This window comes from Rosa rugosa, chromosome 1 (assembly GCF_958449725.1).
Source record: "Rosa rugosa chromosome 1, drRosRugo1.1, whole genome shotgun sequence".
In the NCBI taxonomy this organism is placed as follows: Eukaryota; Viridiplantae; Streptophyta; class Magnoliopsida; order Rosales; family Rosaceae; genus Rosa; species Rosa rugosa.
The window spans coordinates 14,371,488-14,442,809 of NC_084820.1; the positions used below are offsets into that span (position 1 = coordinate 14,371,488).

Consider the following 71,322-nt stretch of genomic DNA (forward strand, 5'->3'; position numbering starts at 1 on the left):
ATAACTAGTCAGAAGCACTTTAATTGTCTAGAAACTAATTATCATCAATTCTCATTTCCATAGAAACTCAAACAACAACAACCAAAAACAATAATAATAATAAAATAAAAATAATAAAGAATCTTACTTTCCACCCAGCTTCAACAGTACTTCGTGCTTGTTCATGACCTCCCGCTACCCATATCTGGGATATACTATTCTCCTCAAAAACTGATAAAGGGCTCCATACGTTTACAGATGCGTGTGCTCCGTAATATTGGCCACCTGAAAGACTAGCTACGGCGTACTGAAATTTTTGGTTGCTTAAAGTTAGTAATTACAACAACTAATAACAGATCCAATTATTAAAAAGATGGCTGAAAGGTAGTGGACGGGTTACCTCATGACCAGATGCAGGCATGAACTCAACGTTGCTTCCATTGAAAGGTGGGCTAGATTTAGGAAAAGAACTATTAAAAGCCTGAGTTCGAAGAATGGGGATTGTTCCTTCTGGGCACTCTTCATTCAATAACCAAGATTTCAGTACTTGCTCGTCATCTTGATGAGAACTTTCTGTTTCATTAATTCCACTTGGATACGGACTTGGCGGATTCAGCTATTTCATGAAAACAACAAAACCACCTTAGGAACTTCGAAAATCGAAACTACGTGTGCTCCCAAATTAAAAGAAAATTAAGGGTGCATGGTATGTGAAAGGAGAAAAAGAAATTGAATACCACATTCAATGGCTGTGTTGTTGATTACATGTATCGATTAGATTTGATATTTGATTACGAGGGATGTGATCAACAATGCATTCGATTAGAATAAGGCAATACATGAGCATCGGATTCTATATCCTATTCCCACCATGACTTATCAAACAATTAAGCTATTTTAGAAATCAGAGCAAACCTGTATAGTATGATTTTTGAGAAGTGGATGACTAAGAGCAGGCTGCTTATAGATGTCAATGCAATCTATCACATCACCTTCATCGCCCTGTACGATAATATATTAAACAGTATAAGAGATCAGAGACTAGTGTCCAGCTTCCCCCAACTTAATGTTCGATCCCAAATGCTAAATGGAAATCAGCCAAGATAGATTGGGATTAAGATAAAAATCTGGTAGGGAAGGCATTAAAGTAAAATTTGACCTTTATGGTTTTGATGATTGGATTATTGTTCTCCACGGTTTCAATTCTTCTGCAATCAACAAATCCCTTGCCCAATATGAAAAATGTTACTACTAAGAAAAAAGTTAAGCCCCTAACTTTTGTGTAACAATTTCCATGGGATAGAAAATTCTCCATCAATTAGAAAGCCAATTGCAGAACTCTGGGACTGGTAAATGAGAATATGTTGAATTATATGACGACATGTGTACTACTTATATACATATAAATCAAAATGAATGCATGTACTGATTTAATTAGTACATAGCTGTTATTAATTTCCTATATACATATATATTATTTTTGGAGCTATTTGTGCACGTTATTTATTACGTTGAAATTCACTTAATGAAGAATTTATTGGAGATATATGGATGCTGAGGTTATGATCAGTGCGTTATGTGATGTGAAACTTATTTTTGGGGAGTGGAATATGTATAACATAAGAAGCAAGGACCTTGTTTTTACTTCTTATCCATAGTTATATGTACATATTACCACTAGAAAATATTTTTGGCAGCACATAATTTAGTTAGGATAACATGTTTGTTTCATGCATTTCAAGGTTGGGTAGAGAAAGAACTGCATGGTAGGAAACTTATATATGTTGTAATTATCTTAGTTGCTTGATATTATGAAATTCTCTTCTCAAAAGAATTGGGTAATACATGAACCTTAATGTGAATTTCGATTAGAAAGGAAAGGAAATTATGAATATTGAAACTATATTGATGGTTAATTAAGCGGTGAACCTATTGATATGAAATAAATTCCAAGGTCTTGACCAGTGCTTGTCTTGGCAAGTAAGTCGTCACCATGTTACTTTCTCTATATGTGGATAGTATAGTGGTCAAATGACTGTAGCAAAATAATAATAATAAACTTACCGGCTACTTTTATTTTTTTACGGAAACAATAATTTCTTGAAAGTGTAATTGAGAGAAATTTTAAATTCGGGATGCCACTTGGTTTAGTAATTACCAAACCGACCGAATACCAACTGATATGTTAGGTTTGGTAAACCGAATTTTTGGTAACCAAGACCGATAAAACCGAAATAGAAAATTACCGAAAAAGTTGGTTTGGTTTTGGTAAATACTGAATTTACTGATTATCTAAATATTAGCTTTATATACTATGGTTTTCAATATACATACATGTATATTAAGAAATAAACATAAAACTTTTCATAATAGTATGAACATTACTACATTAATAGTACATGTATTTTAACTGACCTAGTCAAAATTTTGATGTATTTTAAAATGGTTAAATAACCTAATTTTATTAAAAATGGCTAAAATTTGATGTCATATATACAAAAGAAAGCTATAATTAGTAGATGAATACAAAGTTTATGACTATAAAATTGAAACACCTAGTTTTGTTCATTCTAATTTATATTACAAAGAATTAGTTTTCCTAAAATTGGTAATACTGAAAACCGAAATTGGTAGATATGATTAAAACCGAAAATTTTGGTTGGTAATTGGTAGCTCAATTTTGAAACCGAAAGCTTTGATTTTGAAGTTGGTAATACTCAGGGGCGGAACTAGGATTCGTAACGTGTGGGGGGGGGGAGGGGGGGGGGGGGGGGTCGGAACATAAACATAATATGGAGAGTTTAAAAGTCTTATTATTTTTACTTTAAAAAATCTGCTAATTATAGAGATTTTTTTTTAATAAAATTAGAGATGTTTTTAAGTTAAAATATTATTGATTTGTTATGTTAACTCTGTCCTTTTCTCATTTAAGTATGTTTGGTAAATGAATCTCACTGTATTGTGAGTGGACCAAGGACTGGGGGGGGGGGGGGTGGGTGGGTTTGGATCCCTGCATCCATTAACATGGTTCCGCCCCTGGTAATACTTATAACCGATTTCGAATCGACAAAGTGACAGCCCTAGAAATTTATTATGTAAAGTGACCCTAGCTTATAGAGTTATAGTGTTATTGGGTGCTAGACTAGTGCTCAATGTAGAGCTACACATAGGGAGCTACTTATTTTGGTTGATAACTTTTTTTTTTTTGAGTAAAAGAGGTTATCCCATTATGTAATTCAGCAAGCAATACAAAAAGAGCAAACAAACTAGTAATCTCCTAGTTTTGCTACAATCATTTGATCCACCCCTATGGGGTCGACAAAAAGAACCATTCCGTAGAAACTATTACAAAGCCACCCCTAACTAAAAGAGCAAACAAACTAGTAATCTCCTAGCACACCCACCTTTTAGGATTAAGCCCAAAACAAAGAAAAGCAGAGCCTCGAAGAAGATTAAAATACCCCCAATGGGGACAACGATGTCTCTCTTTTCTTTGCGATCTCTCTCGCTCAATGCAAGAAAGAAATAGGTCTATCATCTTTTTGTACAAAAAGAGGAAGGCTTTGGTTAAATTAAAAAATAAAACCCTAGAGCCCATATGGACCCAATTCATCCCACTCCATATTAAGCCCAATACATGAGCCCAATGGCCCAAATCCTCTGAAACCCTAGCAAACAGCTGTTCCACAACATAGCCGCTACCAAGTTGTATGTTGCCATCGCCGGAAGAGAGGTCACCTCTACTAACTTCCTTCAAGCCATCACCAGCATAGCCTGAATAGCCACCACGTTGAGCATCACCATCCCTAGATCGATCACTAGCCCAAGGAGCCCAAGTAGTAGAGTAGTCACCTTGGAAACCTCCATCCCCATAGTCGACAAGCGAGGAGAAACACCCAGTACGTGGCTGCACGAGCTATGAAACCAAACACCACACCGCCACTGTCACCGAATCTCCACTACCATTAGAGGGCCAAAAGCATAGCCCCCGTGCAGCACCATCGATGACATCAACATAAGAATTAAGAAGGGGAGGCCGGCAACACTACCCAACCTTCACTGCAATCCTCTTATCCGATAAAAACCAAGTCGGATCCAGTTTCCTCCGAGAAACAGGAAACAGGAACCGTACACGACACCAACTTGCCGCTCCCCTCCCCTATAGCCACCACCGGGATCGATCCTCCAAAGAACCTGTTTAGATCCAAACCCAAATCTTCCACACCGTAGCCATCGCTGAAAGTGGCACACACACAAAGGATTAGCAGACAAAAGCCTGCCATGGTCTACATTGACAAACGGAGAAGGTACAAGAGATTCACGCTGCAATGGATAGCCTCTCTCAAACCCTAGCAGAGCGCTAGGTCAGGGAAAATCCCAACCATTACCGAAGACTTTTTGTCTGATAACTTATACATCACTTGAGATCAAACAAAACAGATTACCTTACTCTTAATTCTAATTAGTTGCATTTTCTCATAGAACACAAACATAATTTTTTTTTATGTTCCATAAGTATTCAAATAAAAACTGTGTACCATTTATAAAAGAAAATGTATATATGTATTCAACGGATGAATAAGAAATAATATCCTAATACATCCCTTAACTATAATATATATTATGCTTATTTTAGCTAGTTTTCCTAGCTTTCTACCTAATTTTATAACTATTTAGGGCATCTTGCTGAATATCCAGGTCCCCTATAATATAAATGTGTTCCAAAGGTCGAGAGTCCAGACTCTGTGATCAATAAGTACGTTGTAGCATGACGGTTTTGTGGCATATGTTATAAGCCCTTGAGGATCAACAAATTTTCCAGAGCTGGCCAAGTACCGGATATTTCGAAAATAGCTTGCTTTGCCGAAGCCTTCACTCGGAAAATGACCACTCCCCATTTGAGTTGATGTGTGACGACCCCCAATTTCTGAATTGAAAATCTCACCACGCCAACTAATTAACAACATTAGCACTGCCTTGTAGATATGGTAAGATGTTGTCTGGCCGGTATCCTAATACCTCGTTTTGCACCTTAAGCCACCACTGTCCAGCTGATTGATGTTGATCGAAATATAAAAATAAAATATTAATATTTAAGTTCCCCCAATAAAACTCTACGCATATAATTCAAAGAAGGGACATTTGTGATGCCTTTACCTTATATATACTTATGAATATCTCAAATTGCTTCCCATTATAGGTTGAAACAAGTTGTATGGGATAACCAAGGGCAAATTTTCTGCTTCCTTGGACAAAACCAGGACAATCAAGATTGAAGCAACCATCATGATAATTATGGCCCTTAAAAAGACAAATTGCATTAGACATATTAGTTTTTTTTTTAAAAAACAGGAGAAGCTTTATTAACTAAATACGATTTACATGCAAGTGGCCTAGTGGTTCTTGCCTAGTTGAGTGTGCTCCCCAACCTAGGTTTGAACCCCGAAGCTGTCAAAGTGGCCAGACACTCTGATGCAATATGATTTACATGCAAGTGGCCTAGTGGTTCTTGCCTAATTGGGTGTGCTCCCCAACCTAGGTTTGAACCCCTAAGACAAATTGCATTAGACATATTAGTTTTTTTTTTAAAAACAGGAGAAGCTTTATTAACTAAATACGATTTACATGCAAGTGGCCTAGTGGTTCTTGCCTAGTTGGGTGTGCTCCCCAACCTAGGTTTGAACCCCGAAGCTGTCAAAGTGGCCAGACACTGTGCTGCAATGCACAGTTGGAGCATTTCACATGCGCCGAAGGGGTTTATCTTGGGCCTAGGAAGCCTTTGGGTTCCCCTTAACAAAGTCAAAAAAAAAAAAAAAAAAAAAAAAAAAACTAAATACGATTTACATCGTACATAAGGGCATCCAGGATAAAGTCTGGAGCATTACCAAACCAATTACAATGAACATTGGACTCATAACTATAACTGGCTAATCTATGGGCAATAACATTGGCCTCTCAAGGGACAAAACAGATAGTAACCTCCCTATTCTCAGCAAGGAAGTTCTTTAGATCTGTAATCAAAGCACTCAAAGAAGAGAGATCTGCAGCTACTGAGTTTATAGCTTGAACCGCAAGCAAGCAATCACTCTCCACAACTGCCTTTGTGATATGCATGGTAGATAGCAACTCTAGTCCATTCCTCAATGCCAGTAGCTCAATGTGTAGTGGGGAACTAACAAATTCCATTCGACAAGAGAAACCATCACTGAACTGACCCTGGGAGTTCCTAAGCACGCCCCATGTACCCCCATACTGAATCGAAGGCAAGAAAGCGTCATCTACATTCAACTTCAACATCCTGTCTTCTGGAGGACACCACTTCTTTTGGGGTCTCGGCTGGTCCTGCTGGGGGTTGACAGTAGATTAATGTGCTTGTAAATATTCTTCATACCATGCCATAGCCTTGGCTCCAAGCTGAGCACTAGTTTGAGTGCGGCCTCTCCATAGAGTATCATTCCTATGCTTCCATACGCTCCAAAGGAGAAAAAGCAACTGATCAAAAGATTCAGGGGCCAACACTACAAAAAAGAATTCATTTAGCTTCACCAGTTAGCGTCGGCGTTAGAATGCCGTCGCCATTGATCAAAAATTCGCTACGGCAAATGCGGTGTCGCAAAGAGAAAAATTATTTGTCACGGCATGGCGTTGCCGTCGCATAAATGTGCCTTCAATTGCTACGGCATATTTTTTCCGTCGCTAAATTTCTCTACTTTTAACTACGGTAGGTTCTGCCATCGTCTATTTTCATTTTATACATTTTTTTTTTTACTTTTGGGTGAATATTGGTGCCAAAGTTAAACATATCGGCAAAAACTTTGGGTTTATGAACATTGTTCTTGTTCCCGCTCCCTCCATCTGCTATTTCCCGCTCCCTCCATCCATTCCCGACAACGAAGTCAACCATAGCAATCCGCGAAGTCGACCGTAGCAATCCGCGAAGTCGACATCTGCTAGTTCAGCTCCACCTCCTTCCAATTTTTCTTCCTCCTCCGTTGCTCAGATCCTAAACTCTAATACCCAGAAATCAATCAGATCTGTTTGTCTCTCACTTTGTGGACTGCATCTTGTCGATCTCCACTCTCAAAACAGGTCAGAAGCTCAAAGCTCACTTCTTTTCATGTTTTGGGAGCTAATTAATCAAAACCAAGATTCGATTTGGCTTGGGTTTACTCCAGGGAAGTGGTCTTTTATTTCAACAAATCAAATGGGATATTTGTTTTTCTGGGCTTTGCGCACTAACAAAAATAGTAAATATTTGATTTGTTATGTAACTTTGATTTGCATTGGAATATTTGGATATATAATCTAAATGTCATAAATCGTTCATCATATATCTTGTCCTCTTCTATCTATATATATCTATCTGTTTTTCATGGATTGAGTGATGCTTGAATTTCTTCTAATCATTTTTCTTATCTTTTATTTGTTTAGTTCTCTCCTTTGGGTAATCTAAAGGCCACAATATGATTGGCTTATATTCTCGGCATATGTTATTTGATATGAGCTAATACTGTGGTTATTTATGTAAGAATGAGAGAGCAGAAGAAAGCAGAAAATCTGATAGCGCAGGCAGAAAAGAGAAAGGTTTGCAGTCTATTTTCTTTTCGAAACTTTGAGATTTGGATGAATAAATCTCTGATATTTCTTGCGCTTTATTGGTAATTGCAGAGAGAAAATGAGAAGCTTCACTCAGAAATAATTGAATTGAAAGACCAGCTAGCTCCAAGCCAAACAGGCAGTGAATGAGGATTTTGAAGCCCAGAAGAAGATTAAAGCACTTGAACAAACGTTAAAGGAGAAGGCGCAGGAGCTTACTGATCTGTCAGAATTTTACAATCCACTGATTTTCAAGGAGAGGAGCAATAATGATGAGCTGCAGGGGGCCCGTAAAGAGTTAATTGAGGTATGTTCATATTCTAAACATGAAATTGAGGTATGTTCATATTCTAAACATGTTTTCGATATAGTTTATAAACTATTTCCCTACACTATATATTGGAACTAACGCATGATTAAAATCAGAATGCCTTGAATAAGTTACAGTCTCTTGGTCATCTTTGTTGATTCACTATTTTTGATAATCGATTTTGTTGGGAAGAAAGGGGAAGGCATTTTTTGGATATGTAGAGTTTTTCCTTTGGTCTCTGGGACTCCCTTAGCCACAAATAGGATTGTCAAGACACAGACTGCACCATATAGGTAGTATGTTCCTGTAAAGCAGATCAAATTCATGTACATAGTGAATCAGACTTCAGTAGTGAAACAATATAAATCACTTGGACTAATAACTTTGGTTCACACGATTTAGGGCCTGTTTGGGATTTTCTTTAGTAAACTGTTTTTGCTGGAAGCCTTTTTGTTACATGCACATAAAATTTCAATATTTACTTCACAGTAAGTGTGTCCTCTAAAAGCACTTGGACATCCTTCCTTAGGTGCTTCTACCTACCTACCCGAAAAACACTTCTAACTATTTCTGCTAGCTGTCAAAAGAGCTTTTGTCAGGTCTACTGGTGCTAAAAGAAACCACACTTACCTGAGGAACTCCAGTTCATAAGAGAGTTGTAAGTATAGGAAACTACCCAAGCACCAGACCAGTTCACAAACCCACCAAGCTTCCACCCACTCCCTTCACATTAAGTAGGCCACCATTTCATGAATATTCAGTTGGAATTGAACATATGCAGTCAATTAGGTTTGGTAGTCTTTTACATTATATATATATATATATATAATATATACATACATACATACATACATATATATATATATATATATATATATATATATATATATATATATATATATATATATATATGTATTGGTTTTTTTTTTTTTGGAGGAATAGAGGAAGTGACAAGTTTTCCACATTTACCTCGGGCATTATCACCCAAGGGCCTGCTCCCATACCAATTGAAAAAAATGCAACGTAAACCTGATTTCAAAGAGAAACAGTACAAACCAAAGTAAAATGAGAACCTGCAATGAAGCATAAACATGAAAGTGACAGTACTTTTCAAGTTTGTAGCTGTAACGAGTCCATGCATGCCTATAATTAAAGCGCGCACACACACACACACACACACACACACACACACACACACATATATATATATATATATATATATATTCATATAATTCGATTTGGTTTTTCCATACATATGACTTTGCCAGAATTATTCTTTTTGTTTTTGGTTACAGGTTCTTTGCATTATAATCTCGTTGTTCTCTCTGTGTCATTTGTCTTCCTCTTATCAGAAGCTCTATCTACTGGTTTTGATTCCAAGTAAGGCTCATCTTTTCGTTATATTGTTTTTAATGATAATATTTGGTTGTAAATGTAGTGGAAAGTTATGCCCTTGATCTTTGTCTGTTGCATTTTGTTTTAATTGGCATGTTGGGGTTCTGATATAAAATCTATAACAGGAATTCTATAATTCTTATTATTATTTTTATTACTCAATGTCTTCTCCAAAGTAATGAAGCTCCCTTATCCTGCATGTGTTTTATGACTTTGCATATATTTACTTCCAGTCAGAAAATTACACGATTATACTGGAGCTTAATGACAAGGGGTCACTAGAATTTTGGAGGTTTACTACTTCTTTGCCATTATTGTGGGACTGTTATATACTGTTATATTAGTTGAAATACATATCATGAATAAACCTGCGTACCTAGTTGGAGTGAGCAGTAACTGCTTTTCTCTTCCCTCTTGAATTCATAAGATATGGGAATGCTTCTGATTCAGATTTTGATTGATATGCTATTGATGCATTTATATGTATTTGCTATATGATTTTTCAGTAGTGGTATCATGGGAGCAATATGATTTTAAGGACTACTTCTAGTCTCCTCGACATATTTCTTGCTTTTACCTTTACCCCCTTTCTTTCTAATGGTATCATGTTTCAGGTTGAACTATATGGAGAGGTCTTGGGAAACAGGATGAGGCTAGGATGCAGGTAATTTATCTCTTCTTCTCTTCTGTGGGTGTTAATACTAATCCAAATGATGGCACTTCTCAGGTTTTATAAATCCCATATAATTCTCATCAAGAAACTTAAATATTGTAATTGTCACAAAGCAACTTCAAAGTCATTTCAGACACTGAATGATTTTAACCTGTATATATATGTTACAGTTATCATTTCTTGATAAAGAATTGTTAGAAGTGTATTATCCTATTACTACATGGGCTTGGTTTGGGATTTCTGGATTGCTGACTAATGCTCAATTCCTTTTTGCAGAACTTTGATGCAGCTGTTGGGGATGTTACAATAACTACGAATAGGACAAGAATGGTTGATTTTACACAGCCTTAATTACATGGAATCAGGACTAGTTGTAGTTGTTCCTGTCAAACAGGTAAAATCAAACCCTTGGGCATTCCTGAAGCCATTTACTATTGAGATGTGGTTAGTCACCGGTGCATTCTTCCTTTTTGTGGGAGTTGTTGTTTGGATTCTAGAGCACAGGATTAATCACGAGTTCCGTGGTCCACCAAGGGAACAGCTCATGACTATTTTTTTGGTTAGTATGTTCTACATCATTAAGGCCTCTGATTTGTTTGAGACTTTCTGATTCATATATTCATAAGGTGTCTTTCTGGAAAGAAAAATGCCCAAATTCCCCAATTGATGGACCTAGATGTTGCCTGGGTGTGGGGTGCCTATTAAATCACTTGGTGATGTAATTGAAAAACAAAAAAAGTCCTGAAAATCATGATTGTGGTTTGACATGTGCAGCAATTGGCATGGTTATGAAATTGGTGAATAACTTGAGATTTCTGTAGTTTATGGAGTAAGAATATGACTACAGCTGCCTGCAGATTTTTGATTTTAGCTGTGTAATTTTACTGAAACTGCTTTTTCCTTGCAGGTTTAGTTTCTCGACGATGTTCTTCTCACATAGTATGTATTTCTCACATAGTATGTATTTCATGCTTAATCTTCATTGATCTCAGGAATGCAATTCCTGTTAGGAACTTCTAACATCCTCTGTTACTGAACTTGGCTCAGGAGAGAACACTGTGAGCACTCTAGGACGGCTGGTGCTGATTATATGGTTGTTTGTGGTGTTGATTATCAATTCGAGCTATACAGCTAGTTTGACATCGATCCTCACTGTACAACAGCTGACATCACGGATTGAGGGGATAGACAGCTTGATATCAAGTAATGATCCAATCGGAGTTCAAGATGGGTCATTTGCATGGAATTATTTGGTTAATGAGCTCAACATAGCGGAAGTTGTCAAAACAATGGTTGCCAAGGGATATGTTCTGGGACAAGATGCATTAATCAAGGGGATTTGTCAAAACAATGAGTCCTATCAAGTATCGGCTGCTACAACATCCAAGGTTTATGAGTTAGCAATTGAATATGGTCTCATCAAGGCAAAGAAGCTTTTCAATCACCTCAATAGCTCAGAGTATGTAGGTCATGATACTTAGCCTACTGGGCGTCAGCATTATGTATTTCAATTTTTGAATGTTTTTGTATTTTTCAAGATTGGTGAGAAATAATGTGAAAAAACATGAAATTTATGATTTATATATATGGCTTCTTTTGCTCAAAAGAAAATCTGGTATGCAAAATTGCATGCTAGGTTTTTTTTTTTTTTTAATCAATAAATGCACTTTTGCGACGGCAATGTTGCTGTCGCCAATGACCTTTGGCGACGGCAAAATCGCTGATGGCGTCGCCATTATGCCGTCGCCAAAAATCATGCGACGGCGTAAATACCGTGGCCAAAATTCATGCGACGGCGTAATTGCCGTCGCAAATAGCAATGGCGACGCCACCAACGACATCGGCAATTTTGCCGTTTCCTAACCGTCGCCGTTGGTCTTTTGCGACGGCAATTTGGCTTTTGGCGACGGCCTTGCGCCGTGGCCAATTGAATTCTTTTTTGTAGTGTGAAGTGAGCCGGGCCTCGGCTAAATATTTATTATATCACGGCTCACTATGACCCAGGCCTGCTTCATGTGGGACTCGACTTAACGTCACGTAGGCCTTGCCAAATTTAGGTTCAAAAAGGGACTAGCAGCGCCTGACGTCGAGATTTGGCTATTCGAAGGATAAAATTGAGTTTGGTTTCCGGCTTGGATCGGTGCGAACGATCTGTTTGAGGTCCTCTGATTGGCGTATTTTGGCTGAGGAAGAAGTGAAGGGGATACAATCAAAGGTGCATCATTGACTTTGGCTTGCTCTGCTTGTCGGTGAGTGGGTGTTGATTTTAGTGGATAGTGACTTGGGATTTGATCGGCATCAACCAGAATAGATCTGTGAGTGACCTGTGGCTGATCAGTGTTTGGTGTGCAGATTTTTTCCGGCGCTGTAGGACCGTGTTCAGCTGGAAGAGTTAGCAATTAGAATTCTTGCCAGCGGTGGTGATGGATTGGCGGCAGGGGGTGCAGGTTGTTTGTGCTCCTATTAGCATTGTTTGGATTTTGCTCTTTGGGCCTCAAACTTGGTCTTTTGGGTGTAAGTTCACATGGCCAGCCTAATTGGTTTGGTTTGGTTCTTGTGAGATTGATCCCATGCTACTTGTCTAGATTACTTTATGATTGTGTTTATGCTAGCGAAAGCTCTTTTAAGAGCCGTAGTGCTTGGTTTCATTGTATCTCAATTGTGTGTTCGGCGCGTGTGTGGAGTCAAGTAGAATAGATTGCCTACAAGGCGAAGTGTTTTTGTTTGGTGTATACTACTCGATAATCAAATTGTGTTATATGGAGTGGTCATCTTTTGTACTATTCTGTACCCAAATTAGGGTAATATATTAAAATTACATTTTATAATTTAAATATGTATTTTGTTTATTGAATTATCTGGAGCACTAAAGTTCTCCTATGGTTAATTGTTTTGGACTCATTTCATAATGCATAGGAAGCATAATAGAGGACAAACATTGATGCACTGAAATGGGGAGGTAGTATACAATATAAATGAACTTATAACGACAACCAATTGAGGATTGTGGTTAGAAAGAAATCTAACACAATAATGACACTTTGAAACATCTTGTTTTTCCTCACCCTAAGCCTGTTTCCCCAATCCCAATTTTTTGACAGTCACACCCTCGTAACTGAAATTTAAGAACCACCAAGTGAAAAAACAAATGAAAGAACACAGAAGATTACATCAAAGACTAAACAGCTTTTCTATCAGTGATGGGCCTTGCCACAAAATAATGCATTTTGAGGGATATCATTCTCAGTGAAGAGGCTTTTCTCATCGTTCCAAACTCTGATATACAATTGCTGACCCAAGTACCTTCTTGACCAAATTGCAGACCTCAAGTTCCACATACCCTTGTTGTCCAAAGACACCATCACAGCACTCCAACCAAATGGATATACCTGCCGATTTCACCAATTAATAATTCGATTAACAGTGGTGATGATTGGTACAAAAATTCGAATTTATTTTAGCAAAGCTGCATCTGAACATTAATCAATAGAAGTAACCTTAATCCAATTACCTGAACTGTGTGTCTTGGTACAGCGTCTGCCAAATTGTAGCGTCTCCTCATATCTGGGGTCCAATTTTTAGAACCATATCTGAACATTTGAAGAGTGACAGGATTAGCCAAATGAAAAGTATTCAATCCTACCAACAGATCTTTTGTTGTGCATATAATAGTTGTATGCCTACCCAACAATGTAGAAGCTATATCCATCAAGATGCCAAGATTGAAGTGTGGGTTCGGTGTTCTGGAATACGATTTCCACGAAGTCATGGAGTGTGGTTCCTATGACCGAGGCACCAAAACTTGCAGGGCCTGGAGTCGGTGTGTCCTTGATTGTGTTGAAGTTAAATACTCCAGGGATGTTAAACCAGTCAGCCAGCTTCAAGGGGGTCTCTGGATCAACATAGGATATCTTGTTTACAGCATAGCGAAGCTTGCCACCGATCTTAGTAGCAGAATTGGCTAAAACAATTGTCCTCACTACTTTAATGGTACCATAATGGAATGAGCCCTGAGGGTTAGGCCTGGCTGCATTTGCTGTCAAATTCAATCTTCATACACAAAAATGGGATAGTAGATTAGATGCCTAGCAAATTGACAAATTTGACAAATATGGCAACAGATATATATCATAAGATTGTGGTTGCTACCTGATTGTCCTGGCTTGCTTCATAGACCAGTGAATGTGATAGGTTGGACCAATAGGCAATGGCCCTGCAGCCTTGATGCTAGAACCAGCATATCGAAGAATTCCAGTGGTTGTGAGAATGGGCTTTGTGAATCGGGTAGAGGCCACAATGAAATAGTCCTTGACTGAACCGTGTAAGGTGACCAAAACAGCTACAGATTGGCCTGGATGAACGTCAAGTGAATCATACACCTCTTGCAAGGTATTAGCTCCTTCAACTTCAACAAGCGTCATTGTATGACCCTGAATCCTAAAGTTGATTGAAGTTGCTATTCCCACATTTGATATCCTGAATTTGTAGGTCTTTCCTGAAAGAACGCACCGAAAGTATGAGTACAAAATTTTCAGAAACCGGTAATTATGATACCCAAAGAAATTATGGAGGGGGTTATGCCTGATGTTACCTTCTTGACCAGTGAAGATTGCGGACCTATGAAGCCCATTTATAAGAAGACCATCAGGAAGAGGAAGAGGATTGCCAGAGTCCAATTTTTGTTGCAATACCTGTAAACATAAGCACAGATATCAGAACACTCTTTTTGATATTTAATTGATAAAAAGATAACTATATACATAGAACTCGATGTAATGTTCCATTGTCAGAGTAAATTGCATTACTATATTTCATTATTTTGTGAATCTTGATTTCTTGACCACATTTTCAAACCCATCCGATTAATAATTTAGATTGATTAATGGTGTTGGCAGCCTAACATGTAAAACTTCCTGATAAGAGAACACCTCTCTACATCTAGTACCCGTGCCTAAGAGATTAAAGAAAAGGATTCGAGGATATATGATCTAGCAGTTGCATATATACATACCTTGTGGTTAGTGTTGTACCAATCACCAACAAGCACGGTAAACTCTTCAGCGGGTATAGGATATGGGACAGCAATCACAGACCTGTGTGCCACATTGAAACCCCCAAAACCACCAGCAGCTCTGTGAAGTTTCGTTGAAGGGAAGTAACTGAAGGTTCCAATCTGATCCTTTGTTTGAAACTTGTATCTCCAGCTTGTGTTTGGAGGAATCGGGCAATTGGTTCCGAGAACTCCATCTTCCCATGTAGACTTCCTCTGTTTAATTCCATTCCTGATTTCACACCAATTAAGATCAGAAAGTAAAGCCTATAAGTAGCGAACACAAAGTTTTTGAGTCTCCAACTACGAAAACTTCCAACAAAAGTACTGACCATGTAATGAGGAAAGGTTCATCCAACTTATTAATGACATCAACGATTATGTTGTCATTAGTCACAGCCTCAATTGTTGGACCAGGAAATTGACCATTAATAAGGATAGCCTGCAAAATTGAGTAACAAACAGTTGTACATCAACCACAAGTAACAAACTTACAAGTAGAAAATTTGCAGAACTCTATAACCCGTAACACCGTGTTAGATCAAAAGACAATTACCTGTCGAGGAACACCCAATGGAGAAACTGATCCGTATGTAACTGTCCATGTAAAATATCTATAAGGGTCTTCTGCATTGATGATGCAGAAAGCACTCAAGCCAACCAATGTTCCAAGAAAAAAACGCAGGAAAGAGGTTGGCCTCATTGTATAAGCTCCTCTATATTCCTCCAAGTTTCAGATTTCTGCCCAAAACAACAACACGTTTCACACAAAGCTAAGTTAGCACCGAATGAAAACACTACATTCAATCTGAGTTTATCGTCCCCCAATTGATCAAGAGAACGAGACGAGGAAAATTGAAGGTGAGAATTGGTGTACTGTAGTTGAGTGTGAGAAGTGATCGAACACCAGATGAGGTTATATAAATGGTCGCGGGTGCAGCCAGGGCCAGCGTGGACGCGAGGACCGAGGAAGAATCGAAGCTCATTTGCGGCGCACTTCATGCTTTCAGCACCCAGCTACCTGCATATGCTACTCATTCTTAGCTAGCTCAAAATTTGAACTAAATTAAATTATTGAATTTGACTAATGAGTTAGCAGCTAGTGAAAGTGTAGTGTGTACGTGACGCGGGTGAGGTGGACTCGTCGGTGCGCGGTGGTGGGAAGGAATAAGATTAAAGCAAGCGGGAGCTGCGCAGCCGAGAACGGATCGTTGTAAAATTAGTTTATCTAGAATTAAATGGAGGACTGTGTAATCACTGGTGGGATTAAATGAGTTTTAGATCTCTGACATGATCGGAAACAAAGCAGAAAGCGAAGACAATGGGAGGACAGTGTGGTAATTTTCGTCGTGGCGCTCTGTTTCTTCTTCATCGTCTTCAAGTCCCCTCTTCTTTCCCGCCATGTTGGCCGTTGACAGTTATTGGTAGTGAGCAAGTTGGGCTTCTTCGGCCTCGAATATACCACCGAATATGTACTGCTGCTACTTTTCAACTTTCCTATTGGGCCAAAAAAAACTCCAGTTTACCCAATCCGCTAAAATTTATAAATAAAAAAAGACAGCTAAACAAATACTACGTGTCTTACTCCCACTCCAACACCTGTTCATTTTTTCTTCTGCCTTCTCTTCTCCTTCTCCATTGAAGTCGAACTGTGCCCGAAAGAGAAAATACTTCAAATCTAATTCAATCGCACAGAGACCAAACAAGAAATCTGGGAATATGATAAAAGTTTCAAGGATAATTCAAAAGTAGGCAAAGTATGAAACCAAATTCCAAATTCTCAAGATCCCAAATATCTGAACGATCCGTAAAATGATGAAATCAATTTGGAGTGGAGAACTTGAAGTTTCAATCCCTAGTCAAAACGAAGGCAAAAGATTGAACTGATTTAAGATTGAAATTAGAGTGAGAAGTAGGTTTTGTCGTTCCAAGTTCAGTAATCTAGCTTTTAGTTTGGATAAAGCTTAATTTTATTGTTACATGTTCAAAGCTTAATTCAAGATTTCCTTTGAATGCGGAGTCTGGGTTCAGAGAAATGGTGAATTTGGTTTCACAGAAGAAGAGGAAGAAGGAGAAGAGAAGGCACCGATGTTGTAAAAAGGAAAAAAAAAAAAAGAGTCTTGGAGTGGGAGTGTGACATGCAAGAATTGATTATGGGCAGTGAAGTATTATTCAATAAAAAATAATTAAAAGACAGTGAGCGCACAAGATCACAACTATTTGGTTATAGCGGTATATATTTTTTTGGGGTTAAGCCCGTATGCCCAAAAACTCATGGTATTTTGCCCATTTGATCCAACATCTAGGTATTTTGCCCAATTACACAACTTTTAGGGGAAAAGACTCATAAGGGTAGTCCTTTCTAAAGTAGTGCCTAGTATATCCTATGCTGACTTTTGGGTTCAAAATTCACTTTTTCTTAGAAAACCCTGTTCCAATTTTTGAGAAAAACAAAACTAGCCTTCAACATGCCTAAGTTTTTCACCTAACGGCTTCCTGCCTAACGGTTACTTTAACAGGCGGAATCACTGCTGCTTGTTTCTATCCAAAGCTGTGGCAAAGTTTTACTAAGCTAAAGGAAATCTGAGCCTAAAGAGAGTATATGATAATGGCAGATCACAAGTAGTAAAACAACAGATAACGGATAACTTTGTTGAAATAAAAATTTGATGAAGTGGGTGAACACACTGGAATTATTTATATAAACATAATTACAAGCTAAGAATCCAGAGCCTCATTCTCAGGTAAACAGCTAAAAAGCTGTTTAGCTATCCATGAGAATGATTACAGTACTTACTTGTAAATGGAAGCACACTTCACACTAGACAGGAAAGAAAGATCACACTGCTACTTCTTGAGAGAAGACTCTTCTGCTCAAGTTCTTAAGCTATTTTACAGATTGTGGAAGTTTTTGATGTGTGTGGTTTTTTCGTTGCCTTTACAAATGAAACTCAAGCTCCTTATATAGAGAGCGGACTCCAAACTTAAATTCAAAAACATAAAATATACAGTTCAACTCCGTGATTTCCTGCTTTCCTGAGTGCTCCTATTGGTGGAGGTCGGACAAGGAAAAGGCAGGTTCCCTTTTGGGTGAAATGTTTTTCACCTTTCCTTTTTTGAAAAGCAAAAGTAGCTTTTGGGAAGAGTCCAAAAGTACTTTCGGTGTTTTCTACACCTGCTGCTTCACATGTTCTCGTCTGTTTCAGAGTGGTGGCCAAAGACAAAGGAGTTGTTGTCTGTTTGGGCCATACGAGCGGTTGTTGCATTGTCCTCGACGTCTGTATCAACATACATCTTGTAGTGGTTGTCAATTTCAAGTTTTTCCACCCATTGCATGCATGCCATTGTCGAGTCTATCTCATTTCTGGTGAGAGATAGGAATAGGTCACTGCTGACTACGTCAAGGTGATCGTAAGCAGTGATGATTGTCTTTTCTCCTGCTGCCAGGAAGGTATTGTTGACATCTTCAGAGATGATCTTCTTGATGTAGTCTAAGGCCATGGCTTTCATCCATGGGATGCTTGAGTTTGGTTGGCCATTGTATGCTACACAGGCTGGTTGAAGATATTTCCTTTGAATAATTCTCACATAATGATATGGAGGAATATATTCAACCTTATCGTTTGCCTTCTGGATCCATTCTGGAGGAGTGGATCTGAACTTCAGTCGAAGTGTACAGTCATTTTTTCTGATATTTTTGACTGTGTTGACAATGATGGGCGGCAAACCTTTTAGATCATCATTTGTTTTGCTCCATAGATTATGGACAAAACCATTTTCAACAAGCCAAAGCTTGTGTTCTTGAGGATGTTCACTCTGAACATTAACCAAGTATCTTCCAACGTATGCTCCTGAGACAATGAAGAGGGTTGGAGGAACAAGGTCTTCTGAATTGTGTCTTCCTATCAGATTGTGGAAATCATGCCAATCTGATTCAGTGAGTGCCATGAGAGGGATCCTAGCACTTTCTGGATGTTCAAGGAAGTTAATTTTTTCTTTCTTTAGCACTCTGCTGTAATTCTTCGAACTGTGGTCTTGCATTCTCGTATAGTTCTTCAGCTAATGCAAAGAGAGCTGGAAACATGAGACCACTGCTTCTTTCCTGAAAGGCAAACAAAAGATTATCCAGAATTGCCTTCTGGTGGCAAGCTAATCTCCTGCCAGTTCTGAACACAGGAGTATCGAACGTTCGAAGTTCATAATTGAAAACATTTATTACTCCAGTTGGAGTAGGTTTGCTTTTTGGCAAAGCAACAGCCTTCAACGGTCTTGATGAGCCTTTACCGTCTGCCGTTTGAGACGGGCTAATCAATCCTTTACCCTGGGATTGATCAGTTGTGGCTAAGCCTTTTGAACTTAGCAGGAACCTCTTGAGGAATTTTTCTTTGGGATCCTCATCGGTTTCATGTTCTTTCCCAGCTCTTCTGCTTCTGGGATTGCGACCTTCGTCGTCGTCATCATTTCTTTTACTGAACATGGCTAATTCCCTTGTTAAGGCGTCTGGAAGATAGTTCTTGTTTCCTGCAATTAATTCAACAACATAATCATATTGGTTAAGGAATAATTGCCAGTTAGCTAGTCTTCCTCTATCAGCAGCTTTATCAAGTTTGAAATTTTTGAAATTCTTTACTCTGGCACAATCGGTGCGGACAGTAAAGGGTTTTCCAAGGAAAGCTGGAGAATTTAAAATTGTTTTTTTGACAGCCAAAATTTCTTTTTCCCGTGTGGGATAATTCAGTTCTGCAGGGCTGAACTTGCCACTACAAAATTTACAGATCTTTTCAATGTTAGTTCCAGGCTCTTTCGCCAAAACAACACCGGACCAATAATTATCACTCGCATCTGTCTGGAGGATAATCTCATCATTCTCTTCTGGTTGTTGAAGAGGAGGGAGGTTTTTGCAGAGATTTTTTATCTGCTTCACCGTTTTTTCATCATCTTCTGTGAAGTTCCATTTTCTTTTGGAACTTGTTTTAGGTGATAACATTGCTGTTAACCCTGAGATCTTGGGGATGAAATCTCTCCCATAATTTATGACACCAAGGAATCTCTCTAGACTTTTGGCATCAGGAATTCTATCTGGGAATTTCCAGATTTTCTCAAGGATGTGAGGTTGGAGTTTTATCACTCCATTTTTGATATTTATTCCTAGGAAATCAACTTCATCAAGGATAAAGAAGATTTTCTTTTCTCCTAGGATAATTCCATGCTGAACTATCAGCTTTACAACCTCATAGAGGTGTTTCATGTGTTCTTCTCTGTTTTTGGAGAAGACAAGGATGTCATCTATGTAGACGACGCAAAACTCCGCGACATGCTTGAATATGTTGTCCATCTTTCTTTGGAAGATTGAGGGAGCTTGCTTGAGACCAAAAGGCATTACCAACCATTCGTAATGTCCTTGTGGTGTTCCGAATGCAGTGAGAGGCACACTCTCAGGATGCATCTTGACCTGCCAGAAACCCGACTTTGCATCGAATTTCGAAAAGACTTTCGCTCCTCTGAGCTGGTTGATCAGCACTCTTACTTGAGCAATTTGATAACCGTCTTTGACAGTCTTTTTGTTGACATCTCTGTAGTCAATCACCATTCTAGCTTTTCCTCTTAGCGTTTCTGCATGGTTTCTCACGTAGAATGCTGGAGCATGATGAGGGCTAGTGGAAGGTTGAATTAATCTCTTGTTCAGGAGATCTTCAATATCTTTTCTGAATTCTTTTTGGTCTTCCTCTTTGTACTGAGGAATGGCTTTGACTTGACAGATAGCATTCATGTCATGCAATCTTAATTCACAGACCACTGGGTCTTTTTCCCAAAACTTCTGAGGATCTACATCGATGTTCTGCTCGAGTAGTTTCTTGATTCTTTCAAGATTGGGAATTTTCTGAGACTCAAGCTTATTCTGAAAGTGCTTGAGGTTATGCTCATGAATGAAACTAGCTTCTTCTTCTTCACTAGTTTCTGCTTCTTCTTCTTCTTCGTCAGAAGATTCTTCAACAAGTAATTATTCTTGTTGTTTGATTTGGAGTATGGGTTCAAATTTGGGTTTGTAGGTAAGATCACCACAATTCTGTTGCGATCTCTGATATTGGGTAGTGAAGTTTGGTCCTACCACACTTTTGGCTTGAGTAAGCCTATCTGCCCAGAACACCCGTTCTCCCTTTCTGAAGCCGATTGCTTCTTCATCCTGAATAAATCTCTGTTGGAGAATGAAATCATTACCCAACAAGAAATCTGCGCCTTGGCCTTCAGATTGCCAGACATTATGGATGGTAAATGTTCCTCCACCAATGGTGATATGAACATTTTTTGCTACTTTATTCATGGTGAGATGGCTTCCATCAAAAGTAACACCAGTAGCTGTTTTCTTTTCTTCTTTCCAGAGTTTTTCTGAAATTGCAAATCTTTTTGCAACTGTAAATCCTGATCCATTATCTACAAAGGCATGTAGATGATATTTTTTATAATCAGGGAATTTTAGTCCAATCTCTATGTAGTTGCTGTATCTACTTGTAGAGACGACTTTCGATTGCTGAAGCTCATTTTCTTGAGCTTGTTCCTTTGGAATGAACGGTTTACATTCTTCTGGAACATTGTTCTGAGTGGGAGAATTATCAAAACTAGAAGGTTTTGTATCATCCCAGTCTGTAGGAATTATCTCTTTGCTATCTGGATTACTGAACCATGACGGAGGGTCATATCGGACTTTATAATCATACTTGCCAGAAGGTTGGCCAAGTAGATCCCATGTTTCAGTAACTGTTATAGCTGCTTCTTGCTTTTCTAAGAGATGAACAGTTTCTGGTGGTTTCACCAGTTCTATATTTTCTGGTATTTCAACCAGTTCAAAGTTGTCATCGATTTTTTCTTCGATGATGTCTCCCTTTTTCGAGGAAGATGGTTCCATGGTTTCCCGGAACAAAGTTTCTACTTCTTTCTCTTTTTGTTCAGAGAAATATTCTTCATATTCTTGTTCAACCAGTTGGCTGACAAGACCATTCTTGGTTTTTCTTCTTGCTTCAGCTATGAAGCATTCTTTGTGATAAGTCTTTTTTGACTCTTCACAGAACATAGGGAGACCATTCTTTTCATGACATAAGCAGTAGTCACAAACGAATGTACCAGGGTTCACCTGATAAGAAGACATTAAGGATTCTGTCTTGCTTTCTTCCCAGTTTTTGATTCTCAAAACATTCATTTGTCTGGATTCGAAGTACTCTACTTCAGAATCTGTCTCAGACTCAGATGAATCTTCTTCTTCAGACCAGGCAGAGTAAACTGACCTGTCGTCTTCTTCATCATCAGAATAAGCTATTTCGTAGCCTTTCATATTTGCAGATTCTACTATGTGCTCATATTCTTCAAAGAGAGCCTTAGTAGAAGATCTTTTACCCTTTTCCGGGCATTCATTGGCATAGTGCCCTTCAGCTTTACATAACCAACATCTGCAAGTTTTCTTGCTTGGTTGTTTATGTTGATGAGTATTCTTCTTTTTCTTGAAGAATTTCTTTTCAGGATTTTTCTCCTGTTGTTTCTTGTAATTGGAACTTTTCTTGAATTTCCAATTCTTCCTTTGATTGCTTCTCTTGAACTTTTTAGAGTAATATTTTCCTTTCTTCTTTCTGTGGAACTTGGATTCATGACATCCCCAGTTGGTTGGCATATCCAGTATTCCGTAACAGAAATTTTCAACTCCTTTGAGTTGTTTCTTGGCCATCTTAGCTCTAAGATTGGCTTTGCATTGTTCTTTCAGTAATTGCCGGATTCTGTCGGCAATTCCTCCAACTGAAAATCTTTCAATTGGTTTTTCTGCTATGCTTTCTCGCACAGCTGTTCTCCATGGTTCAGGGAGTTTCCTGTGCAACAGGTTGACTAGATCAGTGCTTTCTAGTTCACCAATTGTACAGTAATATTCTTGAAATTCATTCAAGTATTCTTCAAAATATCTCATGTCACAAATTTTGAGAGCATAGATATTTGATTTGGCCGTTTCTCTGGCCTTTTCACTCATATTTGCAGAATCTCCACAGAACTGATCGTACAGGGGTACTGCAAAATCATACGGAGATTTTGAAGCTTTGATATCTTCAAGCCATTCTTTTCCTCTGGCCGTTTCTTTGAAAGAGAAATAATATTTCTTTGCTACTCCTGTGAGAGTAGTTTCAAAGTACATCTGAAGATCAGGAGCTTCGAATTTTCCAAAGGTGAGAGCAGATGCCATCATCAGGCTGTCTACCCATTGGTCAAGAGTTTTTCTCTTGTCTAGAGTTTTATCCAGGTCTAACCAGATACCAAAATTGGTAATTGGTACTCTGGGTATCTTGTCCTCTGGGACAAATCTTTGAGAATTTCTTTCTCCATTTCTGCCCGTAGGGGCCTTCTGTATAGGGAGTTTTACCTTTCCCTTTTCTCTGGTGATGGAAGTTTTGGAGCTTTCTCCTTCTTCCATTTCAACATCCTGGTAGGGAAGGAGTTTTCTTTCCTTTCCTGGACTGAAATTTTTCATTTCTTCGATTAGTTTTTCTAATCGTTCTGGATTTTCACAATTCTCAGCTTCTTCATACAGATCATAGAGCTTTTGTGCTCTAAGCATGTTGACTGGTCTGTTTAGATCAGCTTCAAGGTCTTCTTCAGTAATTGGATCTTCAATAGTGGATTTTGTGCCACTAGTACTAGCTTCTCTAGTGCTGTAGCTTCTTCTGAGAAGATTTTTGTTTATCCTGATATTCTCAGGACAGACATCACTTTTTCTGTGATTGTCAAAATTTAGACTGATTTCTCCGGTCTTTCTGCTTTCATAAATTTTAGCTTTTGCACTTTTTGCTGCTAGCTTCGGACCAAATAATTTCCATTCAATAGGAAACGTTACTTCATTCCAAGTAACCTTATGGATCTGTTGTGAATGGTTCTTCTGACTGGTGAGGAATCCAGTAGTAAGACCAGGGATGTTTGATATCCTTGTCTTTGGCTCTACTGTAGTACTCATCAGTTTATAGTATATCCTGTATACTATTGCCAATTCTTGCATATCTTTTTTCATAGATATGCCATCTGTCTTGACTCTCAGTCTGAGACAGTGAGCTGCATCTTTCAAGCTGGTAGAGAAGTTGGGGAAGCAGTTGAAATATGCTACTTGGTTGCACAAAGATGCTTCAAGGGTTCCCAAAAGACTAGCTTGAAAATCTTCCAGTCTATTGTCTTGTAAGACACATAGAACTGAACAGTTTATGCCTTCACGAGCTAGAAGCTTTATGCCTACTTGGACTGCTCCAATATGCATAAATTGATATTTTTTTGTTCTGGCCCTGGCGACTTCATATGGAGTGATCATTAGTAGATCTGTTTCTCCTGTTGTAGAGGGGGTTGTAAATTCCAGCAATTTGAAATGATGGCTGTCCATCAGGTCAAAGGTTCCCCTTTTGTATATTTGTTTGAAATCTAGCTTTGGAATTGAGGCGTTTTTTACCTCATGCTCGATTTCATTGTATTCAAATTCTTCAGAATTTAGGAGTTGTACTCCTTTCTTTTTCCCGAAGATGCTCATCATATTGACATCTCGAGTTTCTTTCGGGTTTTCATACCGAATACTAGTAGAACTAGTTGCGGGATCCAGAAAAATCAAGTTTGGAACAGGATTCTCTGGTCTTTCTAATGGTTTGAATCCATTAGCTTTCTTTTTTACTGTAGGCACTTTCTTGTCCTTCAGTATAGTTTTCATAGAATCCATCGTTTTTTGCTGTTCAGTGATTTTTCTACTAACACTTGTTAGCTTTTCTTCTTCCGTTTTTGGAAGATCTTTGATATAATCCAGTTTGTTTTCCAGTTTTTCTAACTGGTGGATTATAACAGGAATTTTTTCTAGATGTTCTTGATATCTAGATATTTCTTGCTGCAGGATCTGATATTTTTCATCAGAAGATTTTAATAGAGAATTCAGTCTCTCTATTATTAAATCAGACATTGTCCCCATTGGGGATTCCCCTGCTGAGCTATTTTACAAGCTCTGATACCAGTGAATTGCGGATCTAACCAATGCTCAGGTAGTCAAGAGGTTTTTGTTCCTCTTCAAGTACATACAGAAGATTATCAATATCTTCTTCTAATTTATAGATCCTGGTTTGGAGTCTATAAATAATATCCCAATAGTTGGGAGTTTCTCTGTTAAGACGTTCTCTATAGTCTTTCAATTTTTCCAACTTTTCTCTTTCTTTTTTTTCAATTCTTTGCTAGTGCTTTTACAAATAGCATTTAATTCAAGTCTGTCAACGATCGAAATTATGAATAGTAAAACTAACTGTTTACCTTCGAGATAGAGGATGAAATTTAGCTGCAATTATGATTTAGACAAATAAATTCAAGATGGGCCCACCACGTTTCATCAAAGGAAAATAATAGTAAAAGCAATATTTGGAATAAGAGAGAGGGGTACTTACGGGATAAACATTTAAGTGAAAGGAATAGTTGGGAGAAAAAGAGAAAACTTTTGTGTGAATGGGGTTTAAAATAAGTTGGTGGAGTGTATGGGGTGGTATTTGGTATTTTCTGGGTAAGTGGTCATTATCCCTATTTTTTTTTAAGTGAAAAGTTTGAAGTTCAAATTTCATAATGATGTAGTCGTCTGTATAAGAAAAAGAACAGTGAAAAATTGTTATTAATTTTTTTTTCTCGTAAGAAAAATGAAGTTAAGTTTGAAATCACATTAATTATCATGGAATGAATAAAATTAAAATAAATAAATAATAGACTTCTATAATTTTGAAAAATATGTTAATGGTAGTCCATAAAAAATCCACACTGAATCAATACATTATACATATGTCTTGCCATCTCATAGAATCGATTATATGTTAATCGATTAATAGACCCGCTGGTTTGAACTTTGAACCAGTGACATATTATCTTTTCGAAACTAGGCATATATAAGGTGTAATGATCAGAAATATGTTTGCACGTACAACACTACATGTTAAGCAGAGAAGATGATGAGTGCACAATGTAGGATACTCTAATATTATAATTTTAACATAGGTTGCTCCCACGTTGATAACTTACAAATGTCAGAAGTTAGCCTCACGATATTATTGGTTATAGCTTAACTACATAGTCTGCATAATAGCATTTTGATTTTTGACCAAGATCATCAAGTATGAACACCCTCCTTCTCCTAGCTAGTAGTAGTGTAGTACCACTGTACCAGGCTACTAGCTACTAGCTAGTACCACAAGCTTAAGGTCAATGGGCCGGGAGCTTTATTGAAGGGCAAGTCAACTATTAAAGTAAGAACTGGCAATGGATGATGGATCCAAGGACAGATCTCATATGGGAAATCAAGATCCTGTTAGTTGAATAGTTTCTCTGGGAAAAAAAATATATTGCTTACGGGGAACACCAGGATGCACGTGGAATTCAATTCCAATACATGTTATATTAAATACTCATCATGTGGCTATGATATATGGGATTTTGATTTGGAGTGAAGTCTCCAATAAGATTGTTTCTTAATTTATGGTTCTCCAACATTCCTGTCACGTAGTTTTGCCCCCAGCAACTAGTGTTACTCCTCTGTTCTGCGCATGTCTCTAATTCTCTATAGGTTGGTACTTGGTGCCAAGAGCTAGCTAGGCAGCTAGCTGTTTAAGCCCACTGATTCTCAAGTTTATTGGTTCCACTTTCCTCTAGATCTTTTCGAAATAGTTATTTTCAGAGCTTTGAGAAATCGCATTCAAGTGATTCAACCATTTTCTCTCTCTCCTTTTTATCGAATTCAGCTGAATTGGGGACTGTTCAAGTCTAGATAGGCTTCACCAGGAGTCTGTTAGGCTACGACTAAAAGTTGGATCTTCTAGGATTCTTCTTCTTTGGAGTTGGTGCAAGTTGCTTGAAGGTTTCATCAAGTTGTTGTTTTGAGAATGAAGGAGGTTTTTGTTAAACTCTTTGGTTGCAAATTCAGCTTAACCTCTTTAGGTTTAGGGTTTTGAGGCCTTCGTGATCTGACTCGGTTGTCTGTAACTTTTGACAAGTTTCCTTCGATGAACTCTATGGCTGGTTGCTGGTGTAGCAGGCTAAAGAACAGAGGAAGAGATTGGAATAATCTGTTTGAATTAGATAATTGCTTTACAGTACAATGCCTAGATTTATACAAGGACTATAGTCTATCTAAGGTAAGAACTAATTGTTTGATTTACAGAATATATTGGATTGAAAGCAGATACAAGAAACTGATAACAATCAGTAAATCAATACTCTTTGATTTAGGATCAGCCATTGATTCACAGAGTAATTGAAGGACTGATCAATGCAATGAACCTGGACTATCTTTCTTGGTTATCATTCCCCCGCAAGCTGAGAGGACAAGCACGGACCGGAAGCTTGGATGCAAGAGACTGGAAACGCTGAGTAGATAAGCCCTTGGTGAAAATGTCAGCTGTTTGGTCAGCAGTAGAAACATAGGAAACCGCCAGCTCTTTTCGAACAACCTTATCCCACACATAATGGTAATCAATTTCGATATGCTTGGTTCTGGAATGGAAAACTGGATTGGAGGCCAAAGATATAGAGCTGACATTATCACACCAGATCCGGGGACATGAGAGAAATACATTAAGATCACGAAATAGAGATCGAAGCCAAGACAACTCAGCAGCTGTGTAGGCAAGCTGCCGATACTCAGCTTCAGCACTAGACCTGGAGACTGTTTTATGTTTCTTTGAGCTCCAAGAAATCAAGTTGGCACCAAGATAAACACAGAACCCACCAGTGGAAGGACAATCATCCGGATCACCGGCATAATCGGCATCCGAATAGGCAACTAACTTGTGAGAACCTGGCTGATAAACGAACCCATGATTAATGGTACACTTCAAATATCGGAGGATTCTTTTGACTGCCACCCAATGAACATTAGTCAGTGAGTGCATGAATTGACACACTTGATTGACAGCATAGCAAATATTAGGACGAGTGAGAGTGAGGTATTGTAAAGCCCCAACAATACTTTGATATTCAGAAGGATCCTCTAACTTGACACCATCATAGACACTAAGCTTTTTGCCAGATAAAACAGGCGTAGGATAAGGTCTAGAATCATGTAGCTTGGTCTTTTTCAACAAATCCACAATATATTTGTGTTGTGTCAGATGCAAATGATCACTATTATAAATAGCCTCAATACCAAGAAAGTAATGAACAGATCCCAAATCTTTCATAGAAAATAAGGAGTTGAGAGTATGAATGAGGTGTGATATGTGAGAAGAGTTGTTACCCGTGATCAGTATGTCATCCACATAAATGAGAAGAATGATATAGATGCCTCTATTATTGAATGTGAACATAGAGTAGTCAACCCGTGATTCCAGGAAGCCAAGTTCTTCTAAGTAATCTGAAAAGCACCGAAACCAAGCCCGAGGGGCCTGTTTTAAACCATATAAAGAACGGCGGAGCTTGCAGACATGTTGTGGGTATTGGGGATCGACAAAGCCAATAGGTTGTGTCACGCCCCGAATTTTGAATAGTAAATTCAAATCCGAAACATGAATAATTACAATTACAAAATCCAAATCTCGAAACTTCGAGTTCATTATTACAATTCACTCTCACAAGCAATATTGTAAAGCTCAAATGAGCATAACACACCTCACAACTTACAATTGCTGTAAAACTCTAACAATTGCTCTAACCGCACGATCACCGTCCTGGTTCTCCTGTCCTGTAGGATCACCCGCTACACAATTTGAATAGTGTACCGGGAGTTGCAACAACACAAAACCCGGTAAGCTTTTGACAGCTAGTATGAGTAAACAAGAAAGAACTGTTGATTTATTAAATTACAAGACCACCACAAACCCACGTTACTTTCTCACTCTCATATATATATATAGACACTTATGAGTTACTCTCAATTTAGCTCATAAGATCACTCACTCTCATATATATATATAGACACTTATGAGTTACTCTCAATTTAGCTCATAAGATCACTCACTCTCATATATATATATATATATATATAGACACTTATGAGTTACTCTCAAATTCGCTCATAAGATTTCCCAACATTTGGCAGACAGACTCATATATATATATAGACCCTTATGAGTTACTCTCAATTTCCCTCATAAGGTTACCATATATATATTGACACTTATGAGTTACTCTCAAATTCACTCATAAGGTCACTCCACATTTGGCAGACAGACTAGAGCTCTAACTGAACGTAACCACTCGTCCGGCCACAGACGTGATTACGATTTAATACTATTAATAACCACCAGCCCGGTACGAGAGCGTGATTCACTAATAGATGCCATGGTCACCTCGTGACCTAGTGATCTCCACAGATCACAACAATTTATTGTTCCTCAACAATAAAACTCGACACCTCTCACAATATATTGTTTCTCAACAATAAACTCAACACAACTCCAACAATACATATTATTTCACGTAATAATATATATACAGACATTCACACAGGAATGTCTAGTAATACCAACAATAGTTCGTATGATTGCAACAAAATAAGCAATTAATTGTATTGGGTTCGTAATATGAACCACGTGAGGTTTACTCACCTCTAATCCAGCTGCGTCTTCTTAACAGCTCCATTAACAATCTCACGAATCGTCCGCCAAATAAATCCATCGATCACCTAATCCAATAATGATCTTAACTTAGCCAACAACTCAAAAGCACACATATACGATGATCCAACGGTCGGATCGAAATTATACGATGATCCAACGGTCGGATCCTCACGGATCGCCCTTAGGATCATCCTCCAAAATTATCATAAAGACTCAGATCTTCTTGAATCACTCTAACAAACATCTCCATAAAATTATATGAAAATCCGACGGTCGGATTCTCACGAATCGCCTTCCGAATCACTATTTCTCAATTATACGAAGATCCAACGGTCGGATCTTCGCCCGTGACCTCACAAAGTCACCGGGACAGTCATACGATCAACATATCCAAAATTGAAGCAAAACCGATGGTCAGATCTTCACAGATCGTAAACCGAAGATAAACGTAAAAACGTTAAATAGTAACGTCAAAACGTAAATCCACTATTTAACAACTTTTTCTAACATGACCATGTTATATATCAAAACGCTCGTATGGATGCATAGATCATCGCCTAGATAATGAAAACTCAAAATATGGTCTGATGCGCCGCCACAAGCGGTGGTCAGTGGGCGGTCAACGCGGCGGTCAACGCCAGTCAACCACCTCCGATGGCAAAGTGACCAACTACAAACTAGTTCAAAATGAAAGGGTGATCGACTTCCATACCTGGAGCTAAGCCTGGTTCGGCCTAGATTGTCCTAGATCAAGCGTTGAAGTTGGATTAATCCGGAGCGTCTGATCTGATTCCAGATTGAATCAGAGCCGTCAAAAAAGTCAAACCTTGATCAAGCACTCTACACCCAAAATCGTCATGCAAGGCCTATATGGGGATGATCAGGGGGAGGAGGAGATCACGAAAATGGGAACGATCGGCCCATGCAACGCCGGAAAAATGGAATTCCGGTCGGGTCGGATTCCTCTTGGCTGGCTTCTTCGATCCGGGTCTGGGAGCAGCGACGGGGCGAGGCGACACCGGAGGGAGGCTCGTCGTGGGCCGGCGATCCCAGGGAGGCCCGGGTCCGGGGACGGAGGAGGCTGGAGGGTGGTGAAAAAGCCGGGTCGGGTCGACTAAGACCCGTCGGGTCTGAGGGTCGAAGGAAGAGAGAGAACGGAGAGAGCTGGGGGACTGTTCAGCAAAAATGAAAATGTTTCGTCCTTAAATGAAATTTCTGATTTTTTTTCGATATTTATAGAAAATTCCCAAATTTCAAAAATTCATAACTTATTCATACGAACTCCGAATATTGTGTTCCACATGTCCACGAACTCGTATCGACGAGCTCTACAACTTTCATGAAGGAAGTTTTCCCAAATTTTGAACGTATAAGAAGTCACTTTTCAAGACCCCCCTAAATAACGTTCGTTTTCGAAATAAAATCGTTCGAACTAATTCCACAACTCCTTCAAGCTTCGTATTCATGCCCACGCCTACGAAATCATTTCCAAAATGTCATCGGACATTAATTTGAATTTTTCGGGTATTACAGGTTGCTTCATATAGACATCCTCATTGAGATAGCCATGGAGAAACACATTTTGGACATCTAATTGTCTAATTGGTCAACGATGACTGACTGCAAGAGCAAGAACTAGGCGAATTGTGGAGTGCTTAACAACTGGACTGAATGTTTCAGTATAATCAAGGCCCTCTTGCTGATGAAAGCCATTGGCGACTAGCCTTGCCTTATATCGCTCAATACTATCCCATCTGAGCGTTTCTTGATTCAGAATACCCATTTATTAGGAAGAATATTCATTGAGGAGGACGGTGGAACTAAGGACCAAGTACATGCCCGTTGCAATGCTTTGAACTCATGACCCATTGCTTCACGCCATTCTTGATACTTTGTAGCTTGTGTATAACAAGTAGGCTCAAGAGGAAGAGCTAGGAGAGTAGAGTGCATAGCATATCTGGGATTGGGCTTGCTAATTAATTCCATGTTTGTTGCGAGTCACGATGCCGCCATGATTAGTCACCTGTGACACCAAAGGAGAGGATAACAATGGTGGAATCGGATTGTCAATGGGGAGAGGTGTGGACGAATGGGGATCGGTGTGGGACGAGGGTGAAGTAATTGGTGATGCATCTGTCTGTGCAGAGGAGGGAGAAATCAGAGTAGAAGTACTCTGATTTGGGAGAGAAGGGGAAGTTGGAGATTGGGAATGTGAGGAATCACCAAAAGTGAGAACTTGGCGTTGTGGGTTGCGAGTATAAACTTGCAGAGATGGTGTAGGTGGTTGACGTTCATGGTTTGGAGGAGGAGCAACGTTTGCGGCAGAAGGAGAAAGAGAGTGAGATTGGCTTGGAGGAGGAGAGATACGTGGAGAAGGAGATGGACTTGGAGAAAGAGATGGACTTGGGCCTGAGATTGGGCCAAAAATTATTGTGGACTGATCTGTTGAGGGATCAATGGAGGAGCCTGAATTGAGAGCAGGTTCGGTAAATGGAAAATTGGACTCATCAAATAACACATGACGAAACAAAAAAACACGACCTAAAGATGGATCAAAACAGCGATATCCTTGATGATTGAGTGAATAACCCAAGAACACACAACGTTTGGACCGTAATTGTAATTTAGAAGAGTTATAGGGACGAAGATAAGGAAAACTAGCACAACCAAAGACCTTTAAAGAGTGATATTGAGGCACACGATGAATTTTTTTTGCATAGGGTGAGGCATAGTTAAGAACTCGGGATGGGAGACTATTGATGATATACACTGCCGTATTGAATGAGTCAACCCAATACGTGGATGGCATATGGGCATGGGCTAAAAGAGTGAGTCCAGTATCAACAATATGGCGATGCTTTCGTTTAGCCAAACCGTTTTGTTCAGGGTGTTTTGGACAAGAAAACTTTTGGAAGATTCCATGAGTGGATAAATAGGATTGAAAACATGACTCTTGTACTCACCACCTGTTTGGCTCCAGTTTTCCTTGAGCTGGTCAACAGTCTCTTTTCTTGCGCGGGCGTGCCAGCACCGTTCGGGTGCGGTCGTCGGGGGTGTCCCTTGACCTGACTTCTTTCAAGCGATTGTGGACGAGGAGAGAACCAACCTCGTCGTGGGATTCTTTGTGCCTCGTGGCGAGGACTTTTGCTGAGCTTCTTCAAAATCACAATCGATACTCGATGTTGTAGATCGAGCAGAGCGAGAACTACTAGGAAGTGAGGAGAACTTGCTAAAGCGTGACTTTAGCTTGGCTGGAAGGTTTGGTGGCACTAACATTCGGCTCTTGAGGAGACTAGGACTGGAGTGTGACTACCGGTAAGAGAAGGAGAGGGTTGCTCTAGAGAGACTTGGATAATCTTAGAGATTGTTGTTGTGAATTGTTTGTTGAAGTGTTTCATTGTAACCTCTATTTATAGGCTACCATGCCAAAGTGTTATTCTTAAACAAATAATAGTAGAGATAAGGAATGATGAGTTTTGGAGATAAGGAAGCATAATTGGAGATAAGGAATGATGAATTTCGGAGATAAGGAGATAAAGAAGCATAATTGGAGATAAGTAATGATGAATTTCGGAGATAAGGAGATAAAGAAGCACTTTCGGCTCCTTTATTCCTTCAATTATATCTTCATCAAGAATTCAGATTTTGACCATGACTTCTTCATAACAAATGTTTCAATATGAGTGTAGATAATCCTGGTAAAATTTCAGAGCTTTTGGTATATTGGTTGGGCTGGAAACACTGCTGGACCTCTTACAGGTCCAGTTTTCCAGTTTTGCTTCTGCAGAAAATTGGATTGATTGTTTGAAGGCCTTCCACTCAAAAATAGCTCTGGCACTCTTCATAAGAAATGATCCTTGGGCTTTCTAGATTTAATCCAGAAAGTTTTAGCTCATTTGAATTTCGTTTGGTTAGTCTGCCGCCCCTCCTTCCTTGTTTAGCTCGGTTTCTCCTAGCCGAAGTAGGAAAATGTGTTAAAGTTGACTTTTCATTTCCATGCTTCCATACTTCCATAGTAGGCTTTATTTAGCCTCTAAATATATATTTCGAACTTGTCGACAATATATAGCTTGAGCTACTGACATTGGCTCAATTTCTCCAAGACGTGCCTTGTCAGGCCAAAATGCTCATTTTGGGTCCAAACACTACCTTCATCACACTGAAGCACTTTTATAGAACGATTAAATAATTTTTCCACGTGAGTACGGAAAGTATAAATAATTGAAAGACTTCACTCTTTTGTTTCATGGGAGATATCCAAGAGTATCGGGAATAGTCATCCACAAATAGTAAATAATATTTAAAACCTTGATGAGATAAAAGAGAGGAGCACCAAACATCCGAATGTATTAATTCTAATGGGAAATTGGAAACAGAATCTGATAATTGATAGGGAAGTTTTGTACTTTTCCCTAATGGACATGATTGACAAAAAGAGAAGGTGCTTGATCCCACTACTGGAACAACTTTATTAGACAATACTTTAGATACTATAGCAGAAGATGCATGACCAAGGCGAAAATGCCAAGTTTCAGCTGAGACACGAGTGCCGACATAAGCCAATGAACTAGACACTTTGGATGTTTTTGAAGGAAACCGTAATGGATAAAGGCCGTTTTCACTCTTCCCGTGGTAGAGCATCTTCCCCGTCTTCAGATCCTTAACACAGAAGTAATTAGGATAGAAGATAAAATAACAATGATTATCAATAGTGAATTTGTAAACTAAGAGAAGATTAGTAGATGAAGAGGGACAATGAAGAATATCATTGAGATGAAAGGAGGAAGAGGAAGAATGAAGCTTAGAAGAGCCAATGTGTTTAATAGACAATCCAGAATCAGAATTAATTCCACCAAGATTATCAATACCTTTATAAGCTTTAGGAGAATCAATATTACCTAGGTTTGGTGTCACATGAGAATTGGCCCCGGTGTCTGTTAACCATGTTTCAGAAGAAGGAGAGTGATGAGCAGTCATGGCAGTGAGCCGAGAAGATGGGACACGACCCTCATAAGATAAATTGAGACGGTTGAAACAGTCAATAGCGGAGTGGCCAGTGCGAGAGCATATTTGGCATTGAATGCGACCAGTATTGAAAAAGGAGTTACCATTGCTTGTAGGGGTACCTGGGGCTGGACCCAAGATGGAAGACCCACGAGACGAGGAGCCATGAGAATGAGAGAACGTACCACGCCCTCTGGGGTGAGCAGAACCGGAACTTGTGATTCCAGAGGACAGATTGCCATGAGAATGCGATCCTCCACGGTTGGAACCCCCACGGCCAGAGATCAATGAGTTCCGACCTCGTCCGCAAGATCGATCTGCATGAAGTGCATGGCTTCCTTCGTCAGCAGCAGGAAGGGCATATTCAGAGACGCGGCGCTCCACACTAAGGAGAAGAGCTTCAAGGGCTTCATAGGTGATAGGAGAATCACGTGCTTGAACGGAGCTGATTGTTGTTTCATATAGGGGGCCAACATTGCTCATGATAACGTTGACAAGATCCGCATTAGGAACAGGAGAACCGGCAAGCGCCAGAGGAAGAGATTGGAATAATCTGTTTGAATTAGATAATTGCTTTACAGTACAATGCCTAGATTTATACAAGGACTATAGTCTATCTAAGGTAAGAACTAATTGTTTGATTTACAGAATATATTGGATTGAAAGTAGATACATGAAACTGATAGCAATCAGTAAATCAATACTCTTTGATTTAGGATCTGCCATTGATTCACAGAGTAATTGAAGGACTGATCAATGCAATGAACCTGGACTATCTTTCTTGGTTATCACAGGCTTCTCAAGAAGTCTATTAAATTAAACTCTGGCTAATCTTAGCCATATGTGGCTTTTGGGATGAAAACTGAAAATAATGGTGATTCCTCGTGCATTTTGACATGGAAATGCTAATTATGTGGCATTGTTCAACTTCAGTACATGCATATGGTCTCATCAATCAAACATGCTCCCTCATTTTAGCTATCTGAATTTTGCTACTGATTAATCAAACTTGTGCTGAAGACAACATCTTCTGTGGAACAGAATCAGTTCAGAACTTCCATGAAACTTTAACAGTGTTTCCCAATCAATTTGGTAATATTAGCATTAGAAGCAGTCCGTCCACAGTTTCAACCATTGCCGGCTGCATTTTGGCCCTTAACACCACTTAGGTAATCGCGTGAAAAGGATTGAACTTTTGACTTATTTAAGTCCGAACTCATTTGTCTACCCTCTGACTAGCTCCAAGAGCTTACAGGTACGTGCCATATTACTACAGTTAAACTTGTGTAATAAATGCAATGGTATCTGTTAATCATAATTAACCATGACATAATGCATGCCATTAGGGGATGGTCATGATGCATCATAGTGAAAGACCGTGAGCAAAACTGAAGGGAAGAAAAAAAGGAGCAAACTTCAGACCTCAGATTTCTATAGAGAATTATATAACTAGCCCATACAATCATTTTTGGTACAATGCCAAGATAATTAGGTTCATCTAAATTCAGAATTACAACTAATGAAATAAACATTAAATAAATATAAATCTTCTTCTTTAATTTTTTTTCTCAAATCTGTCCTCACTTCAGTCAAACCTTCATGACTCGAGAATCAGACTCTGTAGAATTACCATCTTCGATCCTAAGGGTGTCGTCCTACAGCTTTTCCACACATAAGAGCATTTGAAGGAATGTTGTATTCATTAGCAAGGTTTTGGGTTGGATTCCAAACCCTGAGATAGAGCTGTTGCCCAAGATACTGCCTTTCCCATGTAGCCGACCTCAAGTTCCACATTCCTTGGTTGTCTAGTGACACCAATATAGTACTCCAAGAGTTTGGATAAACCTTCAAGAACATAGAATATGCATGTTTATTTCATAGAAAAGCAAAGCAATCTAAAATGTCGAAGTAAAAGAGCAACCAAAGCTATATACCTGAACAGTATGTCTAGTTAGAGCATCAACTAGATTATAGGTTTTTCTCTTGGCTGGTTGCCACTGTCCAGAACCATACCTGTAATTGTTCAAACAATAAAGAAGGTCAGTCTATAAAGTCGGTTACACACAGAGAGACACGCACGCGCGCACGCACACACATGAAAAAGTTTGAACAAGAAAGTACATTTTACATACCCAACAGCCCAGAAATCATAACCATCTAAATGCACAGATTGCATGGTCTTTTCGTTGTTTTGGAAAACGATTTCAAGGAAGTCGTGGAGTGAGGCTGGCAACACAGGTGTAGCTAATGTTGCAGAGCTACCAGAGGGAACAGATTGGATGGCATCAAAGGTGAAGACCCCAGGAATGTTAAAGTAATCAGCAAGCTTTAATGGGGTGTCAGGGTTAACGTAGGAGACTTGGTTAAATGCGTAACGCAGAGTTCCATTTATCAAAGGTGCTGAATTGGCCAATACAATTGTCTTTGTTGGTACTATCTGTCCATAATGGTATGAGCCCTGAGGGTTAGGCCTGGCTGCATTTGCTGTCAAATTCCACCTGCAACAAAAACCAAGTTCAAAATCATCAAATTAAACCATCATAATTTAGATTCCAACAAATGTGAGCTCATTTTGTTTGAATCTTTTCTTATATTTACCTGAAAGTTCTGGCTTGCTGCATAGACCAGTGAAGTTGGAAACTAGGACCAGCAGGTACAGGTCCAGAAACTGAAGTGTGAGAGTTCGAGTAGTGTAGCACTGCAGTTGCTGTAAGAACACGCCTAGTGAATCGCGTGGATGCTACAATGTAGTAATCCTTTGGAGGCTGATTTAAGGTCACTAGGACGGAAAATGATTGGCCAACATGTACGTCAAGAGAGTCATATATGTTCTGTTGCGTGTGAGATCCTTCACATTCAACTAGCTTCAATTTATGGCCCTGAATTCTGAAGTTCAATGAGGTTGACAATCCCACATTTGATACCCTAAACATATATGTTTTGCCTGAAATCATAACAATGAAAACACAGTTAAACACTTTCATTTGGAGAAAAGGTTAACTAAATAAAAGTGGTCCAATCAGAGTGTTTTATAAGGATACCTTGATCACCACCGAAGGTAGTACTAGCCTGGCCATTTATAAGAAGACCGTCGGGGAATGGAAGTGACTTTCCTGAGTCCAAAGATTTCTGCAAAGCCTGCAAACACCAAAACAATGTGATGACTGAACGAAACATGAAAAACCCTTTAATCAAACACGTAGAGCGCAACAATTTAACACCATCACTTATAGAATGACATTTATCAAAATCATGGTTTTCTTACCTGATGGCTGGACTTGTACCAATCACCAACAAGTAAAGTGAAATCACTCTCAGGGAGTGGATAGGGGATTGGAATTCGAGGTCTCGAGTAGACATTGATACCTCCAAACGCTCCAGCAGCTCTGTGCAATTTAGTTGATGGAAAATATGTGAAGGTACCTATCTGATCCTTGGCCTGAATTTTGTAGGTATAGTTTGAGTTTGGAGGGATGGGGCAATTGGTTCCCAATACCCCATCTTGCCATGAGTTTTTCCTCTGCTTAATCCCATTCCTGGTTGCAGCCAAGCAAATTTCTTATTGTGCTGATTTATACAATCAGACAAATACACATTGAAATGCAAGAACGAACAGACTTGAAAATTTGGGGAATAAAAATTTATTTCTTCCATTTCTATGTAATCCTAAAGGAAAAGTTAGCTACATTACTCAGAGAAGCATTATGCAGTCATCTGGATTGATTTCATATCCAACTGTCCTAAAATTCTACAAGATAAACAAAGACTCAAGCAAAAATATGCCTTTCTCAGACATTGAACCAGCATTATGATTTTTCTCACTAAAGCCCTGAACGTAGAAAAGCCCCAATTTTTCAAAGCTTCATGCTTTAAATGTAAATTCTTTAAGGAAAAAAAAAACAGAAAAAGAATGCGAAAATCAATAACATTAATAAGCAAGGCATTTGGGCAAAACTAGAGTGGATTTGGAGGAGAGTGAACTGACCATGTTAACAGAAAAGGTTGGTCCAGCTTGTTAATGAGGTTAAGGATGATGTTGTCATTGGTCACCACATCAAGTCTAGGCCCAGGAAATTGACCATTGATAAGTATCACCTTCAAACATCACAAAGATCCAATCTTTAGAATCCCCAACAAGCCAAAACCAGAACTGACAGTACAAGAATGACAACTGAGATCTGAAACCAACCTGTTGGGGAACACCCAGAGGAGAAAGAGTCCCATAAGTCACAGTCCAAGTGTAGTACTTATATGGGTCCTCTGCTTTCACCACAGAAGCGCTTAACACAACAGCCAAAACACCAAGCAGCAATTGGAGCAAGACTGCTTTTCCCATTGTCTCTGCAAAAATGCCAAACCTCACAAAACCTCAGGTTCTGGGTTTCTCCCTCTTTGGTTTCTCCGGGCCACAATAAATGGAGTTGCAATGAGTTAGTGAGAGCTTTTATAGCAGCAGCGCGGGAAAAAGTGCTTCACCAAATATGTCCTATAATTACATTGGTGTTCTTTTTTTATAGAGGAAAAGTGCTTTTGAAAAAATGCAGTCTGTTTTCTAAGCCTCTAAGGCATCAACCCCATCAATGCTCCTCTTGTGTTGGGCGCCTATACGCGTTTTGGAATTATGATAATTGCTTAGAGTGAAAGCAATTTAATCCATCATTCATGAATAAAAGTAAATTAGGACTATAATTCTGCCTCTAATTGCGCCATTGATGCTGAAAATTAGTTACTTTTGCTACTTCTTTATGTTTGCTTTACTTTTTCATTTTTTGACTAATTCCTCTTTTCATTTGTACTAAGATTTAGGGTCTTCTCAAAAAAAAAAAAGATTTAGGGTTTTCACATTATATGGAATAGATATAGGTGTTGTATATATTTATGAGTATAGTTAATATGAAAACACAATGCTTGTTCACCAAAGTAAACGCACTTTTTTGGTTGCTGGGTTTTTGTAGTTTTGTTAAGGAAATGAAAGAAGTAATTGGTGTCACATGCCACAACAGATAGAAATGTCTGGTTTTATTTGGTTTCTGCCATTATCTTTTTGCATTAGGTTCTGTGACCTTGGAAATAGCTAGCTGCTGTAACCTGCAAGGCTGTAACGCAGGATGATATATAAAAATTTGAAGACCAAATAAACCCTTTTATGCCATCCACGAGCCTTCTGTTCACCACCAACCACAACTACTTAGCCTCTTTTGTTTTCTTTTGTAGATCAATCATCAATACTGGGGCAGTTGATCGATAGTGAGAAGGCCAAGGTTACCAAATTTGTATATGTTACTATGTGTACTAATTGCGACAACTGATATATATCAGTTGTCGCAATTAGTACACATAGTAACATATGCAGAATGGGAGTTTTGCAATAAGGTCTAGAATGTGAGAAAATCATGTAGGGCAATCGTGTCACATCTATAGTGTTATCTGATCGTTTGATTTGTTTCGTGCGTCTTATTTCAATTGAAGTTTAAAGCATTAAAAAATAAATAAGATCTTACAGCGATAAATTTATAAATTTCACTTTTTAAAGAATCGACATAAAGAAACTCACATCTTATTTTGTTTGTTCAATAATTAATGTTTGAGGCAATCTGGCAATGACAACAAACGAAAGAGATGTAGTTAACTAGTTGAGCTGGTATCTAGCTAGCTAGTTGAGGCATCTAGAATCTAGGATCCTGCCATGCATGCATCCCAATGCCATTTAAAGCTTTCATGGGATCAAACTTTGTCTTGCCTTGCTTTGCGTACAGTCTTTGCTTTTATCAATAAGGCGGGCATTATGGGCAAGCATGTGTATGACATAGTTGAATGCCGCATATTGCTAACTCTAGCTAGCTGAATCCAGCTCATGATTTCGTTTAGGTGCAAACCCAGCAGGCTTCAATCACCGGAAGCTTCGTTTATGAATCTTTGCCTGATCTACCCAGGTTTGAGCCTAATGATAATGCAGGTATGAAAAGAATGAAAGGAAAAGAGAGTTTGCTGGAATGAATCTTCTATTCAACAGTGTGAAATATATACAGTAACTACATTGAAGAGTCTCCACAAAGCTAGGGAATAAATAAGGAAAACTATCCTAGGTAATTGATGTTGAATGATACAGAATGAATGCTAAAGATATTGACAGCTATTCTAACATAATCTGCTACACTTTCTAACACTCCCCCTCAAGTTGGAGAGTGGATGTCTTGCACTCCCAACTTGCGAATCATAGGTATGAAGATCTCTCCTTGCCAAGAGCTTTGGTTAAAATGTCAGCAAGCTGATTTGCAGAACTAACAAACCTTGTCTCCACCGAACCATCTTGAATTTTGTCTTTGATATAGTGACAATCCATCTCTATATGCCTTGTACGTTCATGAAACACTGGATTTGCTGCGATGTGTAATGCAGCCTTATTGTCACAATATAGCAATGCAGTCTCTTGATGCAAAACCCCCAAGTCTCTAAGTAAATAACGAAGCCAAGTCAATTCACAACAAGCTCCTGTCATTGCACGATACTCTGCTTCAGCTGAAGAAAGGGAGACTGTTTTCTGGCGCTTTGACCGCCATGAAATCAATGAAGGTCCTAAGAACACACAGTATCCTGTAGTAGATCTTCTCGTAAGAGGGCATCCTGCCCAATCTGAGTCACAGAATGCTCGCAGCCGCAGATCACTGGTTGAAGAGAAGAATAAGCCTTGGCCTGGAGCAGATTTCAGATAACGCACAACCCGTAAAGCAGCCTCCCAATGTTCCTTTCGGGGCTGGTGCATAAACCTGCTCAATATGTGTACAGAGTACGTAATATCCGGCCTTGAAACTGTGAGGTATATCAACCTCCCGACTAATCGCCTATATCGCCCTGGATCTTTGAGTGGCTCACTTTTATCAGATAATTTCAATCCACGTTCCATGGGTGTATCGATGGGAGCTTCCCCTAATAACCCTGCATCCTTAATGATCTCCAACGCATATTTGCGTTGGGAAATAAAAATGCTTGTCCTAGATGCAGAAATCTCAATGCCAAGGAAATATTTCAAGCTACCAAGGTCTTTAAGGCGAAATTTATTATGCAAGAACTTCTTGAGATCAGCTATACTCACAGGATCATTGCCAGTAATTAAAATATCGTCAACATATATCAAAAGGGCAGTAAAAGACTTGCCTTGCTTTCTGATGAAGAGTGAGTAGTCAGCTCGGGATTGCACATAACCAGCTGAACGAATAGCTTCGGAGAATTTAGAAAACCACTGCCGTGAAGCCTGTTTTAAACTGTATAAAGATTTATGTAACCGGCAAACCAAATGCTCCTCCCCCTGTCTCTGAAGCCCTGGCGGCGGAGACATATAAATTTCCTCATCAAGATCGCCATGAAGGAAAGCATTGTTGACGTCGAGTTGGTGAAGGGACCAACCACGAGAAGCAGCCAAGGCAAGCAGGCAACAGACCGAAATGATCTTGGCAGTAGGGGAGAAGGTGTCCTGATAATCAACACCCTCCAATTGTGTGAAACCCTTCGCCACTAACCGTGCTTTGTACCGTTCGATAGAGCCATCTGACTTGTGCTTGATTTTATAGACCCAGCGGCAGCCTATGGGTGTCTTGCCGGGGGGAAGAGAGGTAAGGGACCAAGTGCCATTAGCCTGCAAGGCCTTCAATTCAGAGTGCATAGCAGCACGCCATTCTGGGAGAGTAGCAGCCTCCATATAGGACTGAGGTTCGGTGACAACAGTAACTTGAGCAATAAAGCTGCCTCCCAATAAAGGATCGATATGCAGGCCTATATCGATGATAGGAAGCATAATGGGCGAGTGGATAGCGTGTACCTTTGGTCGGACCCGGGACGAGAGAGAGCGATTGGTCGGAGCAAACATGGGAGCAGACATAATCGTTGAGTTTGGCCGGGGGACCAGTCGAACGGCCGGAGCGACGAAGGGGAGCGGGCTCGGGAGCGGGTGCGGGTTCGACGAAAGAAGGAGCAGGGTCAGGGGACGGTGGTAGAGGGAGAGACGGAGGAGGAAGCGGGTGTGGTGGGGAGGCCGGTGCGGAAGACGGAGAATCGACCGGGAGAGAAGGGGAAGGTGAGGGGGCCGGTGGGGCTGGGTTGGGGGGACGGCGGGAGTAAGTGCGGAGGATGGTGGGGCGAGGAGGAGGTGGAGGCGCGGGAGGAGGAGAGATCGGGGTCTGGGTTGGGAGAGGAAGGAGAGGCCGAAGGAGAGGGATGATTGTCAAAACTAAAGTCAAGGGAATCTGGGCTCTGGGTCAGGACATGGATTGGGCCTGGGGTGTGGGCCAATGAAGGTGTGGGCAGGATGGAACCGGGCTGAACAGAAGCATAAGGAAAAATGCTTTCATGGAATTTGACATCCCGGCTAGTAAAAATCCTTTTGGTCGATAAATCAAACAATTTGAAAGCCTTCTGACCGACAGGATAACCAATGAAGATAAAAGGGACAGCACGGTGGTCGAATTTGTGAGAAGGGTGAACATTGGTGGCATAGGCTAAACATCCAAAAACCCGGAGATGAGAAAAAGAAGGGGGTTTGGAATAAAGAAGGTCGAACGGAGTTTTGAAAGAGAGGATTGGGGAAGGTAACCGATTGATAATATGGACAGCAGTGAGAGCACACTCTCCCCAAAATTGGGTAGGGAGATGAGCCTGGAATTTTAAAGCGCGAGCCACTTGGAGTATATGACGATGTTTGCGTTCCACAACCCCATTTTGTTGAGGCGTGTAAACACAAGAATGTTGAAAAAGGACGCCATTATCTTGAAAAAAGGAATGAAGTGAGAGAAATTCGCCACCATTGTCACTTCGAAAAGTTTTAACGCGAGATTCATCTTTGTGTCGCATTAAAAAAATCCAAGTGAAACGTGAATAATCATCAACAATAGTAAGAAAATAATGGGCACCAGAAAGAGAAGAATGTCGAATTTGACCCCAAATATCACAATGAATAATCTCAAAAGGTCTTGTAGAAGAAATAGTACTAGCGTTGAATGGTAAACGACTCTGCTTAGCCAAAGGACATATGTGGCAAGCTTTATTAGACTGAATGGAAAAATTCAAAAAGTTCTTAGCAATGAAGCTTAAACAAGAAGATGATACATGGCCTAAGCGATTATGCCAAAGGTCGGTGGATGAGATGGTAAGGTTTCAGATCGGTTGATTTGTGGATAAGGAAGGGTTGGTTATTGACTTCTCCGACGCTAGTGCCACTAGGTAGTATAGCCCGCCACGTTGTTTACCCAAACCAATTGTCCTCCTCGTAGCCAGATCCTGCAAAATACACCAGTAAGGGAAGAATGTTACTGAACAATTCAAACCTCGTGTCAAACGGCTAACCGACATTAAATCAACTTTGAATGTAGGCACAGATAACACATCATGAAGATAATAGACTGTATTTAGAGGCAATGATCCTTTCGCAACAATATTCACTTTTTCTCCACTAGGCAATAATACGGGCGGTAGCGAGCAATTTTTATTCTTATGTAATAATTGAGATGGTGAAGTGATATGATCTGTCGCCCCGCTATCAATTATCCAATTGCGGGAAGCGACTTTAGACAAACCTGGTTTTTTTACCGCATTAGCTTTGGAGGTAGAGCCTTCATTTTGTTTGTCGAGGAGGGACAAGAGCTGCTTAAGTTGGCCCTCTGATAATGAAACAGCAGGTCTTCCTTCATCATTGTCTAACGCCTCAGATACTTGATTAGCGAAAGGGGTTCCTCTGTTCATATTTGGGCCGGAGTTCTGCTTGGCTTTAGAATGGCCGGGTGGATACCCAATCAGCTTATAGCAGGTTTGGACCCAATGGCCCACATCTCCACAATAGGTACATTCAGGCCTGCCTCTACCTGATCCACGACGTCGATCTGTGTCAAAGCGACGTCTTTCGTTCGACGGGAAGGAGCGATCTGGGAAGGATCGGTCTGGGCGAGCATCTTGCTGTGATTAAGAGCGATCGGATCGCTCAAATTTTCCTCCCCTGGCCGAACTGGAATTGGACTTGTTACTGTTCCTTACTGCCATGGCTGCGCTTGAACCAGAATCCACCGAAGTCTGCGAAACGCTGAGAAGACGTTGTTTTTCTTCTTGAGATACAGCAGAATACGCTTGACGAACACTTGGAAGAGGATTCATCAGAAGAATTTGTCCTCGAGTTGCACTGTAAGTTTCATTCAAACCCATTAAGAATTGCATCAATTTCTGTTGATCTGCCTGTGCTCCATGTGCTGCATCTGAATATGTAGATAATTCATCCCATAAGCTTTTCAATTTTGTATAGTAGGCCGAGACAGAGAGTTGCTCTTGTCGAAGACAAGCAATGTCTCGCTGAATCTCAAAGATGCGTGGTGCATTGCTTTGAGAGAATCGCTCACGAAGGTCCTCCCAAACTTCATGAGCAGTAGAGTAATAGATAACACTGTCAGCAATTTCTGAATTGAGAGTATTGACTATCCAGGAGTGTACCATGTCATTACATCGCGACCAAGTCGCGTAACCTTCAGGATCAGCTTCTTCCGAAGGAGCCTTGATTGAGCCGTTGACAAAACCGAGCTTGTTCTTGGAATTCAAAGCGAGGGTCATGGCCCTTTTCCAACCGGAGTAGTTATCTCCATTCAAGGATTTAGAGACTAGAACCAATCCGGGATGATCTGAGTGATGAGTGAAGTAAGGATTTGAGATGTCAGATTTTGAAAAATCTGATGCAATCTCTGACTTGGATGAATCAGAGTTGGCAGTTGACTTGCCGGAACCAGGAGGATTATCAATGGCCATGATGGCTGTAAATCAGAGGAGATGTTACACGAGAGATTAGGGAAGAGTCAGGATCTCAGTCCTGCTCTGATACCATGAAAAGAATGAAAGGAAAAGAGAGTTTGCTGGAATGAATCTTCTATTCAACAGTGTGAAATATATACAGTAACTACATTGAAGAGTCTCCACAAAGCTAGGGAATAAATAAGGAAAACTATCCTAGGTAATTGATGTTGAATGATACAGAATGAATGCTAAAGATATTGACAGCTATTCTAACATAATCTGCTACACTTTCTAACAAGGTATAACACAAGCTTTGATCATGTGCTGCACAGGATTCAAATTCCACTTGCTCTATCTCTTGCAACCTCTCAAAAGCTTAAAGACTAATTCTTGGCTAGTCAACTGGTACTCTCTTTGCCAAAAAAAAAAACTGGTACTCTGTTTTCTCCTGTATGAAAATAACTAGTCGAGGGGACAGGAGGTGAGTACCGACCGGATCATAGGGTTTTGGAGGAGGACTATCCAGTGACGCTTCTTTGTAAACGCTTTGGATTGGGTTAACTAAGCCGACTGTTATTTTTAATAATAATCCTCTTATTAATCAAGTTCATCAAGTAACACTACCTAGTACCTACCTGGGGCATGGTAATGTTGACTTTTTTGTCATCCAGTCAAATAATATATTTTTATGATTATCTGTCTAATTCTTTAAATACAGTAAGCAGGGCCCAGTAATAATGTGATCCATGTGATGTCCAGTAAATGCCTACATACATGGGCCTGGGTTTACTTTTGACCTTATTATACAATGGAGAAATTAGGTATCACCGGACAGTTCACACTCGCGGTTAAATCATGAGGAGGTGGTACCACTATGGAGGGTTTGGAAAATTCGATCACATAGGAGGAGTATAGGACTGAATTGTTCCTCAAATTTCCCCATTTATGTGTAAAACTATGACCGTGCAAATCATGAAAGATTTCAGGCCAAAGAGAGAAAATCATGAGAGAAATTGGTTGAGGCAATGAGTGGGATTCCTATTATGATGCTTCTTGGTGATGGAAAGAGAAGTGCTCCTACTGTTGAAAGCAGCATGAATGAAAAACAATGATGGAAGCTCAATAGGCCCTAGTAAACGAAGAAATAAAAGATATGTCGAAGAGATTACAAGCTTGCAAGGAACATTTGTGCACAAAATTTGTAGATCTAGACGTTTAACTTAAACTAAATGAAATGAGTATCTGTGTGGGACATAGTTCTATACATTTACTCCCTATGAAATTACAGTTAAATTTGACAGCAGAAATTAATTATATAACCAAACAAAAAGAGAGAATCACAACAACTGGAAAGATACGAGTTCTTGTTTTAATTTGAGCATTACTTAAGTGCTAGTGCAATGAGTAGGAATTTGAAGTAAAATTTATCCTAAACGACTTATTTATAAATATATGGCTTTACTTACATAATTCATGTCTCAAATCATTTTATCGAATAGATTGAAGAATAGACTAAATCTCACATTTTACTCCCACAAATCATGTTTGTTTGTTTTTTTTTTTTTTTTTTTGAATCTGGACGACAGTGTAACTCCCCACCATACCTCTGAAGTCAGTGATATTTAAACTCGTGACCTCTACGATGTTAGTTATGCTAGCTAACCAATAGGGCACGACTCACCGACAATAAATAATGTCTTATAAGTATTTTATCCTATTCAACTAAACTAACAACAAAATAAAATTTATTATACATACCAAAACGAGAAATGCTGAGAAGTGAGTCTGGTAGAAAACCAAACCTAACCACCAAATTCAATTCTTGTCGTTAGATGTGTTGGAAATATTTTCTTTTTGCAGTAATTTGGGTTGCTCGGTCATAAGTTGCTATTTGGACCTAGCAAGGGATATCCTTATCCTCTTTAATGGTTCCTTCACATGGTGAAGGTGTCGAACTTTGAACTTTCATAAACACATGCCCAAGCTACACGTACTGAAGTGACATGATGGCTTGCATGGTTTCCACGTTTCTATGCACTAGGTCTCTACGTGTAAGCATAATCTCGATCAAAAACCTCTTCAAAAATACTGTGTACAATTCTTCATTTTCAGCTCTTTTCGTATCAAAAAAAAAAAAAAATCTTCATTTTCAGCTTAATCTGTTCTAGTCGTCAACATGTCTGAAACAGATCAAACATATAAATTGCCCCTGCCCAGTTCAGGTAATCAATTTTTAAGCTTCAGAAACTAAGAAACTACTTGATTGTTTTTATTTTGATTTGGGATTTGGTGCAGATACTGTGACAGATATATTCCTATGGAGGAAGAAGAAACAGAGTGTGCTTGTTCTTTTGATAGCAACAGCAATATGGGTTTTGCTCAACGTCTATCGCTTCAACTTCCTTACTGTAATTTCATGGGCGGCCATGTTCATTGTTACTTCTTTGTTCCTTTGGGGCAACATGCTTAGGTTCTTTAACAAGTAATTAACTAAGCTCCCCTGCTTTCAAACTTTTCTGTCTTGTTTTCTTTACTTGGTGTGCTCTCAAGTTTTATGTTTGTTTAATTCAATTTCTTGTTTGCAGAGAACCTCCAAATTTGTATGAAATGTTGGAGGTAACAGAGAAGACGGCTTTGGAGACTGCGAATACCATTCGAGCATGGATTGAAGAAGGAATTCGATGGATGTTTCGGGTGGCTGCACAGAGAGAGTGGTTTGTATTTGCCGGGACTGCCGCTGGTTTATGGTTACTCTCTCGTGTGGGGAGACACTTGGATCTGCTCACCCTTCTTTACACAGGTAGCAACTAAAGAAAGTAAAGAGTAGCAACTTTTATTCCCGGGTCTTATTCCCTTAGCCACCATAGTTTCCCCATTTTCAAATTGGTCAATTTGATTAGTAGTTGATGAATTAATGTTCGAATGAATGAGAACGTTCCTAGATGTGATGTATTGAATTGACACGATTAAATCTCATTCTCATTCCACTGTATTGTTCACCTACATGTTTTGCAAATTCTTGATATATATGGCCAATCGATGCTAAACTTCAATTACTTGCAGCTACAGTAATTATGGTAAAAAAAAAAAAAAAAAAACATGAGCGACATTAGTGATTATAGCAATCGTTAACATACATACCCCCTCAAAATGTAAGAAGCTGGCTAAATGTCCTTATGGTGTTGTCTTCGATCGGCCGGTTAGTCTTTTAATATCATACATATGTATATCCGATATTTGGTTGTGGGTCTTATAATGTGCAGGTGTTGTTATGGGCATGACTATTCCTGTGATATATGCGAGGTACAAGGAAAATCTCAAGAGGAGTGAGGAGTGGGTGAAGGCACAGGCAAGGAGGTACTATGACATGGTGGATGAAAAGGTAGTCAAGAATATAAAGAACAAGGTGACAGTCACCAACGAGACTTATAAGGACAAGAAGGTTGAGTAGCTGGCTGCCGTATGTACATGTAGTTTCTCGACTCTGGACCTTACCGATCGATCAGCTAGCTAGTGACCTGTAAAGTGATTTCTCCGGCCTATATGCTTCACTGTTGTCTTTCTCATATAGTGTATATGTTCATGTAGTTCTATCCCAATATCCAATGTAGAAGTAGACTTCCTAGCTAAGTAGCTATATGTATCAAGTGGACAATAACATTGTCATTGAATGGCGTGTAGTTATTGCTTCTATGAATTTTGTTTTGAAAATTAAATTATAGTTTCCCACATATATAGAAGGGAAAATGATCATTTACCCAATTTCAGCTTAACAATTGTCCACTTGCACAACGAAAAGTTTAAAAACCCCATTTACCCAAAACACTCTAAGGGATTATTTCTCCTTTATCTAATTAATTTTTTTTAAATTCTTTTTATTTATTTTTGAGACTTTTTTGCCATTTCCTTCTTTCTCACTTAGAGAGAAAAGTCATTCTCCACCTTTCTGTGCTCCGGTGACTAGTGGCCGGCAGCGGACTCCGGCGACCGGTGATCGGAATCCGGCGATCGATTACCGGAATCCGGCGATTGGTGACCGGAATCCCGAATCCGGCTACCGGATTCCGAAATTTGATTTTATTACCTCCCAATAATACCTAGTAATCATATTATATATTGCCCCCCAATAAACATATTATTGCCCCCCCCAATATTCTTATTATTGCCCCAATAAACATTTTATTACCCCTCAGTAATCTTATTATTGCCCCCTAATAATACCCGGTAACTATATTATTACCCCCCAATAATTATAGTATTGCCCCCCAATACTCATATTATTGGCTTCAAATAATCATATTATTTCCTCTAATAATCATATTATTGTCATCCAATAATCATATTATTGCCCATCGGTGAATTGCATAAACTCCCAAAATCAAAATAAATACACTTCAGGCACAATTGATTCATTTATATGTTCAATTATATATATATAATAATTAAAAAAATTTCTTCCCGGCGGCCTCCCCTTCACCGGAATCATCTGCAGCACCGATCCCAACAGCCTGCATTCCGGCCTTCGATCCAGCCTCCTCACTGCAGCACCGCCTCCCCTTCACCGGAGTCATCTGCAGCACCGATCCCAACCGCTTGCATTCCGGCCTTCGATCCAGTCTCCTCACCGGAGCCTCCCAGCGTCCTCCTACCCACGCGGCCAGCACACCAGCGCCGGCCAACCCGCGCAGCCCATAGCGCCGCCTGCCCAACACAGATCGCTGCAGAATCCGGCAGCCCTGCCCTGCCGCCTGCGCAACACAGCACATCCACGTCTTGCGCAGTCCAACGCCTGCCCATCCCAGCACGCTGCCACAGAGAGGGAGAGAGAGAGAGAGATCGGAGAATGGGGATGAGAGAGAGAGAGCAGATAGGGAGAGAGAGAGGATTGAGAATGGGGGATGAGAGAGCAATACCAGATCGGGGGGAGAGAGAAATAGCAGATGCACATGTAATTAATTAATTGAGTTAAGGGCAAAACTGTCATCAAATATTAGATTGGGTAAATGAGGTTAAAAAACTCTTGGTGGAGCAAGTGGGCAATTGTTAGACTAAAATTGGGTAAGTGGTCACGGCCCCTATATAGAAAACCAAGTAAAGAAAATGTCGATGGCGATTGGCGATTGGCAGTATAGGAATAAACTGTTGAAGACCCTACATTGATCATTAGCTTCTTCGTTGTCGTGGGATAGCTTGTCCGTTGTTTCAAAGCTGCAGTGACCAACTTGGTCCTCCTAATTTCCGTGGAGATTTGGTGTAGTCCCTTTCGTAGGGCTATATTGTTTCGTCAGGGTTCATGAAAAAAAGAAGTAAAATGATCCCTGCTTGGTTTCATCATGACTGTACAATGACCTAATTTGCATACAAAATTTCACAAAATATGACGTCAACTTACAAAATTTACAAAATACGGCGTCAACTTAAAAAATTTCACAAAATTTATCTTAATATGACGTCAATCGATCCTCCCTGGAAGTTCTGTTTATATGACCAAAAAAAGTCGGCCGATGTTTTTGAATGGAGGGTAATATCACTAATTAGCTGCAGTTTAAACCAAAAGCGACAAAAGTGATTAGTATATTTTGGATTAGATCGGAGTAACATAGAAAACCAATCTTCAGTTCAGTAATCAATACCATTTTACCTTATACCTATACATTTATGTCCAGCCCCGAGTACCATAGGGTCAAGGTCTTTATCCTCTACTGGGGGTTTTGTTATTTTAATTAGGGAAAAATTCACCAACGGTGTCTGGACAGTTAGGGGACTTTCAGAATGATACCTGAACTTACAAAGTTATCAATGTGATACCTGGACTCATTTTTTCGTATCAACATCGTACCTATGACCAATTTCCGTAACGGCTCCGTGACGGAAATTGGCCGTAGGTATCACATTGATACGAAAAAATGAGTCCAGGTATCACATTGATAACTTTGTAAGTTCAGGTATCATTCTGAAAGTCCCTAAGTGTCCAGACACCGTTGGTGAATTTTTTCCAATTTTGCACGTGCGATGCACGTGAGTCACTTAATGAAGACAAAAGGACCGATTTACCCTCAAATTCTTTCTTTTTTTTCTTTTCTTTTTTTCTTTATTCTTCTTTCTTTCTTTCTTTCTTTCTTCTTCTTCTTTTCTAGTTTCTTCTTCCCCTGATTTGAATCATCAAGATTCAAATCATCTTGCTCGTCCGATTCCCACCGCCGATCGCCGATCAAACACCGCCGTTGCGTCTCAATCCACCTTCATGTGGCCTTGAGCCTCCACGATTTCGCTAGCGGTGGAGGAAGAAGCAGTCCTTATCCCCAAACCCAATCGAGAAGCAGCGGAGGACGACGTTGTTGTGCGGTGGTGGAGGTTGTTGTGGTCAAGTCATTGGCGACGGCGGCGGGGATGAACTCGGAGTGAGCGGTGAAGCCTCAATGCACAATTTCAATTTGCTATAGGATTTGAAGTTGGGGGAACCAGAAACATCTGTGGTGCATGAAGGTGGATTGAGACGCAGCGGCGGTGTTTGATCGGCGATCGGCGGTGGGAATCGGACGAGCAAGATGATTTGAATCTTGATGATTCAAATCAGGGGAAGAAGAAACCAGAAAAGAAGAAGAAGAAAGAAAGAAAGAAAGAAGGAAAGAAGAATAAAGAAAAAAAGAAAAGAAAAGAAAGAAAGAATTTGAGGGTAAATCGGTCCTTTTGTCTTCATTAAGTGACTCACGTACATCGCACGTGCAAAATTGGGAAAAATTCACCAATGGTGTCGGGACACTTAGGGACTTTCAGAATGATACCTGAACTTACAAAGTTATCAATGTGATACCTGGACTCATTTTTTCGTATCAATGTGATACCTACGACCAATTTCCGTCACGGAGCCGTTAAGGAAATTGGTCATAGGTACGACGTTGATACGAAAAAATGAGTCCAGGTATCACATTGATAACTTTGTAAGTTCAGGTATCATTCTGAAAGTCCCCTAAGTGTCCAGACACCGTTGGTGAATTTTTCCCTTTTAATTAAGCAATACTTTTGCATCGCCGATAATGAAGTTACGATCAATGTTTTAAAATGCTAAGGCATAGCCGAGACGTTTTTGGGAGACCCTCAGTAAGGCGTAAGCCTTGAGGCATAAGGCATAAGCCTAATAGTATAAAAATATATGTATGTAATTATATATATATAGACAGATCCTATCCAGAGCGAGACCTTGCTCTGAAATTAAAGTGCGAGGTTAGAGGTTAGAGTTTAGGGTCACTTTTCGGTCGCATATCCACATCTCGACCGTTCATTTTTTAGGTACTAATGTATAGATTATTTATGCAAAATTTCAGTAAAATTGATGGTCGTTAAGGCATTGATAACTGCCTTAAAGCTAGCACGGTTCAGGTTGGATAGATTCAGTTCGTCCATTGGTTTAAGCGACTTAGATACCTTAAAGATCATCAATTTGGCTGAAATTTTGTAGAGATGATCTATACATTAGTACCTAAAAACTGAACACACAACGATGTGGATATGCAACCGAGAAGTGACCCTAAACTCTAACCTCGCACTTTAATTTCAGAGCAAAGCCTGTCTCTGGATAAGATATGTATATATATATATAATAAGGCTATTAAGAGGAAAAAAAGCCATTATGTTTAAGGGAATTGAGATTTGGTAGAGAATTTGCTGTGCTTTCATTGATAATAGGGCCTCTTTATATAGAGGATTACAAGCATAGAATCAGAGTTGTACATGGAAACATAATCGTACAATGAATGGATATCTACAAATATCTCTGAGATTATCTCTGAAATTAACCCTATTACAACTTGCACAAGTAACCTAAAGTTTTGATCAGACACATATTCTGGATATACTTGAACACTCCCCCTTGTGTCGCCCAAACGTGGTGCTCCTCTTGTTGCCTCACCAAAAATCTTGCCGAGTAACAAAAACCCAGTGGGACAAAAATAACCTCGGTCGAAGGAGAAAAATGTACACCCTTCACGTTTCGAGACCAAACATGTAGACATCTCCTCTTGATGTCTGCGTCTCCCCCTGATGACTACGATTAGGGGAGTTCGGATAACTTTCTCAAACCAATGTTTGCAACATGTTTCTCGAACATGAATTCAGGCAATGACTTAGTGAACAAGTCTGCCACATTGTCCTCAGACTGAACCTTGTTCACTCTAATCTTGAGGAGCTTCTGTTGTTGCTGATTGTAGAAGAATTTGGGTGATATATGCTTGGTGTTGTCGCCTTTGATGTAGCCTTGTTCCATTTGCTCAATGTAAGCATGATTATCCTCATAAATGCTGGTAGGCTCATCTGTGGTAGATTTTGAACCACAATTGCTTTGAACATGCGTAATTATGGATCTAAGCCATATACATTCACGAACCGTTTCGTGAAGAGCAATAATCTCTGCAAGGTTCGAAGAAGTAGCGATTAGGGTCTGTTTTGTAGACCTCCAAGATATCGCGGTCTTACCCATGGTGAACACATAATCAGTTTGGGAATGACCTTTATGTGGGTTAGAGAGGTACCCAACATCTGCAAAACCTTCCAAAACACTTATGTCGTTTTGGGATGGAGAGGGTATGCAGACCACTGTTGGTGGCGTCCCTGACATGTGATGGGTCTGAATCCATCGTCTCTCTGTAGGGATAGAACAAGCCCATATCAATCGTACCACTTAGGTATCGAAAGATATCCTTAACACCAATCCAATGGCGTCGTGTTGGTACAGAACTATGTTTAGCTAACAAGTTCACGACAAATAAGAGGTCCGGTATTGTGCATTGAGCTAAGTACAATAATGTGCCTATTGCACTTAGGTAGGGCAATTCTGCCTCTAGCACATCTTATGTAACGCCCCGGAAGGATCACGTTACAGCGCCGCAAGCCTCTGAACACGAGCCTGCAGCTTGTGCTACAAACCCATGCCACAAAAGCTTGCAAGGCCTTTTAGAAATGTGGTGAGAAGAACGTTTACAATTGAGGTTGAGAGTACGATTCGGAAGCGTAAAGATTTTACAACAAAAGAGTACTTTATTTACATTCCACAAAAGTTACGAGTCCAAGGTTCGGGTTTCAAGTTCACGCTAAATAACACACACCAAAAGATAGGCAGGCGGATAATAACAAATTTACAAGGTTCCCACAACAAAACAAAGTCACATTCACAATTTCAAAAGAAGGGAGACTAATCAACACCTGCCAGACCAACAGTCAAGTCCAAAAGAAGCTATTCACAACTTGACGATGCCAACACCCAAGCGTCTAAGCCTGATCCTCAGCTGGCTCCTGCTCAGTTCCTGGAGGGAAAGTAGGGGTGAGCATCACATACGTTCATCGCCCAGTAGAGGAGCTCAACCCCACTAGGTTTTATAAATAGCATGTAGTAAAACGTGATATAAAATGAGAAATGCATAAACCGTATAACGTATATAAGTAAGGTACGTAAAATTGTAAAACATACGACTCATAGACGGGATCCCAGTATCTCTATAACCAGATGACCGGTCCCATTGACCAACTGCACGGCCTTACCTTAATTAGAATGATTACCAGGTAAGCGTAGCGAGAGCGTCCACTACCTAGTCACACACACGTACCGGGCCCGTCATTACAACCGGCGTAACTAACCCTCCGGAGGTTAAAGGGATCGAACCCAAGGAAGTCAGTGCCACCCTTCGCTCTCAAGTCATCTAACTTACTCAACCGCATGGCACGGCCTCGACACGTTATTAATAATTTTTCGTGTCGATAAAAAAAAGAAGATAAAATAGAATATAATATAATATCATAAAATAAACCAAACCGTGCGTAAGTCATGCAATACTTAAAACAAATATATATAGAAAACTCTAGCGAGGCGTAGGTGAGTTCCCCCTACCTGGAATCCGTGCTTAGACAATCTCCGAGCTATCACCGTCGTTGGTTAAGCCTCGGTCACTGGAATCCCAAATCCGACACAATTCTAAGTTAGTAAACTTTCTAAGAACAAATGGTTATCCTTCACCTATGTACCATTTTCGACCAATCATGAATTACATCCAAACACAGCATATACCAAACTTTATAATCATGGCCTCCTTTTAATTTCTAATTGAGCACTAGCAACATGCCACACAACTTCCTGACCAAAACCTCAATTATACCAACATGCAGCTCACAATTAAACCTTAATACCATACCAAGCCTACAACTATAATCTAGGTTTGGTCAAGTACTGCAATTATACACAGCAATCACATCCATCACCTTGGCTCCCACAACACACAATTATGTATAAAAATCTACAAATACCAAGACCAAACCATTGACTAGCCTTGCTGGACGTCACCTTTCAAAGAACATATTCCAAAGATCTTTTATTAATCAATTATAGTAACCTACACCACCATTAAAAGCTGACCAGATTTCCACTTTAATTACAATCATACCCAATAAAGAATTGAATTCAGTCCAAGAACCCTTCTTACCTCAATTTGGTCAGTTGCCGTCAACAACTACCTTCACCCAGAAACCTTCTCCCTCAATTTATGTACTGCACAATTCCACCCTTCAGCTGACAAAGACTTTCGATTAACTCCAGCTCCAAACTTCTACTTTTCCCCTATTCCAAACCTTGATTTAAGAAGAACTATCAATTTCCCAACCTTATAATCAAATCGAAATTACTAGAACACCAAGGATGGGTTGGGATTACCTTAGGAGTGAACTGATCTCAGTCTAAATTCCGAACCCCAAGCTTCTACACTAGCAACAGAAGGAGATGGGGACTTCAGTAGCTTCTAACCCGTTGCCATGGTTAGTTTCTCCATTCTTGGCAAGGTTGGGTAAGATAGCTGGTTGAGTTTTGGGTGGATGTAGATGAGAGTAGTGAGTGTAATCTGTGGTTTCTGAGAACTAAAGGAGTATGGTCTGAGTGCGGGTGACGGAGAAGTCGAGAGTTATAGGTGGAGAATGTCATCTGAAGTGGTGAACGTTGTTTGCAGGAAGGGTAGACGCGTGTGACATCCCAATACTAACGTGTTTCATTCTCAGTTACACACCTCAAGTAGCTCATGCACTCTAAGCGGGCTATTGTTCTAATTAAACTCCCTTACCAGGTTTAATGATGTGGGCTGACCCAACTCTTCTATAGGCCCAATTTGTACTAGATTACTAAAGCCCAATGAGAATCATTGATTCCGAGCGAAATCGGAAAATTCCTACCTCATTGGAACTAGCTCAATTCCCAACTCTCGGAATTAAAATCCGAAACCAACCTTATGAAAAACCGAAATTAATAAATAGAATCACAGGGGCTCACATCTTAATCGTCATTTTTTGGACGGAATGTATCCTTCTTTGGATCAAGACTACAGACAACCATTGGGGTGCTTGAAGACTTAACTTTATCAATATTGAAACGCCTAAACATCTTTTGGGTATAAGCTGATTGATGAATCAGGATACCATCTTCAAACCAAGGCAAAACCGTGTTCTCCCAAGGTCCTTCATTTCAAATTCGGATTTCAATTGTTCAGCGGTTGCCCTTAACTCTTTAAGGGTGCCAATTATGTTCATGTTATCAAAATAAACCGCTACTATTGCAAATCCGAAACTTGTTCTCTTTTTGAACACACATGGGCATAGTTCATTGTTAACATATCCCTTGCTAGTCAAGTATTCATTTAGACGGTTATACCACATCTGTCCGGAATGCTTCAATCCATATAGTGAGTGTTTCAACCTTATTGCAAACGCACTCTATGGTTTAGAGCCATTTGACTTAGGTAACTAAAGTGCATCTAGGACCTTCATATATATTTCTGTATCTGGATCCCCATATAGATACGCAGTAACCACATCCATGAGCTGCATGTTCAGTTTTTTGGAAACTACGAAACTGACAAGGTAGCGGAACGTAATGACGTCCATTAAGGGAGAATAGGTCTCCTCGTAGTCGATTTGAGGGCGTTGTGAGAAGCCTTACGCCACACGGCGAGCTTTGTACCTTACAATCTCGTTTCTCTCATTATGCTTTCTAACGAATACTCATTTATGACCAACCGGTTTGGTGTTGGGATGTATTGGCACAACTGGCCCAAATACCTTTCTCTTCGCTAGAGAATCAAGTTATGCATGGATCTCTTCTTTCCATTTTGGCCAATCAGCTCTAAGTTGACATTCATCAATGGAGAGTGGTTCAATGTCATCGGTCTCAATAATTTCACGCGTTACAGAATAAGTGAATACATCATCGATGATGATGGAGTTTATTTCCCATGTCCCATGTACACTAGTCTAATTCATAGAGATCTCTACGTTCTCAGGGATAAGTTCTGACATTGAGGCATCCCCCAATGATGTCTCTTGGACATAACCATAATCCGGAACATTCTCATGGGATAGATTTTGAGTATCGATGATCAAAGGATTTGTTTGTGCCTCATTTGCTCTCTTTCTAGGGCGAGTATCATTTGAATCAACCGGTCTACCGTGTTTCCTTGCGGGACATGCGGCCATAGATGCCACATCACTGCCAATTTGGGCAGTGGCGCCATCTCCTGGTACCTCAGAAGCGGCGTTACGTCCATTATTTAGGACGTCAATCCTTGCAGGCACATTTGCAGCAGGTATATGTGATCTTGTCACTTTAGCAGTATCAGAAAATGTATCAGGCAGAGTGTCTGCTACGCTCTGAAACTCAATAATTCTTCGCACTTCAATTTCAGACTGTGCGGTACGTGGATCGAGATGAGACATAGTGGGATAGATCACGACAATTTATGTCGTTCCTGCCGAACATGTGTGTTCTTATCTCACCCTAACGATAGGAAGATTGTCTCATCAAAGTGACAATCCGCAAATCTAGCGGTAAAGAGATCGCCTGTTAAGGGTTCCAGGTATAGCGGACGATAGTTGGAGCCTCATATCCAACATATATGCCCATTGGTCTCTATGGACCCATCTTAGTACGCTGTGGCGGCGTAGTAGGCACATAAATGGCACACCCAAATATGCGTAAGTGCGAGATATTAGGCTCGTACCCAGTCACTAGATGTAAAGCAGAATAAAGTTGGGTGGTAGTGGGTCGTGACGAATTAGCATCGCTGCATGCAGTATTGCATATCCCTAAGTGGAAACGGGGAGAGTGGTGCACATAACCAATGTCTGAGCTATCATTTGTAGGCGCTTAATGGTAGCTTCTGTGAGACATTTGGGGTATGAACATGAGGAACTGGATGCTCTACATCAGTCCCCAGTGATATGCAATAGTCATTGAACGTTTTCGATGTAAACTCTCAGCATTATCAAGTCGAATTGACTTAATAGGGTGGTCCGGCTAGTGAGCCCGTAGACGGATAATTTGGGTTAAAAGTTTGGCATAAGCAGCATTTCAAGTGGACAACAGAGCGACATGTGACCAGCGTGTTGACGCATCAACCAACACCATAAAATATTTGAAAGGTCCGCAAGGTGGTTGAATAGATCCACAAATATCCTCTTGGATTCTCTGCAAGAACGGAATGAGCATTTTTGGATCATTTGAGTAGGACGGTCTCGGTCCAAATTTCTCTAAGGAACAGGCTTTGCAAAACGAGCGAGGGGCCTTAGAAGCAACCAATGAGGATTTTGGTTGGGGCTGAGCGTCTGTAGCGCTATTCGAAGCATAATTGGTGACTACATCACCCATCATGGCGTCATGACCATGTGAATTAGTGACTTGATACACATTTACGCAAGCGTACGTATCGTTGTCAAGATAGGGAAGTATTGAGCTCAAAGTTTATCGTACCACGGGGATTAGTGGCTAACCCACAATCCTTGGGTGGTCGGAACTAAAGTCACTAAGCAAACAAAATAAAAATAAGGATTAATTTCAGTTTACCCCCATGAGGTTTGGGGGTGTCATCATTTCACCCCACCCACCCCCCCCCCCCCCCCCCCCCCCCGACTCTCAATTTCACTTTTTTACCCCCTAAGCTTTCCAATTTTTGTCTTCCGTGCCCAATCTCTGATGCTCCGTCCAAATTGGACGTTAAATCCGACCATTGAGGGCTAAAATGGTCATTTCAAGACAAAAAAAAAAAAAAAAACTCCCTTTCTCTCTCTCTTCTCTTCTGCAACTCCCTTTCTCTCTTCTACTGTTCTACATACCACCTCGGCCAACTCCGCCAGCTTGTCCTTGATCTGCAAAATCATAAATCGTGGTTATCTATGTCAAATTATTCTTCTAACTAAATCCCAATTATGTGGGAATCTGGACACCAACATCAAACACCATTCATCAACCGATTCAACCCATTCCCAATTATCGACATCAACCCATTACCCATTCCCAATTATCAACATCAAGTCATCATTCATCAACCCATTCGGCCATTCCCAATTCCCAATTACGACCTCACCCTAAACACCAAACATCACGAAATCACGATTCAAACATCATCAGCAAGACATCAATTCAGCATGGGTATTGGGTATACGGTGTTTACCTGAGAATCTGAGATTCAGGGATTGAAGATTTGAAGCCTTCAAGAGTTCAAGGAGCAAGGTGGCTCGGTGGCTGGAGCCTGGAACTCTGGAAGGTGGAATCAAAATCGATCTGAACTCGGGGAGAATTCCAAAATGGCCAAAATAACCCAGAAACGAAAATCAACAAAAATCGATCAATTCCAAAAACTAATTACACAGGAAAGTAGAGCACGACGAGAGGATCAAATTCGATACCTCATGCAACCCCGACGATCACCAGAAACTGCAGAAGCTTCGCCGGAAAATCCGAAGCTTTCGGGCTTCGATTCTTTTTCCACGATCAACAATCGGCCAAACCCGTACCATAGGGACGTCGGGGACGACGGGACGGAGAATTCTGACCGCCGGAAGTTTCTGAACGGAAGTGGAGCACAAAGATCCGGCGAAGTTTAAATTGCAGATCTAGATATATAGAGGGTTAAGCCTTCGATCTATAGATCGTGAGCTTTATAAGCCTCATATGTATGAAATAAATGAAGAAGATGAGTCATGCAGAATGATTAGGAGGAGAATGATTGAAGGAAAGACGAAGAAGAAGTGAGAGAGAAACGAAGAAGATGGGAAAACAGTAGAAGTGGTTCCTCCGGTTAACATTACTGATGGAGAAAGTCATTGACTTCTTTTTAACTTGTATTGTATAGAAGACAATAAATTTAACTTTTGTATATAGTATAACAAGGAGAGCTTGTGGCCTAGTGGTTTGAGGTCTGACTCTCCACCTGGAGGTAAGAGCTTCGAGTCTCGCCTCTTGCACAATTTAAATCATTTTGCATAATGGTTTAGTGGGATATATACGTATATCGGTTGGTATATGTATATTTCGGTGGTATGCAGAAGTGTGTACAGTAGCCGAGCCGAAATACTAGCTTGAAATGACCATTTTAGCCCTCAATGGTCGGATTTGACGTCCAATTTAGACGGAGCATCAGAGATTGGGCACGGAAGACAAAAATTGGAAAGCTTAGGGGGTAAAAAAGTGAAATTGAGAGTCGGGGGGGGGGGGGGGGTGAAATGATGACACCCCCAAACTTCAGGGGGGTAAACTGAAATTAATACTAAAAATAAAGTGAATAAAAAGACTAATCTAAGGCACCAAGCCATAGCAATGCTCGGCCTTTGGTTTTCACCAAAGCCTAATTAAAACTAAGAGCCTAGTGGTGGATATGCACAAATGAGTCGAAATTTGTAGGGGGTTTTGAATTAGGAATCAACTAAATTAAACGCAACCGAAAAGTAAACTAAACAACTAATTAACGAACTAGAAAATTAAATTTGGGTTTTCAAATTAATGGGAACATGGGAGTGTTGGATGATTCACACTAACTATCTTGCAAACATCGATGCCAATTTCACAAATGCATGGATTTCCTATAGGTGTTGAGTCCCGTATTTAGTAGGGCTGGATTTGGTACGGTTACCGTTTTTTTTCAGCTAAGCCGAATACCAACCGAAACACATCGGTATATTGAAAACCGATACCACTACCGTACCAGAAAAGTCGGTAACCGTAAAGATCGGTTACCAATATTACGGTCGGTTTTGTCTCGGTTAGGGCCCAACCGAAGAGGATGATTGGGCCTAATATTGATAAACATTTACATAGTCCAATCACCCATTCTGGGCTGTTTTTAGACCATCTTTCCTGTTCAGTTTTTACCAAATACATAAAAGCTATTACATACATACTTAACTCTACAATTTCCTGAATAATACATCTTCATCAAGTGTATGTCACGTTGTCTAAAGGTTATTGAATATTACAGAACCTCAAATTGAAATAAACAATGAATATTACAGAACCTCAAATTGAAATAAACAAAAAGCTACAAGTGATTAGAGTGTTCCAAAGACTAAACAAACAAAACAAAAAACACAGCAGCTGCATCCAAATCTTCAAGTAGACTCCAAAGACTTGACCAAAAAATGCACAGCAGCTATATCTTCGATCTGGATGTTTGCACTTTGCACCATCCAAATCTTCAAGCAGTACTTGTCGTAGACGAGTTCGCACCTCCCAAATTAAGCGCAGCAGTTTCTTCAATGTTAAAACCACAAAAAAAAATACAAATAGCCAAGTCAATATAGAAATAAGTTGATGTATTAATAAACAAAAATTTCAAGTAAGCTAATATTTCCAGATTATACCTTTCTGCAGTTCTTCTAGATCCTTATACATGGACATCTCATCCATTGTTGGTTCTGAATAGAAATTAGGCTGCTCAGCTCTCAACCAATCACTAGTGCAAACTAGTGCCTCAACCATTTGAGGAGTGAGTGAACTCCTAAAGGGATCAACTACCCTTTTTCCCAAGCTAAATGCATTCTCACTTGCCACAGTAGAGCAAGGAATTGCAAAAATGTCTTTAGCAAGCTTGGAAAGAATAGGATATGCAACTGCATTGACCCTCCACCATTGTGAAACATCAAACCCTTTGACTAAAGGATTGACATATCTATCTGCAAGGTACTTGTCAACCTCATTGGATATCATTTCATGTTCATTTTCGAGTCTTTCTTGCATGAGATCAGCAAGTATCTCAGCTTGTCCATCTTCTAGATCATCAAACTCAATCCCCTCCATTACTGCAACACCATCTTGGGGGTTTGGTTGACTTAAACCTCCCTCACAGCCCTTATACTCATCATACATTCTCAACAAAATGTTCTTCAAGTCCCTAGTTATCTTCTCAATGGTGCCAGCTCTGACTCCCACCCTTAAAAATGCTGCTTTCTGATATTGCAGTTTCCAGCGAGGGTCTAGGACATTTGCAATCACCATGATTTGATTCATGGTTTCAAAGCTGCCCCAATATTTGTTGAATTTTGCTTTCATCCCTGTACACACTAGGGAAGTCTCAACTAAGTTTGGCACTATCGGCTGGGCCCCATCGGTACCCCCAGGTACTATGCCATGGGCCGGGTTCACAACCCACCATGGCGGGACTCATATGGGATACCAGCCCGGGCACCTAGGGCCCGGGACAGGCCAGCACAGCCCAACGATTTGCACAGCAGGGGGGCTGATATGGCATCAGAGGAGCAACCTGTGTCCCACATCGAAGATTAGGGAGACTCCTTTCCCATGCTCGAGTATAAAGGCATTAGCACAACCACCTTTTACAGGTAATAACTCCTTTGTCCACTATTTACTTACTATACATCTATATTAGCTTCTCACTCAGGCATCGGAGAGGTGTAAACCGTCCGGTACGGTTTACCCCTCTAAGCGTGTGTTCTTGGTACAGGATTTAGGAGGTGCATCGGTACCCCAGACGGTATAGCATTCTGTGTGAGGTACCCGGAGAAAGCCACCAGAAACATTGGCGCGCCAGATAGGGGGACTATCATGACTGAGCCGGAAGGAACGGCAGGAGAGGGTAGAAGTGTCGCTCGGGCACTGATATTCTCTCCGGGTACTTCATCAGCAGAAGCGCCAGGTGTTGAAGAAATTCATGGTCTCGGATCCTTGGACCCGCATGTCCCGGGCCAAGTGTCTCCGGTATCGGAATTGGAATCCATGCGGGCGGAGATAGCAGCCTTCAGGGAACAATCCAGGATCGATCGGGAACAACAGAATACCGATAGGGAAACAAACCGCCTTACGCAATAGAAGATGCAGGATCTGGAAGATGAAAACACAGCGCTGGCCCGAGCACTGGACCGGAGGCACCAGCACAACGAGGCGCTCACCCAGGCCCTGGTTAGAGCATCCCAACCAGCAACAGGCGTGAACGCTGCCCAGCGGGTAATCCAAGTACAGGTAGAATTATTCCCGGAAAGCTTGAGGCATCTACCACCACCACCGTTACCACAGCCAGTACCGAATATCCCCCCGGTAACCGACGCAAACACGGCATTACTTGTGCAAATGAGCAACTCTTTGCATGCTCTGAAGGCAAGGGTGCAGGCCACAGAAAACAGGGACACCTGGAGGGCCATGGCCACCTACGAGGACCGCCCGGGTCCTTTCACCCAACAGGTTAGAGGAGCCATTCGAGCGGATATGTCGAAACCACTGAAGATTGACTACACGGGGGTTGGAGACCCCTACCAGCATCTACAGGCCTTCCGCTCGCAAACAAGCGCCAAGGGATATACGGATGAGGTGTGTTGTAATATGTTCCAGGAAACCTTGTCAGGGGAAGCTTTGAGTTGGTTCTACGAACTGCCGGTCGGTTCTGTAGGGAATTTCAAGGAGTTAGCTGACAAGTTTGTAGCTCGATTCATCTTACGCACCGATGAGATACACACACCAAAGGGCCTGTTAAAAGTCCAGCAGGGAGAGAATGAAACTTTGAAGTCTTTTGTAAATCGGTGGCAGGCGGCTACCGCCAAGTGCCGGGACCTTAATAAGGAACTGGCCGAGCTGGCTTTCAGGAGAGGCTTAAGGCGCGGAGAATTTCTCTATGGGATTAACCATAATCCTCCAGCCAACTACGACGAGCTGATGGCCACTGCCATCAGACACGCCCAGGCCGAATTCGAAACCTACGGGGACACCCCCAGACCAGAGCTAAGGGTGCCAACCCCGGCCTCGACTGTCAAGGATGAGCCACGAAAGAGGGAGTGGGCCCATAGTCATGACAGGTCACCCCATACCTCGAGCAAAAGAAGCAAAGAGTCCTCATCCAGGACTAACAGTTATGGGACCACTCACCATCAGCGGGAGCCAAGGGTACAACAGGCCCCGCGAACACCACCACCCCCCCGGTATGAGGTGTTCACAATCCTTAACGCTTCATACGAGACTATTTGGAACGAAAGTAAGGATGAGATACCGGGCCCACCCCCAAGGAAGTTCCCGAAGAGTAAACTTACCCAGCAAGATACCGGAAAGTTCTGCACTTATCATGAGGATGCCGGACACAATACCAATCTCTGTGTTGCTTTGAAAAATACTATCGAGTCCCTTATCCAGAAGGGCAAGCTCCAACGGTACCTGCCTGCTAAGGAGATAGGAGCGGTGGACGTGTACGGCCAAATCTTCACGATCCACGGTGGGGGTCCGAAGGAATTACATCCCCAGAGGAAGAGGCGAAATTCTAGTTTCGGTCATCCGGAAGTTTTCAACTTCCACAAGGCCCCGCGGCAAGACGGTGGTACCGAATGGACATCGGTGACATTCCTGCAGGAGGAGGAAGCCGATCTGAAGATGCCCCATGATGATCCCTTCTTAATCACGCTCCAAATGGACCATTATATAATGTCCCGGGTGCTCGTGGACACCGGGGCCTCAGTTAGCGTATTATTTCGCGATGCGTACAAAACTTTGAACAGAGGGAGAGCCAAGCTGTCGCAGGATAATGAACCCCTCATTAGCTTTTCAGGGGATATCGTCCAACCACTCGGATCAGATTACCTATCAATCACGGTAGGCGAAAGCCCAAATTGTTCAACCATCAAAACAGAGTTCATCGTGGTGGACTGCGTCTCATCCTATAATGCTATCCTAGGCCGACCGGCACTTTGGCGTCTGAAAACCTTCATTGCAGGTCACATGCTGATGATGAAAGTGCCAACCCCGGTCGGCATTGCTACGATCCGGGGTGACCAGGCCGCAGCAAGGAAATGCTATTCATTGACCGTATCTCGCGGTAGGGGAAAGTCTGAGATGTTGCCCGTGGCTACTAACCCTCTGACGGACAGGTACGAGGATCCCAGGGATGATACCGATTCAGACGAAGAACGGCCCGGTGCCGTAGAGGACATTGAGGAGGTGGTGCTATCAGAGCAGTTCCCGGACAGGACTGTTAAGATAGGTACTAAGCTGTCTCCGGTTATCAGGGAAAGGTTGATCTCGTTCCTCCGCTCAAACTCATCTGCATTCGCCTGGTCATATGAGGACATGCCCGGTATACCAATGGAATTAGCCACGCACAATCTTAGTATTATCCCTTATTCAGCACCGGTAAGACAAAAGAGGAGGGCCTTCACACACGATAAGTACCGGGCTATCTAGGCTGAAGTAAAGAAGTTGATGGCCATCAACTTTGTCAGGGAAGTCACGTATCCCCGGTGGTTAGCCAACGTGGTCATGGTGCCAAAGAAATCTCAGGGATCATGGAGCATGTGTGTGGACTACACAAACCTCAACCGGGCATGCCCCAAGGATAGCTTCCCGCTCCCGCGAATTGACCAACTAATCGACTCCACTGCTGGGTACCGGTTACTCAGTTTCATGGATGCGTTCAGTGGGTACAACCAAATTCGAATGAACCCGGCAGACGAGGAGCACACTGCCTTTACCACAGACAAGGGTCTCTATTGTTACCAGGTCATGCCTTTCGGATTAAAGAACGCAGGTGCCACTTATCAGCGACTCGTCAACTCTATGTTTGAGGAGGTTATCGGTACTATCATGGAAGTTTACGTGGACGATATGCTGGTAAAAAGTTTAACTCCGGAGGACCACGTAACCAACTTGTCAATCGTCTTCACCATCATATTACGCAATGGTATGCGGCTTAACCCGCAGAAGTGCATCTTCGGGGTCGAGGTAGGAAAGTTTCTCGGGTACATCATTAGCCACAGGGGGATCGAGGCCAACCCGGAGAAGGTGCAGGCTATATTAGACATGGTATCCCCAACCTACCGGAACGAGGTCCAATCTCTTACAGGCAAGGTGGCCGCCTTGTCAAGGTTCATCTCCAGGCTGACGGACAAGTGTACTCCTTTCTTCAAACTGCTAAAAACCCAGCACGTCGAGGTAATAGCCTGGACAGCTGAGCACGAGACTGCTTTTATTGGCTTGAAGGCGTACTTATCAGCGGTACCTCTACTTTACAAACCTGTTCCAGGAGAAATGCTCTACATATATCTGGCGGCATCTTCAACGGCTGTAAGCTCAGCTCTGATTAGGAAGGACTCCGGTGCAGAATCCAGGTACCCGGACATTGAAAAAATAGCACTGGCCCTCCTGGTATCGGCCCGAAAGCTTAGGCATTACTTCCAAGCACATTCAATCACCGTTTTCACTAATCACCCGCTGAGGTAGGTTTTGCAGAAACCGGAGACATCGGGCAGGTTAATTAAATGGGCCATCGAGCTGGGAGAGTTCGATATCAAGTACCAACCCCGGACAGCTATCAAGGGACAGGCAGCGGCAGATTTTATTTCTGAGGCGATTCCCTCCCATAACCCTTCCCTGGAATCACCTGAACCACTAGCCCCGGATCCGCCTCCACCAAGCACTTGGCGATTATATGTTGATGGCGCATCCAACAAGAAAACAAGTGGAGCCGGTATCCTGCTAATTAGCCTGGACGATCAAGTCTACGAGTACGCCCTCAAATTTGCCTTCAAGGCATCCAACAACACCGCAGAGTATGAGGCACTCATAGCAGGTCTGCAGATCGCCCGGGAACTAGGGGTGCAGCACCTTAGTATTTTCAGTGATTTCCAGTTAGTCGTAAACCAGGTCAGCGGTAACTTCGAGGCAAAGGAGCCCCACATGTCCTCTTACCAGGCTCTGGCTCGGGCATTAGTTCAGAGGTTTACCTCCTACATTTTTACCCAGATACCGAGGGCAGAAAACGACAAGGCAGACGCCCTTGCTAAGCTTGCATCAACTTCTCCAAGTCCTACCTATGGGGCCACTAAGGTCGAAATACTCGAAAGACCTAGCACTTCCAAAGCGGTGTCAGAAATATTCGCGGTGGATCACACAGCTTCATGGATGGACCCAATTTTGAAATACATGGTCGACGGCCTAGCACCGGACGATAAGATCGAGGCCAGAAGACTACAGTTAAGGTCAGCTCGATACACGATCATGAATGGTAAATTATACCGGAGAGGCCATTGCTTCCCGAATCTGAAGTGTGTAACACCGGAGGAAGGTCACAAAATAATGAAGGACATACATGCTGGTGTATGCGGTAACCATGCCGGAGCCCGATCTCTTGCACACAAGACCCTAAGGGCAGGATATTTCTGGCCAACCATGTCGGCCCTAGCCCAAACAATATCCAGTTCTTGCCACAAGTGCCAAATGTATGCAAATATCCCAAGGGCACCGCCCATTGCCCTCTCCATCCTCCTTGCACCGTGGCCGTTCTGTCAGTGGGGTTTGGACTTGATTGGTAAACTTCCCACAGCAGTGGGTCAATTCAAATACGCCATCGTCGCTGTGGACTATCAAACAAAGTGGGTTGAAGCAGAACCTCTTGTCGCCATCACCACGGAAAAGGTAAAAAATTTCCTGTGGAAGAACATCTACTGCAGATTTGGGGTCCCGGACACCATAATCACGGACAATGGTACCCAGTTTGACAATGATGAGTTGAGGGCTTACACAGAGAACCTGGGCACCAGGATTCTATATGCATCCCCGGCCCACCCCCAGACCAACGGTCAAGTCGAGGCTGTCAACAAGATCATCAAGAAGATACTGAAAAAGAAGCTCGACGATGCCAAGGGTCTTTGGGCTGCTAAACTCCCGGAGGTGTTGTGGGCTATCAGGACCACGGCAACAGAGGCCACCGGAGAGACCCCATTCTGCATGGCTTTCGGGACAGAAGCGGTACTCCCTATTGAAACACAGGTCCAGACTCCCCGGATCGAATACTTCGATGCGGGTACCAACTCGGAAGGCCTACAACTCGATGCCGATTTACTAGAGGAACGAAGGGATGTGGCACACATGCATAACTTGGCTAACAAGCGGAGGATAGCTCGCTACTACGATGCCAAGGTACAATCCCGCACACTGAAGTTGGGGGACTGGGTCCTGAAGCAGGTCTACCCAGAGCCCCGGGGACTGGATCTATCCTGGACAGGCCCTTACGAGATCATTGAAGAGGTAGGCCCCGCAACCTTTTTCATCCGGGACATGGACGGAGTCGTATCCCGGCATCCATGGAATACCCAGCGCCTACGGTACTATTACAAGTAGCTCCCAGAGCATCTTGTCCTAGCTTTTGCTTTTTGGCCATACAGCTATGGCAAGCTACCCATCGGGTACTCATTCTGTATTAACCACCATGTGGTACTTGAATGGAAAAATGAATTATTCAGACCATTTCTAGCATTTTTTTTACCTACACCGGGCATTCCCGGACATAGCTATTGTCAATTACTCTATTCCGGTAATAAGTGATGCAAGTAAACGCTTAAAGCAAGGTATAAAATCCTAGAAATTTTAATCCCTTTCCAATTCCCATTCAAGTTCAAAAAAAATTCCATTCACAAAAGGCCTGGACTACCAAGCACAGGAATTACGCCATTGTTCAAGAAAAGGATAATTTCTACAAAAAAATAAGTAATAATGGTAATTTCCACTACTGCTTGCCACCGGTACTCTGGGATCCACCAGCACCGGACTTGGTTGCCACCTCCTTCTCTTTCTTCTTCTCGAGAAGGCCCCGCCTGAATTTGGCTTCATCCAAGTACCCGGCCGCCACCCACTCCTTGAACTTCATGATAACAGCCTTGTCTTGGGCAGCAGCTAGCATCGCAATAAGCTCTTCGGAAGCCTTGTACTCCTCCACGGCCTCGTGCTTCTCCACGGGAAGACGCTCCTCCAAGTAGTCTGCCTTCTCCTTCCATGATGTGGCAGACTCTGCAGCATCCTTCTCAGAGTCCCGAGCATTTTTTACCTCATCCCGCGCCTCAGTGAGTTCACCCTCAAGCTCCGCGATCCGCTGCTTTGCCGCGTCCATCTCGGCAACCATTGGAGTCAAGGACTCAATCTTTTGCCTCAAGGAGTCCCGCTCCTTCTCCAGCTTGGCCTTCTCACCATACATATACTTCACCTGCCCGGAGAGATTGCTAACCTCCTCCTTCAGTTGAGTATATTCCTCGCTGGCATCAACCGCGTACACATTGAAGAGTGCCTGCAAACACACCGGTTAAAATATATATACAATAAATATCGGTCGCAAGAGTAAAGCAAACCCATACCCGCATCATAGATTCCCGGGCGAGACGGCGATTCTCTTTGGGGGTATTGTCCTTGGCCCGCACCCGGTCGAGGTCAATATCCTTCAGGTCACTAAGCATGGACCGCACGAATTTTTCATCAGCAACCCCGTACTCACTCAGCAGCTGCTTGATGGGCTTCTTAGGGATTACCGGAATGGCAGGAGACAGTAGGCTAAGTGAAAGCGACGCCTCGGGTACCGGAAGTTCTTTCTTCTGCCTCTTCGCACCGGATCCTTTAACATCCCGGCCGGTATAGGTAACCTCCTGCTTATCACCTCGGTGCCGGTGCTTATGTGACCTCTTCTTCTCCCCTGGAAGCAGGGCCTCGTCGCTCCCAGTGGACCGAGAAGAAATGGACATGGCGAGCGGTACCTTCTCCCTTCCGGGATCAGCTATGGTGATAATGTCAGCGGCAGAAGGCTGCTCGACTTGAGTCGCGGGAGCATTGGGATCAGGTTCCCCATATCCCGCGTCAGTGATCTCCAGAAGGGTCTCTTCAATGGACCGACCCGTAGCCTTCGACCCTAGGTCGACCTCAATATGCAGGGCGTCTTCTCCTTGGCTCATCAGCATATCCATCAACTGGTTATCGTCCATTCTGTCCTCCTCTTTGCCTTTCCGGGGTTTCCTCTTCGGCGCTTTCACTGCAATCAGTTCCAAAGTTAGTAAAAAAAAAAAAAAAGCCAAAAGAAAAAATTTCTTTCTTTTAAAGCCTCACCAGGGAGCCATCCTAGCCCTAGCCTATAAAGTATAGAATGCCGGATAAATCTATAAGAGCTCCTCTCTTTCTCATTCCAAACAGAGTATACCCGGGCTATCCTCTTCCTTTCCACCTCAGATAAAGTGTAGGCCTGGTCCCCGATTGCTTGGAAAGTACCGGTCAGATGCCACTTCTTATTTTTAATCTGCCACCGCCCACCAGCTAGAAACACTTTATTCCTCCACCTTTTGCTCATCGACGAGGGCATGTCGGTAACTAATGGTTCGTAATCCCTAGCGGCAAATGTCACCGTACCCGCACAGGACAGCTTCCTTGAGTACAGGATCCTGTGTACCGCGCGGAATTCATTTACGGAAGGCCACCCTTGTTGGCACAAGTCCCACATGGCCATCATACTATATATTTGGCGAATAGCATTCGGGGTCAACTGCCCCGGTGACAGGTTCAGCATCCGCAATAGATACTGTAGGCACCGGGGCAGCGGTAGCGATAACCCTTGGTGGAACTGGTTCTCGTGCAGCGCCACCCACCCCGGGGCAGGATTCGCGGCCATCTCTCCATCCTTGAGAGGCCTAAGCTCTACTGCGTCCGGTATTCCCCACTTCAGTCGCATGGCGATGATCTCCTTCATCGTCATACTTCTCCCGGGTTCGTCGCATACGGTCCAGTCCGTAAGTGTATACCTAGGCTTCGGTATGCCCTCGGGGATTGCCACCGTGACTACGGGGGCCTCCGCAGATCCATCCTCGCTCTCACCCTCGTCGGACTCCTCACTGCTCTCCGAGAACACCCCCGTTGAGGACCCGGTATTCTCTGCTA

General features: G+C 41.2%; 5 protein-coding genes across 8 annotated transcripts; 2 read left to right on the plus strand and 3 right to left on the minus strand.

The window, feature by feature from the left end:
• The first annotated feature begins 7,703 nt into the window (after window positions 1-7,703).
• LOC133727335 (glutamate receptor 3.5-like) lies at window positions 7,704-11,532 on the plus strand. 3 transcript variants are annotated; one of them, XR_009855125.1, is made up of 6 exons: window positions 7,704-7,882; window positions 9,181-9,265; window positions 9,895-9,944; window positions 10,243-10,347; window positions 10,861-10,892; window positions 11,001-11,532. XR_009855125.1 is itself a non-coding variant. In XM_062154925.1 (3 exons), exons 2-3 carry the CDS (start codon window positions 10,877-10,879, stop codon window positions 11,432-11,434), a joined length of 450 nt encoding a protein of 149 aa, XP_062010909.1. In that variant the 5' UTR covers window positions 10,400-10,512; window positions 10,861-10,876; the 3' UTR covers window positions 11,435-11,532. The 3 variants fall into 3 exon arrangements, 2 of the variants coding, with proteins under 2 accessions (XP_062010909.1, XP_062010908.1); XM_062154925.1 differs by lacking the exons at window positions 7,704-7,882; window positions 9,181-9,265; window positions 9,895-9,944; window positions 10,243-10,347 and adding an exon at window positions 10,400-10,512; XM_062154924.1 differs by lacking the exons at window positions 7,704-7,882; window positions 9,181-9,265; window positions 9,895-9,944; window positions 10,243-10,347 and having other exon boundaries at window positions 10,617-10,892.
• A 1,373-nt stretch (window positions 11,533-12,905) lies between these two features.
• LOC133727336 (L-ascorbate oxidase homolog) lies at window positions 12,906-16,383 on the minus strand. Its single transcript, XM_062154926.1, has 9 exons — window positions 16,125-16,383; window positions 15,560-16,024; window positions 15,336-15,445; window positions 14,965-15,235; window positions 14,545-14,644; window positions 14,103-14,448; window positions 13,638-14,003; window positions 13,465-13,543; window positions 12,906-13,342 (listed from the first exon to the last, which is right to left on the minus strand). Exons 2-9 carry the CDS (start codon window positions 15,704-15,706, stop codon window positions 13,148-13,150), a joined length of 1,614 nt encoding a protein of 537 aa, XP_062010910.1. The 5' UTR covers window positions 15,707-16,024; window positions 16,125-16,383; the 3' UTR covers window positions 12,906-13,147.
• Window positions 16,384-33,907: 17,524 nt separating this feature from the next.
• LOC133740446 (uncharacterized) lies at window positions 33,908-35,323 on the minus strand. Of its 2 annotated transcripts, none has more exons than XM_062168412.1 (2): window positions 34,481-35,323; window positions 33,908-34,232 (listed from the first exon to the last, which is right to left on the minus strand). In XM_062168412.1, exons 1-2 carry the CDS (start codon window positions 35,067-35,069, stop codon window positions 34,201-34,203), a joined length of 621 nt encoding a protein of 206 aa, XP_062024396.1. In that variant the 5' UTR covers window positions 35,070-35,323; the 3' UTR covers window positions 33,908-34,200. The 2 variants fall into 2 exon arrangements, with proteins under 2 accessions (XP_062024396.1, XP_062024390.1); XM_062168406.1 differs by having other exon boundaries at window positions 33,908-34,241.
• Window positions 35,324-35,981: 658 nt separating this feature from the next.
• LOC133719965 (L-ascorbate oxidase homolog) lies at window positions 35,982-39,132 on the minus strand. Its single transcript, XM_062146167.1, has 8 exons — window positions 38,776-39,132; window positions 38,572-38,681; window positions 37,852-38,122; window positions 37,628-37,724; window positions 37,185-37,530; window positions 36,719-37,084; window positions 36,521-36,599; window positions 35,982-36,431 (listed from the first exon to the last, which is right to left on the minus strand). Exons 1-8 carry the CDS (start codon window positions 38,920-38,922, stop codon window positions 36,228-36,230), a joined length of 1,620 nt encoding a protein of 539 aa, XP_062002151.1. The 5' UTR covers window positions 38,923-39,132; the 3' UTR covers window positions 35,982-36,227.
• An 8,299-nt stretch (window positions 39,133-47,431) lies between these two features.
• Window positions 47,432-48,940, plus strand: LOC133719970 (reticulon-like protein B13). The gene is made up of 4 exons (XM_062146172.1): window positions 47,432-47,569; window positions 47,643-47,829; window positions 47,933-48,147; window positions 48,611-48,940. The coding sequence occupies exons 1-4, from the start codon at window positions 47,524-47,526 to the stop codon at window positions 48,796-48,798; spliced, it is 636 nt and encodes a 211-aa protein (XP_062002156.1). The 5' UTR covers window positions 47,432-47,523; the 3' UTR covers window positions 48,799-48,940.
• The last annotated feature ends 22,382 nt before the right edge of the window (window positions 48,941-71,322 follow it).

Excerpts from the sequence above, each read along its gene's own strand:
- LOC133727336 (XM_062154926.1), bottom strand. The coding sequence starts at position 15,706 with ATGAGGCCAACCTCTTTCCTGCGTTTTTTTCTTGGAACATTGGTTGGC. Across the intron at positions 15,236-15,335 it reads GAACCTTTCCTCATTACATG|GAATGGAATTAAACAGAGGA; the intron begins GTCAGTACTTTT and ends GTGTGAAATCAG. Across the intron at positions 13,544-13,637 it reads TATAGCTTCTACATTGTTGG|ATATGGTTCTAAAAATTGGA; the intron begins GTAGGCATACAA and ends TCAAATGTTCAG.
- LOC133740446 (XM_062168406.1), bottom strand. The coding sequence starts at position 35,069 with ATGAGCAATGTTGGCCCCCTATATGAAACAACAATCAGCTCCGTTCAA. Across the intron at positions 34,242-34,480 it reads TCATGTGACACCAAACCTAG|GATCTGAAGACGGGGAAGAT; the intron begins GTAATATTGATT and ends TTCTGTGTTAAG.
- LOC133719965 (XM_062146167.1), bottom strand. The coding sequence starts at position 38,922 with ATGGGAAAAGCAGTCTTGCTCCAATTGCTGCTTGGTGTTTTGGCTGTT. Across the intron at positions 38,682-38,775 it reads CTCTGGGTGTTCCCCAACAG|GTGATACTTATCAATGGTCA; the intron begins GTTGGTTTCAGA and ends TGATGTTTGAAG. Across the intron at positions 36,432-36,520 it reads TAACTAGACATACTGTTCAG|GTTTATCCAAACTCTTGGAG; the intron begins GTATATAGCTTT and ends ATGTTCTTGAAG.
- LOC133719970 (XM_062146172.1), top strand. The coding sequence starts at position 47,524 with ATGTCTGAAACAGATCAAACATATAAATTGCCCCTGCCCAGTTCAG. Across the intron at positions 47,570-47,642 it reads ATTGCCCCTGCCCAGTTCAG|ATACTGTGACAGATATATTC; the intron begins GTAATCAATTTT and ends GATTTGGTGCAG. Across the intron at positions 47,830-47,932 it reads ATGCTTAGGTTCTTTAACAA|AGAACCTCCAAATTTGTATG; the intron begins GTAATTAACTAA and ends TCTTGTTTGCAG.